The sequence below is a fragment of the Sycon ciliatum genome, chromosome 11, assembly GCF_964019385.1.
Source record: "Sycon ciliatum chromosome 11, ocSycCili1.1, whole genome shotgun sequence".
Taxonomy (NCBI): Eukaryota; Metazoa; Porifera; class Calcarea; order Leucosolenida; family Sycettidae; genus Sycon; species Sycon ciliatum.
The window spans coordinates 3,723,358-3,787,823 of record NC_088653.1 but is presented as its reverse complement, the minus strand read 5'-3'; the positions used below and the strand labels follow the sequence as shown (position 1 = coordinate 3,787,823).

The following is a 64,466-nucleotide window of genomic DNA, read 5'->3' as shown; positions in this document are numbered from 1 at the left end:
TCGCAACGTACCAAAAAAAGAGAAGAAAAACACGAGAACGAGTTATGCAGCATCTTTCTATAACAAGGAGATACACAGTCAGTGTGCGGGATAATACGGCACACACTGACAGGCTACTGAGACATTCATAGACGCGGGACCTAGCTCTAACACGTCTCCAGTGCGGAAACCAACAGCCTTCCAACTTGGAATTGCATGCATGATCAACAGCGGCTTTCGCCTTTCAATGTGATTGAACACAAGCTACATTGTACGGTAGTAGCAAACCATTGCTACCGTATTTCCTCGATTAATGGACCATGCTCGAATAATATACCATGCTCAAATAGTAGACCCTACTAGAGGCCTCACAGAAAAATAGTAGACCATGCCCGAATAAGAGACCTGGTCTCTTATTTGAGTTCATCGCTTTGCGCATGCGCACTAAGAAAGCACGTGGTGGATCAAAAAAGGACGCGTTTTTAGGTTGCGCAACTACAATTTGTGTAGTGGCTAGTGCTTTCATTCATTATTTGAGCACGGTCGACAATATTTTTGAATTTCATCGGCACATCACTGGAAATGGTGGATTTTTAACACGTCATGACTTCATAATATAGAACTTATATATTATAGCTATGAAAAGTATGAATGCCGCAGACATCACCACGCAACATGACAATTTCTTCAAGGTTTGGTTTTGTGTGTTTCCAAAATCGATTCTCACGCTCCGATCATCAGTGGAAATACGGAACTAAAGAGATCAAGGGAAAAACAAAGGTTAAAAATCCAAATCCGATTGTCACACTTACTCTTTATTTTAGTTCTCACTTTTTGTAATACTTACCACTAGTTACCAGTCATGTGTCACACTTCTTTGCATTTTTAACCTTTGTTTTTCCCTTGATCTATCTGTTTTTGTTCCGTGCTCGTCATGGTTCTAAGTTGCAGTTGAGTGTGTTAGAAGCTGTTTGTCAACGTATTCATAAGCCTAATCTGTGTGGCCAGAAGGACAGCATTATTCGTTTTGAAATTGTTTTAGTAGCAGCTTCTTCTGTCTGTTTGGCCCTGGTTGGCCAGGGTGTCATATCTTGTGTCACAGTATACTAGTAGTCCTTACAAGTTCGTTAAGTGCTTTCGCAGTTTTTCCTGTTATTACATTAGTGCTAGGATTATCATTTTCATAGGTGTTGTTTCTTCTCACTCCATTTCTCTTTATTAGTATCTTTCTGGATTGTTTTCCATTAGTACAACGTAGCTTCCTGAGGATTATTGTGCGAAAACTAGTTCGAAGTACAGTTTTTTGTTCATCATTTCTTCCATATCACATTTTTCTTTCTTCCATGTTCTTCACTCCCTTCGTATCCACTCGTTTTTTGAATACAATAAAAGCCTTTGTGAAATGTCAGTTCAGCTCGTTCTGTTGATCGCAATTCTAAAACTATTGTCGCCTCGACGCCTATTTACATTATTATTATTATTATTATTATTCCACAATCACGATGAAAGAGTGCCAATAAGCATGTGATGCGGGAGATTTGAACCAGCCTTACAATCAACTCGTAAAAACTCCAAGTCAATCTCCCATTGACACAAACCTCGTTTAATCAACATAATCATATCCTATCCAATAAAAACAGTTCATAAAAACAGTTCATAAAAACAGCTTTTTAGGATCGGACCCAGTCCGCATAACCAAGGGGACCTCGGTTTTTATAATAAGTCTTCAAAGTACTTTGAGGGTGCATACGGAATGCTATTTTGGAAATTTAGTATTGTAGTATCCCTGCCCGACCAGTACGGAAGTAGTACGGAACTAATACGGAGCTTTGCCTGATGTATAGTTAGTGTATCTCCGTATGTGAGCGTACGGCGTCTGCTGCATAAAAGCTGCTGCGCATTTCTGTTTGGATGAGATTTTGATAATGACGAGCTATTCAACCTCCAGGTGTGCACCGGAGAGAAAGTCATTTGCCGCTTCTTCTTTAACTTCTAATATATCCTAGGTGTGTACCTAAGAGAATAATAATAAAAGGTAACTCGTGTTAAGTGCACCGCGCCTACCACTCGGCTACCTGTTACATTGGTGGCAGCGGAGTGTTTAGAAAAAGCAAAAACAAAAAACAACGTGATTCGACCCCAGACCCCATGGCTCAACCTGCTGCAGCTCCGTGCGACGAATCAAGATGAGAATCATGTTTCTTGCCTTCCTGGGCCTGGCCCTGCTTATTAGCCTGCAGCAAAGTCAATGTGCTAGCGTGGATCAACCTTCTCTCCGCACGGCACACACTGGAGACTCCGATGGCGATTCCAAGCGACCCGCTACCTACATGACTACTACCAGTGGTGATGGCGAAGCTGATGAGGACGACAACAGGCAGGCTGCTGCCCAAGACAAGGAGGGTATTCCCCAAGACCAGCACCGTTTGATTTTCGCCGGCACGCAGCCGGAAGCAGGAGTCCACACTTCACTTGGTACTTCGCCTCCGTGGTGGAATGCAGATTTTCATCAACACTCTTTCTGGCTAGACCATCACTCTTTACAAGCGATGCTATCGACAATGTGAAGACCAGGTTTCAAGACGAGGAGGGGGGATGATCTGTCTGACGCCGAGCTAGCCGCTCTGAGTGACCGGCTCAACCAAGATGAAGATAAAACCTGGTTTGCCCTCCGCCGTAGCTCCAGCCGGCGCCGTGGTTACTAACGCTGATTCCAGGTATGGCATTATCTTTCCTGTCTTCCTTCAGTCTCCCTGTTCTCTTCAGTCTTCCTTTATGCGAGTGTGTGAATCCAGTTTAGTTTGGTTGGCGTCTCATAATGGTGAGGCACGGTTTACCTAAGTAACCTGGTGAGAGAAGTGTGTGAGAATCCCCTTTTACACTCCAGGTGTGTACCGGAGTAAGTTCCCACGATGCAGTGCATTTTTTTGAAATTGTGAATTTCCTGGCAGTTAGAGCCCGCGATGTGCAGAAATTTGGCTATCTTTCACGTCCTGTTTGGAGAACCATTCTTTCCCTTTTGACCCCGAGAGATTGTGTGAACCTGCATGGTGTGCTTTTACTTCTGTGTTATGATTTGTTATCAGGTCATTTCTTCTGTCTACTCTAAACGTTATCATTTCCGATATAATTTGCCATCTTCCGGTTGACGCTGTGTATATAACTCTTCACTAATTTTTTTGGAAAATCACGAGGGCGTGATTATCTGTAGGAAGGGAGGGTGTAGTATCCCTGCCCGACCAATACGGAAGTAGTACGGAACTAATACGGAGCTTTGCCTGATGTATATTTAGTGTATCTCCGTATGTAAGCGTACGGCGTCTGTTGCAAAAAAGCTGCTGCGCATTTCTGTTATGGTGAGATTTTGATAATAACGAGCTATTCAACCTCCAGGTGTGCACCGGACAGAAAGTCATTTATTTGCCGCTTCTTCTTTTCGCTCTCCTTGCTCGTAACAACTAACTGTTACTTCAAAAAAATTCACAAACTGCCATGAGTCCGTTTACCATTTTGAACGTGTTTCTATGTCACTGCATGCCCAAAATGATGGGGAAATCCCTCATTCAAATTTGCGCGAGCAGCTATTGAGCGACATTTGCCGCGATTCGACTTTCGAGCTTCGTAACTCTGGAACCACACCCACCAGACCAGGCACAGTGGGTTGGTCAAAGACCATGATTGAGATACGAGAGGTACCTGGTTCAAGTCCTGCCTGGGAGCGGTTTTTCCAGCCGTGCTGCTACCCACAGTCAACTGGGAACTTGTGGCCAGGCACAAGGGGTACATGGATGCAGCTAATGGGGACGCTTTCGGCACTTGTCCCAGTGGTTGTGAGACTTACCCACTCACCCCCACCGTTAGGCGCTGCATCTGCCGCTAGGGTTTATCGGGTGTTAGCGGCCGTCGTGAGTTCCCTTCGGGAACGGATACGATAATTTACTTTTTATTTTTTTTTAACTCTGGAACCACACATCGGAGTGCTTCAGCGATTGTTTCAATGGACAGCTGGGAGTTTTCTCTTTGTCCTACATATTTTAGTTTTCGGATATAACCCAGGAACGACTGAGTTACGATCGATTGAAATTTTGAAAAGTTTCGATCCCAGGGGATCGAAAGTTGTACAGTCCGTACACAAAGGGTTAACTTCTAATCTATCCTAGGTGTGTACCTATGAGAATAATAATAAAAGGTAACTCGTGTTAAAGGGGAACTGTCACCAAAAATTTCTTTGTCTTATCTTGTAGTTCTTTGGCTCCTGATCACGATGGTGTTATTCGTTTTTCTCTGCGATGACTGGAAGTGGGTGAAAACTTGAAAAGAAGGTGCCCAAAATTGTCCCGAAGTACCGAGTGACGTCACGCCGGACTTGACCTCCACGCGTACTTTCATCGTCAAAAACGAAGTCCAGCCAATGTGCTCGTCGATCGAGCCAACTGTTCGATGTACAGTGCACGCTTGCCTTCTGAACTCGGACACTCGATGTGTACTTTGTACACAATGAGAACGCCAAAAAGGGACAAAATAAACGAAAGTCGACTGCAGTTTGTCGCACTGGTACTTCCTCCACGAAGCTCCAGCTCTTTGTTTTATTTGCGATTACGAAGGAGTGGAAGGATGTTTGTTTGCTGTTAGTGTGACACACATACCTCGTACTTGAAAATGATGTCGTTGTATCGAAGGTGGCGATGTTGCCCACCCGGCTCTGAAATGAAAGACGTCGGAGTTCCTCATCTGCATCTTGAGCAACATCGCCAGATGAATCGCCTTCACGTAACTACATTGCGTTCCTTTGGGGCTCGGGTTGGTGGTGTTATCGCCGGCCGGAGGAGTACTGTTTTCTGCATACGCACTCATCATCGTGTTGTTCCTCACACGAAATGTTCAAAACAACGACGTACTTCCGTGCTCACAAAATATAACTTTGATCCTCGCGGAAGAATTCAAAAAGGTGAAAGCTCAGCTGCTTTTTATTTTGATTTGGCTGTGTAGCTGCACGTGGGTCTCTGCCTCTTTGGCATTCTCCTTCGTTACGACGTACCCATCTATCTGTGTTACAGTTCAAAAGGCACACGTGCACCGTACATTGGAACAGCTAGCTCGATCGACGAGCACACGGGCTGGACTTCGTTTTTGACGACGAATGTACGCGTGGAGGTCAAGTCCGGCGTGACGTCACTCGGTACTTCGGGACAATTTTGGACACCTTCTTTTCAAGTTTTCACCCACTTCAAGCCATCGCAGAGAAAAACGGATAACACCATCGTGATCAGGAGCCAAAGACCTACAAGATAAGAAAAAGAAATTTTTTGGTGACAGTTCCCCTTTAATTGCACCGCGCCTCCCACTCGGCTACCTGTTACAGTATTATTGTGTGGTATGAAAAAGTACAATATAAGTCAACGTATCACTTCGTGCAATGAGTCAATCAGCACAGTGGGCAACTAGTGCATGAGTATAGGTAATCAGTCCAAACACCAAGACTTGGTGATTCATTGCAGCAATCCATTAGCAACACAATGGGGCATGATACCGGCACCCAGTGAACACACTGTCACAATAGTAGGAATGTTACTAACCCTCGATACGCTTGCTCCTTTGGCTTTGGGCAGTCGTGCGCATGCCTCACCGGGGTCATCCTCCACCTCTGCCCCGTTCTCGTCTTCCTTATTATCCTCCTCTGTCTCGTACTCATCTTCCCCATTCTCTTCCTCCGAAGAATCAGAGATTTCCAACACATTTCCATTTGATGTACTCATGGTGCAAGCGAGCCAGCACTGCATGACTCTGTGAATAGCAAAGACAAGGTTTCGTGCCGTTTCCCATGATGGCATCAACGTGGTAGGTCTATACCTAGCAGCTGCCTCTAAGATTCGCAACAAGAGCTAAGACTTAAGAGTCGCATGTTGCGATGCCGCAGGCTAACGTTTAAGCTAAACTGCCAAAAGCCGCTGGTACAAAGTACAGTGTGTACGTTACATTGTAGAGCTCCTGTTTTATTCAGTAATGCACACTCATGAAGTGAGAAAATGACACTTTCGGGCGCTTGTTTTGGCTCCAAATCCGGGAACAATGCTGGAGCATTGCTTGTTCTCAAAACGATGCTCGTAATGCCAGTTACAATGCTAGCAATACCCGCGCTGCGGCCTACACCAGGACATGTGGCTGTCGAGTATGTGTTCATGAACAATTTTAACGTTAGCATTGGCTCCTGAAAAGTGCAACGGCTGAGTGGGCGGCGATGGGCTGATGAACATTGCTTCGGTCTTCGCGATGTTGGGCCTCAGCTTCCAAAATAAATAAAATAAATAAATCCTTCGAGCTGAATTTTGAGCAGACTTCTTTCGCCGAGCCTATATCCACAAATGCAGTCTCTACCTCGCGCACGCGCACTGACAATAATCACACTTGTACACAGACTTCAACGTACACATCCCTATAAAGTTTACACTCGAGTACGAGTACTCCTGACTCGAGCAAGATCATAAACGCGATGCATCAGTTCTAAATATGGTGGCAACTTCCAGTACGGTATATACGAGTGCGCGTTGGCTGGTCTTCCCTTATATTAAATGTTCGTACCTGTTGAAATATGTACTTCCTCCGGAGCTCCGTTAACAAAAACTTCGTGATGGAATTTTGAGGGGCTGATTTGGGCACAAACTGCCGTGAAATGAGTCGCAATCACTTTCTTGGCCTTCCCTGGCATGCCATGACAGAGGTACGATGCAAGGAAAGCGACCTTTCACAACAAGCCGAGCGGTCTCAATGGTTGCGCTGTGGAAACATAGGTGATGACAGTCATGGCGAGCGAAGCTGAAATACCACTTCTCCGAGGGGATATTGCGTTGCTTGGCCTCTCTGTCACTTTAGCACTGAGTAAGTTGGAGAGTGATAGAGAGCGATGAAACGGAGCAGCGAGCCCACACAATGAGCGAGTGAACAAGGAGGTGCTCCGATCGTACAGCTCAATGAAAACAATTCTGAACTCAAGATCTTGTTCAACCTGCGCAAAGTCCAGATTCGAATGCTCATGACCATGCATTCTTTCAGAAGTCCGCTGTCCGATGCGAGTCTCGTGGCTAAAGAAAGTCGACTGGACTTGCTAGCCGCTGCCGTTCTGTGCTGGCAGGGGAATCCATTAGAGAAAATGGAATCAGTTTGGCTGTGCCTTTACTCCTCGTTTCGCGGAGTTCGGACAGCGAAGATGAAACCAAGGAGTCGTAAAATATTTTTCACGACTCCCTGGTGGAAACGAGTAATCGCCATTGCGGCGAATCACGCAGCTTGAAAGCCAACTTACTTGAACGACGGCGACATCAAGGTCAGCGGAGTGTGATCAAAGAAGCCGAGGCAAGGCTGAAACGAGCTGAACAACGACTCAAGAGAGATGACGACTCGCGTACAGCAGATGATGACTCGCGTGCAGCAGATGACGACAGCGACGCATGTCAAAAATGAATCGAGCGAAAGCGACGCAAACTGAACTATCTGCTCATTCCGCCAACAGTTTCTCTTGTAAAGACGCTGTACATAGGCTGAATCACCTTCGTCCAGTGATTTGCAGTCGATACAAACTGTTCTTGATCTGTTCTAAGCGTTTTCATATCCATCAAAATCCATCACGAAGTTTTTGTTAACGGAGGAAGTATGATTAAAAAGGGAGAAGGACAACATGTTACGAGTTATGACAAACTAGCTGTCCATCAACGCAACCAGATCTTATTAAATTTTACAGTCCGGGAGTGCGACAAAATGGCACAAACTGACAAGGATTGCTGATACATTGATGAACCGTTTGTCATAACTCGTAACATTTTGTTCTACTCCTTTTTTGTCAAGACTAAATTGGCTCATCATCCGAGTTCAACTTTACCTGTTATTTATTCATCCATTTTATTTATTCCATTCAACTTGTAGTACATGACCAAGCTAATGGCACACAAAAGTTCGAGAGAGGGGTGATAGCCAACCACGCCACAAAAAGAAAAGAAATGTAATAAAGAAAAAGAGAAGAAGGAAGGATAAACAAGCAGTTAGCAAGGATAGAGCCAAGAGTACATAACCCCCGGGCCCCGGGGTAAGGGCCTGGGCAGACTGCGGCAAAATCGAAATAATCCTAGGATTATAATCCGAATCTCCATAGTAACTTGCCGCCAGAGCGGCAAAAGCGAGAGTTGACGCTCCCAAAAAAAGCAAGAACGGACGACGCTTTTCCGCTCCAAACAGGATTTGACGCTGATACGCCATTGACGCTGATAATCACTGATTTTTTTCATCTCGATATCGAGGAGCTGGGACAACAACAAAACTCATAAGGATCGTTGCAAGGATTGCACTAAAGGTGTTGGCGATCCCCAAGGTGAAGGAATTTGACGTCGTTCGTGGAGATTACCACTTGACGCTCGAAATGAAGTTTGAATTTTCACTCTCCCCACATGTGTAGTGTGATCGCGATTCAAATTCTGGACGCTGTTCTTTTTTCGTCAGGCAACCAGAATTTGCCGCAGTCTGACCAGGCCCTTATGTACTCTTGATATTTTTTAAGTAGACAATCATAGAGGTCTGGCAGGACTTTACGGCTGAATCAAGGCCGAGTGCGTACGGCCAAGGGCGCAGGCCAAGGCGCGTAGCGCCGAGGCCTGCGCCCGCGGCCGTACGCACGAGGCCTTGATGAAGGCGAAAAGTCCTGCCAGACCTCTATGATGGTGTTTCAGGTTTCGTCTTTCGCCTTTCTGGTATAAAAGCAAGACACGTATAGGGGTGGTGGTCGGGGACGTGGTGGATTCAGCTTGTGAGTTTCAGCTCCTTCAGCTTGTGAGTTTCAGCTCCTTCAGCTTGTGAGTTTCAGCTCCGTCCGCTTCTCATGGATGGGATGACCCAAAATTATCAGAAAAGTTCGTCAACTCCTTTTTTTAGTACATGTAGAACAGAAAGTGGAAAACTGATCGCGATGTGTGCCACTTATTTCAGCTTGCTTCTAAGCAGATAGATAGGTGCATGCTCTTTCGCTTATTCACAACTATCGTAAAATTTCCTCTCCACTCACGACAACAAGAACTTGAGTTGAAAACTGACCACGATGTGTAGACACTTTTCATGTTGCCGTTTTTGGACAGGCTGTTTCCAGGTACCACAGCATGTTCACAGTCGAATGTGAGATGCGAACTGAGCTGACAACGAAAAACTGCCACAGACCCCTGCAGAGCTAGACTGACAGAGTACGGGGTGCCATTGACGACGGGCTTTATTGCTACCGTATTTTTCCGTATCCATTGACAACGGGCTTTATCGGCTCATCAAGGCCACCGCGGGAACGTCGCTCATTGGCTACAACCATAGAAACGGTACGGTAAAAACCTGAATGTTTATTTTAATTCGGATAGCTCATCCTAATAAAGATATTATTATTATTATTATTATTAACAGTACAGAAGTACAACTGCAAAGAGTACCGAATAGAAGGCCCCGAGAACGGGAAACCAAAAAAACAAAAAACAAAAACAGCAACATCAATTGATAGAGCATATACTACATTTGGCGATCAGAGAGCATTCCGGATCCGGATACACACTGTACCCCTCGAAAGCCTACAACCAAGAGTACATAACCTAGGGGTTATGTACTCTTGCTACAACTTACGGAAGTTTACGAGTACTGTCTAGAGGTGTAGTTCAACAGCATGGCGATATATCTTCTGTATGCATTTGCCGTATAAGCTACAAAGCAAACTTGCAAGTACGATTAGGGAAGCGTAGGTATTTGTACGGCGCGCTACTCACACAAAACCCCATGCATGGCCCATAGCAAGGCTGACATACTCTGGTATACGTCAAGTGCGACATGCACCCCCTCTCGGAGGGTTCCCACGCAGTGGAAGAGGACAATCTGAACCAGGGAGTAGTACGAGTACAATACCGGTATTGTACTCGTACTACTGAAGAACCCGATAATCGCACGTATAGGCGATCAATTTGCTTGGATGCTCCAGGAGAAAGGCTGGAAGATGAATGTTTGATCAAGTTCGTAAGTGGCACAGAATGAGAAGCAGCGGCTCCCCAGCGACCCATTAATTAGGCAGAGCTTGGAATCATCATTGTTCAGGGGCGACGGATGCTGGCTTGCACCTGTTGCGGCTGAAATCAGCGGAGAGCAGTGTATTCGTGCGTTGGTTTCAAGATTCGCTCAGAACCATTTCAGGTGAGGATTCTACGATAGACTCTGCGTTGTAATGTATGCATAATGGATGGGATTTGTGTGCTTTTCAGCACGATGTTCAAAATAGTCTAGGCTCTAGGTGATGTTGTTGACTTCCTACACAACCTTCCCCACTCCTTTCAGAACCGAACCGACCCTGTGGGGTGCAGTGGGGGACAGCACATGCATATCGACTTTCTTCAGGCTTGTCTTTCGTGCTCTCTTCTTTAAAATATTTTACTTTCCTCGTCTTCTTCCTCTTCTTCTTTCTCGTGTCAGTACCTTGATCATTTTGCGAGACCTGTGGCAACGCCCAATATGAAGGCTAACAGCTCATCTGCTAAAAATCACATAAAAATAATAGCTCAACAGCTGATCACCAACATAGTTGGAAGCATGACAAGAAACCCTTTTGCAATACAAAATATTGTATTGCAAAAAGGTTTCTTATCAAAAAGTATTATTTGAAAACTTGTACAGCTCTGGTTTGGAAATCGTTGGCATCGTAAGGACTGAGAATCTGGATGGATGTGATACTTGTTGTGAGTGAACAGGAATGTAAATCCTACGGAGAAGCCTAGTGGACAAACGGAACAGGATATAACTATGTATGACTACAGTTCGCCACTACCTTCCGTGTTACATTCAGTAGTGAAGAAATGGTAATGCCACAGCACAATCTAAATGAATGTTCAGACCCTTGCGACAGGCAGTCGCCCTTCGAACTCACCCCCATCAACATCATAATTCTTTTGCTTTGATTTTCATTCATTAATTCATTCACACTTCATTTGAAATATTCTAGAAAATGGATGTTGTACAACTGCCAAATAAGGCTAATAGTACAAGTAAAAAGTTGGACAGTGTAGGAACTATAAAACAATAAGTAATGAGAAACGCTACCCTGGAGTGTGAACAACAAATAACTGGGTTGTATTCATTTGATCATTAGGAGCCAAAACATACTAACCATAACATAGACGGAAGGTGAACCAAGGATTAATTTTTTTAGAAAAGAAAAAGGGCTAAGGAACTACAAGTCATGCTATAATGTCCACTAACACCACCGGTTACTAAACAATCAGCACATGCGATAACACGCATTGCATGACACTGACTTACAACGTAACTTTTAGTTCCTTGGTCCTTTTTATTTTCCATAAGTTAATCCTTGATTCTCCCTCTGAGTCCATTCATAACATAGTTGAGTGGTGAACCGATATTATAAGTAAAGATAAAGGACGAAAAAGTTTTAGTCTTTCCAGCGTGAGCCATTCCCTGTATAATCCTTGATGAGAAGGGACTGAAAACGTTCGGATACTTATGACAAGTGCCTTATTATGACTGGATGTGTGTTTGCGTGGATATTTGCGACCCATAACTTACCTTCGTTTTAAAGTATTATCCGCCTCCGACCACTAATAATAATAATAATAATAATAATAATAATAATAGACCCAAGTGACCGCGAGCTGTACCCAGTGCTTTGTAGACTAGGAGCTGGGCCCGGTGCTCTGTAGGCTAGGAGCTGTGCCCAGTGCTCTGTAGACTAGGGGAGCTGTGCCAGGTGCTCTGTAGACTAGGAGCTGTGCTAGTTGCTCTGTAGACTAGGAGCTGTGCCAGGTGCTCTGTAGACTAGGAGCTGTGCCCGAAAGTCACCACACAGGTTCTTCTCGTTCCATTTTCCTTCAATATCTCACTTTCTTTGTGGCTTTTCGCGTGTTTTCTACCCAGCGCCGGACGAAATTTGCTTCACATCGCCTGTTGAGCATGGCTGGGCACTTCGGAGTGTGTTCACGGCTCTGGTTGACGTATGTCATTCTTTTTCTCAGGACAGTTAACATTTCTCTCGCTCAACCCAGACGACGTGCGCGTAAGTAACTACACATTTCACATATATCCTGCTGGCTTTAGCCTTTCTTGCAGAAATGAACAATTCGGAGTGAGACATTTTCCATAAAACATAATGTTAACTAGTGGCGACTAAACATTCCTCCGACAAAATTAGATCGCATACACGGTCAAACATATTTCACTTCGCAAATTTAATGACTAAAAAGAAACTAGATCGTGGTTTGCTATTAAAATTTGAACTGAGAAACTGGATCATTTGGTCGGAGTTTAGAGCGCCTTAAAATGCCTCAGCCAAACTATCCAGGCGAGAGTGGTCATTGGGGTCTTGGATTCTGTAGGTTTCAAGCATGATTTAACTGCACACCATCTTGAGCTTGGCATCATAGTCGTGTCGAGTAGCTCAGCTAATAACCTTAGTTACCCTTGCCACTGGGATAGAATGAGAAAGTGAGTGTTGGACGGAACAAAACGGAGCCTTGATCTGTGCCGGGTAGCAATTGCTGTGTCTGCTGCAGACATGATGGCGAAGATAGCTAGAGACCATTGCTAAAATTGTATGACGGTAGGTTTAAGAGAGCATAATGTCTGAGAAAACCTGAAAAGCTAGGCTGGGCCATCTCTCTGATTTCGCTCAAATTGTGCAGATACACGTAGGTATCCTGGGTCTATCACAACCATGCCATGGGTCTCATTGCACAATGTACTAACATCTTGGAACTGGGGACCACTTCCAAATGGGCCCAAAATGCCACGGAATTTTGGGTCCAAAAATGAATGCTCGTACAGCGTGCACAATGGAAATAAGAACAAACAACCACCATGCCAAAATACCCTCACCTGAGCAGTCTTTTACATCACCACCACATAAAGCCATTGCAACATCCAAGAAAGCAATGGTTATCGTCCTCAAATATTAAGCTGCGACGCTAAAATAGTCAAATTTCAAGGGCCATAGCGGGAACCATTTACGGTGTCAATGTTTTTACTTTGCACTGCAGAACAGTTGAGAATCTCCACAACCACCCAGGATGTGTCTCGTAAAAGAGTTCCACGATTTCCGAAAATAAACTTTTTCCGAAAATAAACAAATTCGAATAGTTTCAATTGACCACATTGCAACATTGCCACAATCCGTTGATCTGCCAACTCACGCGGTGGTCGGCGCACGACCAGTTTCAGGATGTAAAAATATCGTACTTCGATCACACAAATCAAGATTTGGTCTATATGTTTTGCACTTCTGCAGAGCTTTGCTGCTAGGGAAATCCGAGTCGTTCAGGGAAGGAAATTCTTGTTGTTTGGAGTGACATGGGTTGTCAGTGCATATTTCTTGTCAGACTCAGTAGAGGTGACCACGCTGCAGTATCTGTCATGCTAACGTCTGGAGCGATGCCTTGTGTTGGAGCTTGAGGATTCGCTTTTCGTCGTCGGCTAAGAAATCGGCAATAGAGAGGTTCCGGAGTACGATTTTTCGCGCCAGAATCCGTAGAGGCGCTACGGGTTTTCTATACGTCGTTTTCGAGCAGTGAAATGTTCCGGAGTACGGAATTTATGTATTTGCCGCCATTGCCTAGGTTACGATCGCAAACACGTCACATTCCTGCGCTATGGCTTTTTATTTTGAAAATCTGTACCGAAATCAAAACTTCCCGCGGAAAATCAATGTTTATCGTAACAAATTCGCACACGGAAAATCTTTCTGCACCCGATGATGCAAAATATCCATACGAAACATGGTTCGCATGAAAGCCAGTCCACACGGATTCTCCATGCCGAAAAACTGTATGGAGCACGCCTGGAAAAAATCCGTAGCTCCCATACGGATATTGCCACGGAAAATCGTACCCCGGAACCTCTCTAAAGACGAACGGCCGGACGGCCGGCCGGACATACCTACAGACAGAGAGAAAGAAAGAGAGAGACAGAGAGAGACAGAGAGATAGCTAAAGACAGACCTACAGACAGAGAGACAGAGATGAGTGTTGAAATGCCTGTTTGAAACTGTCCCTGTCTGTCCCCCATGCTCTTTGCAGCCACGTTTTGCCAGCCACCGCAAAACCCTCCATTTGGAGTGCTCTCAGGGAGCTCTACAAAATGGTATTCCAAATGGAATGTCAAGTGCAACATAGGTTATAGCATGGATAGCAATGTGCCACAGACAACATCTTGTCAGCCCGATGGCACATGGTCACTGCTACAACGGCCGTGTATTCGTGAGTAACACTTCACCACTGATCTCTTTAGCAGGCCTTTTGTCTTAATAAAGGTACCTCAATAGGGAAAAAATTGGTCCAAAGATTGGCCAGTTTTACTTTTTCTACACCTCCCTATATGTGTACTGAGTAAAAAAACATTCGGGGGGGGGGGGGGAGTAATTGGTCTAAATCTTGCCGTACGGTGCCTTGAAAAATATACAATTTTGCGATTTTGCGGGAGTTTTTAGCACACATCTCTTCAGGAAATAGTTTCATTATGCAGTCTGTATCGGCTATAGCCTACCCTTTTGATTTCCGTGATTTTATCACTATAACCGATGCATCACTATATGCGATACGATCGATTTTTTTTCTTTTTTCGATCGACACATGAATTTTGAAAGGCAAGGAAATACTTCCAGAATGGCGTTTTGACAAATGAGCATGCTGCATACTGCAGCAGAGTTGACAGTGCCCGCATTTCCATCAAAAAAATCTGTTATTTACATGTAGCATTCTAAAAATAAGCAACGTGAAGAAAGTAAAAAAAAATAGGACCTTTGATATTATTGCTACCTGCATTTTAAAGTTATCACTATAGCCGATGATAATATAGTGTGATATGCATGTTTTGATTCTTTGTTGCCATCATTATATCCGATATATCATTACATCCGAAAATATTGGTTATAGTGATACGTTTACTGGATAAAATACGTTTTGCTTTTGATATTTCGTACCAATATCACTGTAGCCGATATTATTCTTATACCCGGTCACTCTATAGCCGATACAGACTGTACTGCTTTCTTGAGTCTTTCTTGATGCTCTGCTTCATCCAGAGATGTCCCTGGAACGAAACTGGAGCATTGGGGAAGTTCTACTAGCCTTGAATTGAACTATTCAGTTTCAAAAGTTTTTGCGGGTTGCGATATTTACGTCACATTTTGTTACAAAGTGGACGAAATTTTAAAATTGGCCCGAAGATGTTCATGTTTTTCTTCTTTATGATCAAGTCAGACCCTTACTGAGCTGAAACAAAATTTGTATGGGAGTGATGCTGTTTCGGCGCGGGATTTGATTTTGTTACGTACTATCGAAGTGTATGTACAAGTGAGAGTTGTTATATCGAGAGCAGACATGTACAAAAAGGAGTGAATTTCGAAATTTGTCCGAAGACGTTTTTGTTTTTCTTCTCTATGATCAAGTCAGACCCTTACTGAGCTGGAAAAACAAAAAGTTTGGGGGGGGGGGGGGTAATTGGGCAAAATGTTGCTCATATGGACTATTTTCACAGTTTCGGACATGTGTATTTTACCTCCTAGACACTGTTTTTCATGCAAACTTGATAAAGATTTACAATTTCCGTGGGTTATCAAGTTGGTACTGATCGAACAGCTTGTCATGGGGAGCTGTTCACCAAGCATGAACAATGGATTGGATACAGAATGATGTACAAAAGAAGAAGAAAAACAGTTCAGCAGCTAAGTGAAAACACAGACACTACCGACTATGATGTATAAAATCAGTTCGCGGGGAGTGATAGATGGATGAATTATGTATACCATAAATGAGGAGGCCAAGGGTTTATGACCAATAAAAACTATTATAAAAACAGAGGCCCCCCGAGGTTTTTATAATTAGTTTTTATTGGTCATAAACCCAATGCGGGAGCATTTATTGTATTTAGAATCAACCAGTAAAAGGTCCTACTCAATCTCCAACAACAAAATTAGTGGACAGCTGTTATTTGTGTTGCTATGACAACTCGTGTGCTGGACGAGTATTTGTTGTCACTGGTTCAATTTCTTTTACTCTTCATAGGCTATCAGATCATTTTCCTTATTCGGTCTATTTACAACCAGTATCTATAATGAGAGTGTGGTCTGTCTCCATGGTTACCGGTGTTCATTTCATAACTATAGCCACTGCTCCTTGTTAGACCTTATGTGGAAGGCCCATTCTTGCATATTCCAACAGCTTAGTTGTTAGCTCCCTTGGTTATGCGGACTGGGTCCGATCCTAAAAAGCAGTTTTATGAACTGTTTTTATGAACTGTTTTTATTGGATAGGATATGATTATGTTGAATAAACGAGGTTTGTGTCAATGGGAGATTGACTTGGAGTTTTTACGAGTTGATTCTAAAGATCGATAAAGAGACAGATATAAAGAAACTCAATCTCAGGTCAGCAAGCAAAGATAAGAAGAGATCACTTTACAAGATTCATGTTACTTTCCAAAAGACCCCAGAAAATCTCCGGCAGCCCGCCTGGATTGTTGGATGAGTTGGGTAAACGGTGCTGCTTGGATGGTGTTTGCGGATGCTGGTTTGCTGTTTGTTTTGGTATTCCCTAGTTGATTTGATTCTTTTCTTTTCTATTTGGATTTTCCTATCTATTTGACTTGATTTTCCCAATAAATTTCCTATTTACTTGACTGGATTTGTCACCGTTGCTTTATTTGCTAACGCTCTTCGAATTCTTTATTCCGTGCATCACCCAGTTTCCGACATCCAGTTTGTTTTCAAACGAAGGCAAATTTCCAAGTAGTATTGTATTTTACTTCTTCACATAAACAGGCACCAACGACTTCTCATCCAACCAATGGTCTGGCTCCCACAAATTCGTGAAGATATGCGAGTGTGTGTGTGTGTGGGGGGGGGGGGGGCACTCGCATGCGTGTGCACATGCGCATACAGGAAATAATTTACTTTCAATCGCTTTCATAGCAATTTTGCTACACAACATCAAACTTGAATAGCAATTCGAAAATGCTGCATAGCAATTTTTTTCGACACTTGACAACACTGTCATTGAAAGAGTTGCACGCTGAGACCACAAGTACACGGTAACACCTTAGTTACAAACCTAGCTTGGTGCCACGATGCATAGCTCAGCGACGTGCATCTATTTTATCTCTAAGAGATACACCTGGCATGTACACTGTGCATCATAGGGTACAGTTGAAAATCAATATGCATCGCAGTTTTCTGCGCCACATATCTTAAGTTGCTTCGCACCTCAGAAGAATTGCGTGGCAAACTGCGATGCGATACTGGTTAAATTATTCCCTGGCATATGTGAGTGGTTGTGTGTGTGTGCATGCGCATGTGTGTGCGCGTGCATGCACGCATGTGTGTGTGTGTGTGTGTGTATGTGTTTGTGTGTGCATGCATGCTTGTGCATGTGCACACGTAGCAGTTGTTGTTGCGCTTTTATTTATAGTCGTTAAAACAAACAGGCAATGGTGCCTTCACTCGTGTGCGTGTGTGTGTGCGTATGTGCGCATGCATGCAAGCATGTGCGTGTGTGCGAGTGCGCATTTGTGTGCACAGTTGTAGAATTGAGTCTAAAAACTTCAACCACTGACGATATCTAGACGCCTGTCATTATGCTGACATGAACCGTCATCGACTGTTCAAATATCTTGGACTGGAGTATCTCAGAGTAGAGTATTTTCCTCTTACCGTATTATCTCTAATATAAGCACAGTCTCCAATAATAGAACGTCTCCAATAATAGAACACCTTGGGGTGGCATTAAAAAATAAAGTGCTCAGTCCCACACTGTGTAAATTCATTATCTTTACCGGCGTAAAAACCCTGAAATGTGTGTGTTTCACATGAATTTGGCACGGCAACATGCCTCTGAAATGAGGTTGAAATAATAATGGAACAGTCTCCAATAAAGGAACGTCTCCAATAATAGCACGGGGCGGAGGTACATTGAAAAAATAAAGGACCGTGCTTATATTAGAGATAATACGGTATCTGAAGAGTCGCCGATACAAACACGACAACGTTTACCTCTTTTTTAGCTGAATCATCGCCGGCCTCACACTCTTTGTCACCAGTGGTACCTGTTTCACCCTGCGTTTCATCGCCATACTCTCCAATACTCGTCACGAGCAGAAAAAAAACCGGGTCCCCTGTCTGCTGGAAAACAGAACTCCCACAGGCAGCTGATGCAGTAGCAGAAGGAGAAGACGACGTCGGCTGGGAGACGCATGAAAACATCAGGCATCGCGATGCACCTCAACAGTCCCAGATGAAAACAAACAAAAATTTCAAGACGGGCACTTACCAGTGCCGGGTTGCCTCGTTGGAGATTCGCCAACCAGTTCTTCGGCTTCCCCTACGATCCCATGTGCTTCACAGATCGACTGCGCTCCACCTGAAGCGGCATGGATATGCAGCCCGGTCTTCACATGTCACGACACGAACTTATCTTACGCGAGTATGAAAAGAGAATGGACCTGACGGAAATGCTCCGGCACGATCTGCTGCGTGTGCATCCAGGTGGATAAAACAAAACCAAAAAAACGATCTCAGTCAACAACACGGCCAGCTACAAGTAGTGCATGCTGCATGCAGCCAGTCGTAGATTTACTCTGTCTACACTGTCCACTGCATGCATGGCCAGCTAGTGCAGCGCATCCACGCATGGCCAGCTAGTGCAGCGCATGCATGCATGGCCAGCTAGTGCAGCACATGCATGCGGATCTCGGGCCAGGCCGCGCGCGGGGTGACCTGCGCAGAAAGATGCGCAGAAGACGAGTTTTTGATTTCCTATCGACCTACCTTAAGGAGGGAGTTTGCTGAGGGAAACACGCGACAGGCACCTTGGTGTGTGTGTGTGTGTGTGTGTGTGTGTGTGTGTGTTTTACCAAGACCACTTATATAACGAGATGCTGTTAGGGAAAACACGCACAACATAAACTAATAGTCTCGGAGTTTCTGTTCTCCTCACCCCTCTCAACTCGGTCACTTCCCGCGTCACGCACACTACTGGTCTTGCCCGTAGCAGCAGTGCACGCGTGTGTGCTCCGAGTGGCTATAGAGATTCTGTCAATGGTCAAGTTTGGCAGTAAGCGTGCATTCCACCACGGATCAACCAACTTCATTCACAAAATACCAATGAAGTCACTACTCATGTATTCGTTACGTTTGCTATACTTGCAAGTTATGTTTAAAAATGGCAACGAAGTATCTCTGTAGAAACGAAAAAAGACATATGGAAACGAGTTTAGAGCAACTCTCTACCACTGTAACTAGATACTTTACACAGTCAGAAAGTTTGTCCATTTCTACTTTTATTATTGGCTCAATACACGAGTTTCAAAGTATCTCTGTAATAATGATTGAAAGTACATTTTGCCTGTTTGAATTTATATTGCCTACCACCTATGCTTTTAACAGCCGATTGTCCGCTACCGCAAAACCCTCCGTTTGGAGTGCTATCGGGATCCTCTACAGGAGTGAATGCCGCGTGGAGCGTGACGTGCAACAGTGGATATAAAATAGATAGCAGCGTGGCGCACACAACCTATTGTCAGCGCAATGCCACATGGACACAGCTACAAATGCCATGTATCCGTGAGTATCACTACCCCATACATCTGTGTTTTTTTGGACATTTTTTGACTTGAAAGCAAGTAGTTTTGCAGAATACGACAGGCTCCTTGTGTGCTACGTGCGGTTGTACTGAATCATTCAAGTGTCAAGCATGCAGGAAATGTGTGTTCTACGTAGGGGTGAAATTTGGCACTGAGATCCCGAGTTTGAGTACTCTGATCATAGATATTCTTCGATCGAATATTCGAGTATTCGAGTATTCTTCATCTCCTAAAAAATTGCACACCAAGGGCCTTGCACAGGATACAACCCAGGTTGAACCGATCAGCAGTCATTTTTCTCGTGTATATTGGTTGGTGGGTCATTTGGGCTATATCTACTCGTGAACAAATGTTCACCACACTGTCTGCACAGTAATATTTGCTGACTGCTCCTGTGAAACTGTAGACTTCTGTGGTAAATGCATGTCCCACGTATGAACGAGTCTCTGATTTATTCCAAGTATGATCATTTTTGAAAAAAACGAGCGAGTACTCGAGTATTCGGTATAATTGTTTCACCCCTAGAAACTCCCACGTAAGGGCTGCCATCGTCATTTACAAATATTGTATAACATGTAATTTTAAGTGTATTAAGAGAGCATGTCTGAGAATACCAAAGTATGTGTGCAAGTGGATCTCTCTGATTTCGCTCAAAATTTGCAGGTAGGTTCCCTTTGGGGTGTGGATCGATTATGCAAAGCCCTTGAAAAAGTTTCTGAAGGGAACCTTGAAATTTGCATACCCCTCAAAAATGGCCGAAATATCACATTATTTATGGGTCTAGAAACGAGTCACGCCACAGCGTATACGAACAAGCTATGAACAAAACTCCATCAAGCCAACATTGCCTCACCTTAGAAGAGTTCCTGGAGCAGTACCGCTTAGCCACGCCAGCATCCCAGAAGACGAGGTCCATCACCCCCTGACGCCACAAATGATCGTCTTGAAAATAGCCAATTTACAAGTGCTGGCAAAACAGCCAGCTACGTCCTCAATTGGCCAGAACTATTCACCGGCAGATAGTAGAACACCTCTTCTAGCGCTGAGGACATGTCCCCCATCTTCCTTTTGGGGTTTTCTTGAAATAAACTTTTTTGAATTTTTCCACTCGACCATGCTGAAATACGGCCAAAGTCATACCTGCGCAGGAAAGCTCGCCACTCCGCGACGTCTCCTCAGCAATTTCTACTCCAACACTACTCCCAAGGCCGCAGAACAACGTGTAGTGTTGACTCTGACAAGGAAAAGCAGCGGTGATCACTTGTCACTCCAAACGACAAGCTTCTCCTTGCGCCACCAATAATTTTTTGTGCGACTGTTGCTGCAAAAGTGACTGAAGGCCTGAGCGCAGTTTTTGAATTTTATTGCAAGATGCACGGTGAAATCACGTGCCTTGAGACGCAAGAATGCCAAGTCGCGTGGCCCACGGCTCACGCAATTTCAGAGTCACCTTTGTCAAGTGCGCTTGTTACTCGCCTTGAACGCCCGTTGGTCTGGAAGTGATCACACTTGTGTTGTTACGGCGCTCAAGAACACGCTGACCGTGTTGTAGGCCTACGAACCGGGACTTTCCCTGACCATGTAGGTCGAAGACCAGTGAAATGATGATGAAATCACATTCTTTATGACGTAAGAAATCTCTCATGCAGTTCACGCGACAAGTGCGTGCAGCCAGTGCTGCTCGCGTGCCAGTAGACAAAGGGACCGAGCTAGTCGCTTTTGTCGAGCATCGACATGAAAGCAAGGGACTTAGTCTTTTACTGTTGGACTATGTTCGGGACTGCAGAAGGAAAGTGTGAAAGACGAATAACTCTCCATGCTGTACGGGGCATATTCCAACGGCTTGCTGCCATTGCAACACTCCTAGGACAGTTTGTGGGGGTTCTCAGCAGTTCAAGCAGGAAATGAAGCTCATCTTACCTCTGCCATCATGGTCTGTTCCGAGTAGCGTTCCAGGCACATTCGCGATCGATGGCCGCGTAACGTGATGCAGGAAGCGTCATCCTACGTCACAGAGCACGCGATCTCACCGTGCATCTTGCAATAAAATTCAAAAACTGCGCTCAGGCCTTCAGTCACTTTTGCATCAACAGTCGCACAAAAAATTATTGGTGGCGCAAGGAGAAGCTTGTCGTTTGGAGTGACAAGTGATCACCGCTGCTTTTCCTTGTCAGAGTCAACACTACACTTTGTTCTGCGGCCTTGGGAGTAGTGTTGGAGTAGAAATTGCTGAGGAGACGTCGCGGAGTAGCGAGCTTTCCTACGCAGGTATGACTTTGGCCGTATTTCAGCATGGTCGAGTGGAAAAATTCAAAAAAGTTTATTTCAAGAAAACCCCAAAAGGAAGATGGGGGACATGTCCTCAGCGCTAGAAGAGGTGTTCTACTATCTGCCGGTGTATAGTTCTGGCCAATTGAGGATGTAGCTGGCTGTTTTGCCAGCGCTTGTAAATTGGCTATTTTCAAGACAATCATTTGTGGCGTCAGGGGGTGATGGACCTCGTCTTCTGGGATGCTGGCGTGGCTAAGCGGTACTGCTCCAGGAACTCTTCTAAGGTGAGGCAATGTTGGCTTGATGGAGTTTTGTTCATAGCTTGTTCGTATACGCTGTGGCGTGACTCGTTTCTAGACCCATAAATAATGTGATATTTCGGCCATTTTTGAGGGGTATGCAAATTTCAAGGTTCCCTTCAGAAACTTTTTCAAGGGCTTTGCATAATCGATCCACACCCCAAAGGGAACCTACCTGCAAATTTTGAGCGAAATCGGAGAGATCCACTTGCACACATACTTTGGTATTCTCAGACATGCTCTCTTAATAGGTGACCAACGTTCCCTGCACATACAATGCATACTCCAGGGCAATTTAAATTACACCGAAAATAACGTGCCATACAGTACCTCTAAAATCTCTACTTTTATGTTCTTAATTTTTGCTATACTTGCAAGTTACGTTTCAAAAATAGCAGCTCAAGCATACAAATTTACAGTACTTGCAAGTACACGAGTCACGGAAAACCGTGCGCTTTGATTGTCGTACCTTAAAGTTTCATGCCATATGGCAATCTTAAGTTGAGCACACTATCGAACCGGAGGACTCCGCTCTCAGTACTTGCAAGTATGCGTGTTCAAATATTTGACTGTTTGCGTCTATAATGTATACTGTCTATGCTATGTACAGCCAATTGCCAGGTGCCACGAAACCCTCACTTTTCAGAGCTCGTGGGATCCTCTACTATAACGAATGCCTTATGGAACGTGACATGCAATCTTGGATATCACATGGATGCCAGCGTGCCACAGACAACCGTTTGTCAACGCAATGGTCAATGGTCACCTCTACAAATGCCATGTATCCGTGAGTATCACTTGTGCAATAGTGCAGTAAAAGCCTTTAAAGATGCGGGATAAGACTGGGATAAAACTGCTCACTAAGAGTGTGTTCTCATAAATCCTCTCGGAAGAGTTCAAGAGCTGCTCTTATATCCTCTCCGATTTTTAGGAGGCTCTCCAAAGCCCTCCAAGCTCTCCAAGCTTCAGAGGTGGTTGAAGCTTGGAGATTCCCGCGGTTTGGGATCAGCGCATGCGCACTACAACTAAAAGCCACATGTTGATCATGAGTGTACGCATTTCCCTTTTCGCATACGCACACGTGCATTACTACATTCATCATTCAAGATCGCGGCCCCTTCAGTGCTTCATTTTGCTTGACATGTGCAAAATATTTTCAGTATACCCAACTCGCAACACAGGAACAGTCCTTGGCTACACCACGTACAGTTGAAATTGTCCAGAGTTCTTAAAAAATGTGCAAAATATCTCTTAATTCTTCGAGACCCGTTCTGGAATAATCCCAGTTTCTTCAACTTCTCTTTTCTTCTTCTCCTAGAAGCTAGAGAATATAAGAGCGCACCCTAAGACTGTATTGTGTGTATGATGACTCTCATCTTTTTCTGTACTCTGTCACGCGTAACTGAAACAAGGTGCAAGAACGAGGAGTCACTGCTGTTCACAGTCACATAGCGCCCCCTAATCAACTACAGTCAACTTTGCTTATAACGACACTCGGCGGGGCATCAAAAAGTGTCCTTATTCGCGAAGTGTCGTTATACCCGAAGTCTCATTATTATGTATCACAGTTGGAAGGGACTTTACTCTGGGCATGGAAATTCTGTCGTTATTCGCGAATTGTCGTTATATCCGCAGTCGTTATTAGCGAAGTTGACTGTATAGTCCGTTCATTGGAAACTGGCACCCTAACCTTCTGCTATCTCCAGCTTATAGTTGTAGAGAAAACAGAGAGGTTCCAGGCTGTCCAAGAGGGTGCTCAATACCGAAAGGCAGAGCAAGTTCCTACAGGAGGATGAAAAAAGGGATTTTGTGCCATGATGCTGGTCTCTGTGTATTTTGCTCATGCACATCATCCACCACTGCACACACAACGAAATGCGGGTTGTGCAGGCTTACGGCACAAGAAGAAAAATATTAAACTTTCTATCTGGGCAACTTTCTGTCTGGCAAGAAGAAAAATAATGAACAGCACTCTGCGCCAGCACGCTTTTCCAGCAGCCGCTGTGCCCTCGCACCCATCGATGACCACATTCAAAATCTACCAAAAACCGCAGTCATTAATACAAGCTGGATCGACATTTGTGTACACTTTATTCATGTAATGTAAAAGTGTGGAGACAATGTGCAATAAAACGATGAAAATGTGAAGAAATGGTGTAGAGAAAATAAGGATTCAAACAAGTTTTCGTACAACACTCATCAGGAATCTTCATTGTACTAAAGGACACTGAAAACAAAATTGAACTATTATAGAAAATCGAAGTTAGAGAAATAACACTAAGAACAACAGCAGTGAAATTTACAAGTGTCAATTTTAACAATGAAAGTGAGAGCAATAACGAATGTGTGTACTAACACTAAACTTGCAACCCAAAAAATGAACAAAGAAGAGTGTGTACTAACACTAAACTTGCAACCCAAAAAATGAACAAAGAAGAGAAAGAAAGAAGGAAGGACAAAGTGATAACAAATAACAGCAGTACATTTCAGAAAATCTAAGTAAGAGAAATAACGCTAAGAGCAACAGCAGTGAAATTTACAAGTGTGAATTTTAACAATCAAAGCAAGAAATGGACAAAGGAGAAAGGAAGGAAAGACAACGTGATAACACATAACAGCAATACATTACACCTAGAACATTAACGGCCAAGCTTGGCCGCACTAAACACGACACGTTACTTGAACAATTTCAACCCAATTATACTATCTTTCTGTACACATAAATTAGGTTTATACCGATGCTGATAGATAGCTTCCAACACTTCGGTAGTCCATAACCATGACGACCACGGCACAATACAGCGAACGAAGAGTCGGAAAACAAATTGCAACAATCAGGACTAGCGTCTGTATAACCCTAATTTGTGTGTACAGAAAGATAGTATAATTGGGTTGAAATTGTTCAAGTAACGTGTCGTGTTTAGTGCGGCCCACCTTGGCCGTTAATGTTCAAGGTGTAATGTACTGCTGTTATGTGTTATCACGTTGTCTTTCCTTCCTTTCTCCTTTGTTCATTTCTCGTTTTGATCGTTGAAATTCACACTTGTAAATTTCACTGCTGTTGCTTTTAGTACATTACACCTAGAACATTAACGGCCAAGCTTGGCCGCACCAAACATGACATGTTAGTTGAACAATTTCAACGCAATTATACTATCTTTCTGTACACACAAATTAGGCTAATACAGGCGCTGACAGATGGCTTCCAACACTTTTGACTGTAGTCCATAACCATGACGACCACGGCACAATACAGTAAAAGAAGAGTCGGAATACGAATTGCAACAATTAGGACTAGCCAACAGATGATTGTACACTGAAGACTTGCTACCCCGAAACCTAGGCACAACACTTACATTCTCACCGGCACTCTCACGATCACTACAATCGTCGCTCTCCGACGCATTGCTCCCTTCACCGTCCGTCCCATCATCCGCTTCCTCTGCGCTCTCTCTGTTATCCCGCCTGACTTTGTCCATTGAACGGGACTCGGACATCACCCTGCTGTCACGCCCCTCCTTACACCTTTGTCCGTTGAGTGCGTAGCTTCTGTTGTGGTTGGCATTTGATCGTCTTGGTCTTTCAATAGTGGGCTTGGATGGTGGATTAGTTGTGGTTGCTGTCGATGGCATTGTTTGTGATGGTGTGGGAGCTGCTGATGCGCAAGGTGGGTCTTTTTGAGTTGGCAATGGTAGTGTTAATGCCACTGTCGGTGTTGCTCAAGGTGGTTGTGTAGCTATCTGACTGAAAGAAGTAAACAAGTTCGAATTGCAAACTCGGTCTCCTCGTCAGTGCACTGTTCCCGTGGTGTGCCACAGGGCAGTGTACTTGGTCCCTTGCTGTTTGTTCTATACACGCGCCACTTAGATGCCATCCTGCCTGAACAAGTCACCCACCAAGAGTTTGCTGATCACATCATATTAGAGTTCTCTGACAGCCATCTCAACACTGTGTGCCGACAGCTTAGTGTAGCTGCCATTTCTGTATCACGGTGGCTTGCTGAAATTGGGCTGTTGCTCAATGCGAAGAAGACGCAAGTCATGGTCATCCAGCCCCGTGGAGTTGCCATTTCTGATGTATTCTGTGGTCAGGACGCACTCAAGTTTACCCCTACGGCCAAAAACCTTGGGGTGGTCATTGATTGGGAACTGTCATGGAGGCAGCATGTGGACAACGTGACTAAGCGAAGTGCCCAAACCATTGGTCAGCTCTGGCGCCATGGTCGTGCTCTAAGTTTATCAGCCAGACGGTCGTGGTTCATTAGCATGATCAGCAGCCATCTCTGCTATTCGTCTACGGCTTTCTACCCTTGCCTCACAGTGCAGTTGTTGGATCGCATGGTCAAGATTTGCAAATCCGGAGCTCGAGCCGTTTTCCAGGTGCCTTCTACCACCCCATCATCCCCTCTTCTCTGTCAACTCGATCTTCTTACTCTTACTCAGATATATCAGCAAAAATTATAATTTTTGTACACAGATGTCTTGGTGCTGAAATGATCAGTAGTCTTTTCTGCACTTTCTTTGATTTAGTCAATGGTCGTGCCATGCGTGGTCAGGCTTCACGTCTGCTTTGTGTCCTGTTTTTGTTGGGTCCTTCCGGTCGATCCACTGTTCAGTTCATTGGTAGTGTGTACTGGAAATGCCTGCCGCCTGATGACCTCTCCATCACAATTCCTTCTGCATTTAACCCTAGAACTACAAATATTTCAACTATCCTAGAATTACCGGAGGCATCATCTGACTCCACTGGACTTAAACATACCTGCTTGGAATGATTATCGGCAATATATGTAGAAACAGAAGTCCTTGGTGTAAAAGGTACCTTTTAAAAGGAAGAATCAATGACAGGTGCACTATCTTGGAGACCAGCAGCTGGCATTGCGCGCAGCGAAAGGGCGACCTCTCGGCAGTTTACAGAAAAATAAAAGACCATTTGCTTGCCAGGCTCATCCTGAAAACTTTACATTTCAGTCTATTAGCCCGGAAATGGCTGCTGCTGGGCAAACTTGCTGGATTTTTCTCAGCTAGGTTGGTCATTCTTTGACTGCTGTGATAATTTTACGAGCGAAAGGAGAACATGGTGTCGCGACTCATAGCAAACGAATAATTTCCGTTCGACGTCGTGCGCGGAGACCATCTTCGTGATCAAACCTCAAGTAGCAGAGTAGTTCCTGAAGACTATTTTTAGGGATTTTACTTGATTATATGGCGTCCATTCCTATCCAGCCGAAGGGCCGTCAGCAGATTATTGCGGGTACAGAGGACGCCTCTTGCGTAAATTTGCGAAACCAATGCCATGAGATTGCCTTCACTCAAAGTAGAGTCCTCTCCAATTTTTTTGTTTTCCCTTCTACCTTGTGCCCCTGATCATGACATGGATCATATTCTGGTCAATAAATGCAAATAATGCATCTGCCCCATCTTCAAAGTAGTGAATATCTCGGAAAAGCCCGCAAACTTCGGAAGCAACAACCGGTTGCACGCTTTCGCGCTTGCTTGGTGCAACACATTTTCCTCTATCTACCAACTTTGCCAAGGAACCCAGCTTCATGAAGGAAATCCTGCCCGAGTTTTGGAGATTGATGCTCTGTTATGTGTATGGCTCCGTAGCTTTATCACCACCATTATCCCCTTGCTCCCTCGACTCCGGTCCTGTATCAGACTGGTCGAGAAGCCGGACCAATTAGTATTCACTCATCTTCATCTGGAGCATATAACTATGTGTCTCTGTGTTCGGTCACTTCTCATTGCTCGTGCACAATGCTCCAGGCACTCTCCTCGCAAATATTTTCAAAATCAAATGAAATGCTTTATCGGCAGCGACACTGCGCCTACTGAGCATGGCTTTCGCCAGACCAATGTGAACAGAAAGGACGTTCCTAGAATATTATAACTGCCCTGGCACTTCATATCGTTCTATGCTGCAGATGACATAGTGAATAACTTTCCAAACTTAAGACAAACAAATTTGTCTGTTTCGGCAGGATTCGGGATTACGATATTGACCATAACGACATGAAGTTCTAAGCCAAATTCGCCCTTTTATTGATGCCTATTTTATGTGGAGTCATGTGATGCCGCGCGGTCGTTCTAGGTAGCACCCCCTGGCATTTCGGAACTGTACTACATTTTTGAAAACACAACCCACGGCCATTAACAAAATACAAAATATAAGTAAATAAAAGTCACAAAATTTGGGGAGATTCTAAGCCCCCATATAACAGCAATCCCATTTAGAAATTCGCAAATGCATCATAATTATGATGCCTCCGGTACTTCTAGGGTTAGGAAAGCAATTACAAACGATATCTTAAACTCTCTTACACTCTCCTAAGATCTCAAAGACGCATATCTGTCAACATTCCCTCAACCCTGGAATCTGGATCCGTTGCATTATTTTCCTGAAAAATTCATCAAATTCAAATTTGTTACTTGTAGTACTCCCTCATTGATTTGTTTCCGTCTTCTCTGTGTGCCTTGTTCATGATTGTATTTCCCTCTTCCTCCCTTTCTTGTATCACCACCTTCATCTTTTTATGACCTGCATATGTTCATATGTCTGTTCCCAGGTATTGCACTGATCGGCCATAGATACTGCTCTCAGACTGCAACGATCCTGAAGCGCTCCGCCATCTCGAGTTTCTACTCGTGGACTCAAGCTAAAGAAATGTGCGAGTTGAATAATGGACGCCTGCTAACCGAGGATGCACACCATGCTGGATGCACGTCTGGCCTCCTCACAGCGGAGCATATCGCATTGATGAATGCTCATAACAAAGGCGTGGTAAAGACAACGGCAGGTCACAGTCACTTGATGAAGGACCGGGTGTATACCGTTTGCGAGTTCGGTAAGAAAATTAACATAATTTCATGGAGAATGTATGACAAATCCAAAATGCGGTGTAAATGTATTGGTAAAAAGAAAATAACCCATAAGTTACTAGTTATGACTAACAGTCCACCAAGGTAACCAAGGTAACCAAGGTAACCAAGGTAACGAGATAATATACAGTCAGATGGTGCGACAACAAAACTTTGTGAATGCATCTTCTCCTGATTGCTGGAATCGCGATGACTGGATTCCCGGGAGAATGGATATCCTGCCGATGTACTCACTAAACTAATGAAAATAGCATACAAATCGAAAGAAGTGAGCGTTGGTCCTGCTCGATGCCCAATTTATCTTTGTTTGCCTTGGAAAGGAAACACATTGCTGACCATGTGCCGCGTAGTCAAGACGCTAGTAATGAAAAAATACTTCGCAGCACACTTCATTCCTGTATCCACGACGATATGTGCGTTCATGGTGAGGAAGGACGTCCTACCATTCCCATCTTTTGAGCCATTTGGTTTACCAATTTGAGTGCCGGAATTGTGGTAGCCGGTACGTTGGTAGGACCCTTCAACACCTGACCGCACGTATCAAACAGCATGTACCGCTGCGAGCACAGTTGACCAACTGATACATCTAATGGCTAGCGCCGCCAAAAGCATGGACAGCAGCCGGGTGTATGATGTGGTCTTCCTGGATTATGCCAAGGCATTTGATCGTGTCCCGCATTCTCCCCTTCTGGCCCTTCTACAACCACTATGCAACCCAATGACTACTACTTGGTTTGCAGGTTACCTTGGCGCTCGCCAGTTACAGGTCAAAGCTGGCGAAGACCTTTTCCCCTCGCCCCTATCTCGGCGGGAGTTCCTCAAGGATCCCACCTTGGCCCCATCCTATTTCTCCTATACATTTACACCCTCCCGAGATCAATCCCTGATGGCAACAGTACGGAAACATACCTCTATGCTGATGATACTGCGCTGGGGTTATCCCGACCGCCAGCAGCAGCACCTCAACAGCTCCAGTCAGCTGTGAACATGGTGATAAACTGGGCTGCTACATTTGCTGGCAGGTTTAATGCCGCTAAATCCATGAGTGTTGTATTCGACAAACATGACCCCGCCCAGACTCCTGCCCCAGCACTGCATGTGGATGCTGCAGACCTATGTCCCTCAACTACCCACCAGCATCTAGGAATCACCCTGTATCCCCGCCTGTCTTTCCAGACCCACATTAATAGTGTCACCTCCAACTTTCGTCGTCGCGCTGTTCTGCTAACCTACATGTCACCCAATCTGACTCCTGCTCTCATTGCCCGCCTCTACAAAGGATACGTCCGTCCCTCCATCGAGTATGCTTCACCTCTGTGGAAAAACAAACTGACCGCAGGAAGTATTGACACTTTGGAACGATTGCAAGCACGCGTGGGCAGGCAGTATTTACACCGTCGGAAAGTGCCCATTCCTCATGGCATGGAGAAAGTGTTTGAAGCTGCTGAATGGGAAAGTCTTGCGTGGCGGTGGCATATACATTGCCTCAAACTGTTTTACCATTTAACCCGCCAATACCCGGAAACCCTCAATAATTTCAACATAGTTCTATTCAAGAGTGCACGACGTCCTCACTTTTACCTCCTGCCCACTCACACTGGTCCCTGTTTCCGATCCACTCTACTACATTCCATGATCACCACGTGGAACTCCCTGCCTACCGAGATTAGGTTATCTGAAACCCGTGGTGTATTTAGCCGGCACGTTAAGTCCCATTTCCACAGGTACAGATTCCATCCTCGAGGTTTTCCTACTTCCTGATTACCCCCTTCTTTACCAGTACCCTTTTTCGCTTGCTTCTACTCATTAACCTCTTCAAATTAATCTTTTTTTATCTAAATAATTTCTTACTTGAAGAATTGTACCCTAGTGACCACGTATTGTACACGTATATTTACACTCAGAGACCCCCTTGATTTAGGCTTCGGCCTTTGGGGAATCCCTCAAATAATAATAATTATTATTATTCTGCCGGATGCAGCTAAATCCAAGCGGCCGAAGCGTGGCCGACCGCGCAAGAATCCACCCCCTGTGGCAATGGTACAGACTGAGCCAACACAAAATGGTGTGCGATGTGGGAGAGCTAGGCCGCCCAAGTTGCCAACTCCAGCAGCACCACCGTTGCCCTTGCCACCACCAGAACCGCCTCCGGCTCTTCTTGTGGCGGGGGCTGGGGTGGACCCACCTACACCCGCGCTGGCATTACCAACTCTCACACAAATTGCCACGGCGCCCACATCAATCCAGAGACCAATGAGGGCAACAACACACTACTCCACAGAGATTTATGCCAGAAATTGGCCAAGGACCGTGCGGACAGTACAAACAGGAGGAGGGTCGAGCAGTATTATGAGTCAGTGAGTGAAGTGGATCTGGAGGAACAACTCCGCTCACGGGAAGAGCAGCTAGCAAATGGGAGACAAGTGGTCTGTACAAAAATGGAGGATGGGACAGATGATCAGAGGATGGAAGAGGAAATGAATGACGAAACGGTTGGTGAAGAGACAGAGGACGAGGCAGATGATGGTAGTGATGATGATCGTGAGGATGACGAGTGGAACGAGGAAGAGTACGGTGAGATGGACGAGGAGGAGTCGGATGGGAAAGAGCGAGATGAGGTGGGATGTTGATCGTAAGAAGTCAGCTGTGTATCTACACTTGTTATCTCGTCCTGACTGTCTTGGTATGTATGATGACTCTCATTTTTCTGCACTGTGTCGTGCGCGTTATGTCCAACAGTTGAAGGCCCTTCAGGCAGTTTGTATACATATTCATAAGCCTGTTTTGTGTAAGCAGAAAGAGCACGTTGTTGCACTGAGGTTGTATTCGTAGGTTGACAATTTGCTCAGTGCCTTCTCACCTTCGGTTACGTAATTGTGTTACCTGTTTGCGTTTCCTCTAGTGGTTTTATTGCACTTGTATCATGATGTTATTTCTAACACCTTTCTATTTACAGTACTTAACTTCAGTTTCTTTGGTCATATCCTTCAGTTCCGTATTCATTCTCGCTGGTGATAGGAACGAGAAAATCGATTCTGGGTTTCAATAATATTTTTTTGTTATAAAATACACAGTCATGCATGTCGAACAAGTAACGTACTTGCGTGATGTCTGTTTCCTATAATGGTTCATTGTTGTTTCAGTGTCCTTTAGTGCAACGACGAATCCTGATGAGTGTTGTACGAAACCTTATTTGAATCCCACTTTTTCCCTACACCATTTCTTCCTACCTTCATCGTTTTGTTGCACATTGTCTCCACCGTATTACGTTGCATGAGTAAAGTATACATAAATGTCGACTCAGTTTGTCTTATTGATTGCGTGTATCAAGTTACTAGAGAGGTTAAGTTACACTTTTTTTGCCCTTTTTCAAAACGCGGTGCAAATCTCACGTTACGTGTAATTTTTAGAGGTTAAGTTACACGTGCGACGTGACGTGAAATTTTGCCTGGCAGGATTCGGGTTTAGTTCGCACAAATATCAAATCTTCCAAAAAACTCGATAAAACTCCGGAAACTCACACAAATTCGATCGGGATAACAAAGCGAAACTTCCAAAAACCCACGTCATGAACTTACGTGCGGGACAGCCAACTCACGTAAAACACGTCAAATTTTACGTGAGTTTTTTGACTTTTGAAGTAAAAGTTGACGGACGTAAGAATTTTACGTGAAACTTAACCTCTCTAGTGTCTCCTCGCCATTTGTTCTCGTATTTTGTTGCTCCATTTTCCGTTCTGTGTGTATGTGGAGCCCATTCTTCGTTGTTGTTTTAGCTTTCCATACTTGCGCTGTTTAATAAAGGACCACAATTCCCAATGCATTCAATGGTCAAAACATTTAAAAACCCATTGAGTAAGGAGAGAGTTTTTATCTGGATGATGAAAGCGTAAGGACTGCTACATCTAGAGATTTTGATTAAATTAAATAGGCGAATGCTCAAATTTTGAGCATTCGCCTATTTGGTTGTAAATTCAAATCTGTATGCAAAGGATCTGTAGTTTACATAAAGAGAGAGAGAGAGAGAGAGAGAGGGGGCGGGGGGGGGGATGCGGGGGGGGGGGGGCATGAGCTATGTTGCACCTCTGAGTTTCAAATACAGTCAACTTTCACTAATAGCGACTGCGGATATAGCGTTAAGGACACTTCGCGACGTAGGACGCTTTTCCGATGCCCCGCCGAGTGTCGTTATGCGCAAAGTTGACTATAGTCACGATAAACAGGAAATTCTGTTTCAGGCAAATCTGTATTTTATCAATCTAACTTCAATCTAGCATAACGTTAATGAGACCAAATCTATGCAGCTGACCTATTTTCGTTCTCTTTCGGTCTCTCTATTACAGATTGCCTTCGTACCGCTGCTGAAGATCACGTAGCTTCTGTTTCACCAGAAGGGAACGTCACCTGTGATCTTGGTTTCGAAGACACTCATAATCAGCCGGTCTGCAGTCTGACACATATAGTGCGACCGTGTACCCGTGAGTATTGTTGTTGTTCATTATAAAACATATGTATATGTAGCTACGAAAACAAGACAAGTTGTGTCTTCCGGCAAGTACGCCAGAGGACAACTCGTTGGACACCTTACCGACAGCTAGACGCTTCGGATGTTGCCCAATCGCCAACGAAAAGCGCCCCATTGTCCTCCCAAACAAGCCCGCCTGAGGCGTGATCCCGTCTAGGTAGTCAAGCAAGAAATTTACGGTGACAGTCGCTGTCACTCTAAAAAAAGAAGCGTTCCTTCGGTGAATGATTATGATTTCACCAGGAGCAAAGTTCTACAGAATTATTAGCCTCGCTTGAGACCAGCAATGCTCTAACCGCTGAGTTACATTGCAGCTGTCATCCCAGCAGAGGACATTCAGCATCGTCTTCTGACTTCCAAACTCACGGTTTTTTTAATACTTGCTGTTTTTCGCGTTGACCAAGTCACCAAGCAAGCTTTTCTAGTCTTCACTTGTACAACATGGAATTACAATTGAGAAGTTTCTGCAGAATTGTCCAAAAAAATTAATATGATAACACAGCACATTAGTTTACACATGAATTTTCTGATTTCTACTTGGTCCGCGTCAGCAATATTGTCGCTTATCTTTCGACAATTTGAACTTAGACTTTGGACATCAACGCGTGCACTTGAAGTGATAAAACTTGGTACGATGGAAGATAAGGTAAAAAATGACAACTAGCTATGAGGAATTTATTGTCCAAGGAGGGGTTCACACTTTTTTCGGTCCTCCTCGTCGCTGCTCTCAGCGCTGGTGACAAAAATTTTGCTCGGGATCGACTCTCTTGCTTTTGCAAGCTCTTCTCTCTTCTTCTCCGCTGCCTGGCTATTTTCTAAAGAGAAAGGGATCATGACGGTCGCCTTCTCTATAGGACTTCGCGGGGCAGCATGACAGCTTGTGTGGTTCAAATCAGAAGCCGCTCTTTGCAAGATTATATTTTGAACGATGACAACGACGCGTACAGTACTTGCAAATCTCCACGACGCGTTGGATACTCCGAGCGTTGAGCTGGAGGTAAGGGAGCTGCGATCTCAGCTTGACAAGCTATCCCTGAGGTGAGCGATCTCGGCCGTTCAGCAAAATGAAGCTGATTCCGAGTAGCCGATTACTTTCTTGCGACTTGCGCTGCTCTTTCCTGCACAGCTAACAAGATAATCAACTTTGATGCGGCACTGTATCAATCAAAATCACCCACCAGTCGCTCTCGATATCCACTCGAAATCTAACTAGACCTTTCAGGTACTAGTAAATTAACTTACTAACCAAACTTGGGATGAAATGGGCTGCCAAGTGTGCATTGGCGACATGTAAACAAAGCTGAAAGATAAGCGACAATATCGCTGACGCGGACCAAGTAATAATAACACGGCACAACACTTACCATCGGTAATCATGCTCTACAACTAACTGGCTATCAGCTCTAGCAAGTCTTGGAGCCGACAGCCTTCCAACTTGGAAGGTTTTAAGTTGTTGAAATAACATAAGGAGGGGAAGGTAAGCGCAACCAAAACAAGCACGAGCCGAAAGTCTCAGCTGTGAAGAACGTTGGCGGATGTACATGCATCCCTGTGTTCACTACGATACGTGCGTTCACGGCGAGGAAGGATGTCCTACCATCCCACCTATTGAGCCACTTGGTCTACCAATTTGAGTGCCGGTATTGTGATAGCCGGTACGTTGGTAGGACCCTTCAACACCTGAGCGCACGTATCAAGCAGCGCTTACCACTTCACATGCTGCCAGACACAGCAAAAGCGAAGCGGCCTAAGCGGGGAAGACAACGCAAAACCCCGCTCCCTCTACCACGAACACAGCCAGAGCAAGTCGAACACACGGTGCAGAGGAAGAGTGGTGGACACTTAGCCAACCGAATGTGCCTTCTCCACCGTTTCCTTTGGCACCACCGGAGCCACCACCAGTGCCGTTGGTGGCTGGGGTTGGGGTGGAGTCGGCAACAACGACAGTACCGCCAATCACAGAAATTGATCCCATTTCTGTGACACAGTATCCGGTTGTGCGGACACCGCAGCATCCTCCGACGCTTGATCTGTCGGTACAGAGACCACGGAGGTCGACCGCCAATTATTCAATCGAAATAATATGCTAGGAATGGCCAAATCCCATGCGGAGCATCGAAGGAGAACAGAAGCCAGGAGGTAAACAGAACACAATCTCGAGACGTGGATGAGCTAAGGACAGTGGCAAGGGACAGATGTAGGAAGGAGAACACGGATGGTATCAGAGGACTGACTGGTGGTGAATATGAGTTGGGTGATGATGCATTGGATGACGATGATGCGTCGGATGACGAAGATACAGATGACGACGAGGCGGACGATGACGAGGCGGATGCCGGTGAGGTGGATGATGATAAGACGGCTGGTGGTGATGGTGATAAACCGGACGAGGAGGAGTCAGGTGGCAGGGAAGGTAATGGAGCTGATGAGGGTGAAATTCGTAAGAAGTCCGCTGTGTACTTGCATTTGGTATCTCGTCCCGATTGTTTGAGTGTGTATGATGATTCCCACTTCGCTGTACTGTGTCATGCCCGTTATGTCCAGCAGTTGAAGGTCATTGAAGCTGTTTGTATTCCTACGCATAAGACCGATTTGTGTAACCAAAAAGAACATGTTGTAGCACTTACGTTATTTTCGTGAGTTTGCACCCCGTGTTCAGGAGTTGTTTCTGGACTGTTCATGCCCATTTGTCACACTTAGTCTTTATCTTAGCCCTCACTTTTTGTATTGCTTGCGCGTCATGTGTCACACTTCTTTGGATTTTTAACCTTTGTTTTTCCCTTGGTCACTTTTGTTCCGTATTTCCACTGATGATCGGAACTTGAAAATCGATTCGGGAAACAAAATCTCAAAATTTGAACAAATTGTCATGTTGCGTGGTGATGTCTGCGGCATTTATACTTTTCTTCATCTATGACAATTTATAACAAAGGGTTCGCTCCCCTCGCACCGGAGCTCGCACTCGAATCGAAGGTTTGATAGACTTCTCGTGTTCTCTGGATGGCAGTCGTGGGTCAGTCAAGTATCAAGTCAAGTCGACGGAAAAACGCGAGCTGTGGTGTGTGGGGAGCCCTTTCTTACAAATCATCACCAAAGTCGCAACCACTATTCCGTATGACAATTTAGATGGACAATAAGCAGCAGTAACGAACAACAGTTTCTCTTGATGATCATTTTACCGTACAGATCAGGAAGAGATGTGCAACAAAGGACTCGAATCGGTGACCAAGGATAAATGCATCCAAGATGTGCTAGAGATGTTAACCAGTTAGTTGTCAAATGTCAGTAACGTTGGTCAGTGCCGTGCAATTTATCGCATGAGCCGATTGCTTAGTAGCTGCTGGTGGTGTTAGTGGACATTATAGTGTAACTTGTAGTCCCATTTCTAAACATATCGAAATAAATCAAGAACGGACCAAAGGTTGAACTGTTATGCAGAGTTGGCCAACATTATTATAAGCTCTCTATTGGTATGTCCCAATGTGCACCAGCGGTGTTATTTAATTCAATCAACTTCATTCGTTTCCTTGTGCAAGTCTTGCTCTGCATGCGAATAGCAATTTGAACTGACCAACAGGTATTTATGCTTGTTTGGATTTATGTTGTTGTGTTGACAGCCATTAAATGCGGGACGCCTGAAAAGCCTCATGGTGGGTCGCTCTCAGGGTGGAACCCTCAAACGTATGGATCCAGAGTGATAGTGTTTTGTTACGTTGGATATCGAGCAAACACAAGCGTGCCGCAGCAAACTACTTGTCAGCTGAATGGTACCTGGTCACCTTTAAACCGACCGTGCATCCGTAAGTAGATTGTTCAGTATAGCTAAGGACCACCGTGACTAGCGACCAGCCTGGTACTACAGACCACTTTGCCAGGCACGCACGCACAGACGGTCTCACATTCATGTACGGTGGCGTGGTGCGAACCTCGAACTAAGGATCACCTGCCACTGCAGACTGCTTTCTCTGGCCCCAAGAGGAGGTCGCTAGTAACAGGCCTTACTGTATTCACTGATAGAGTTGTGGACATCACGCACCTGCATTTCACTTTGCTCCACTTCGCAACTGCACTTTTGACGATTGGTGACTGTTCCAAAACATCCATAGTTTCCGCCGTCACAAATAAACAATATGAATGCAGCACATGCGCAGATTGTGACTAGCAACTGAATAGATCAGTTGTCAGTTGACAAACCCGCATTCAGTCCAGAATGCATTGGAGTCTGTGGACAAGTAAGAAAAAAGGTTTCAGGTTGAAAAAAGAAAAGAAATTATATATTTTCTCAACACTTTCACTGACGTACAATAAGCTCATTGCGCAATGCCGAAATCTGTAAAGTAAACATCCTTCACAGCCATATGGGCATGGTCGTCTAGGGTGTTGGACAGTGCATTGCTGATCCCAGTGTACTCACATGCATTACTCATACCTTCCATATTTGGCAGTGATCAACAATGAGTATTATGAACTTATGATACTCTTGTGTCTCATTGGGTCAATCACCTCTTTGCACTCTTCCAAGTACAGCTGTCCTCTGTCACCTTTGCTGAGGGTGAAAGAGAAATCCTGCACAAAAGCGAAATTCAGTAGTCGGGCATTTGGGTGCAGTGCTGCACTCTAATAATAATAATAATAATAATAATAAACACAGCTCGCATCTTCCCTGAACCTGTTAGACAGAAGCAGAGTCGACGCATCTGTAAACCGTGTCAAGCCAAGTTAGTCTATCTCCTGCAGCTTGGAGAGCGCTTTCCACGGAGAGATCCGCTGCCGTCAGGTCGTGCCGAATCGTATCTATCCACCGCAATGGCGGACGGCCACGGGTTTTTTATGTCGTTTGTGTAGATTGATAGCTCCAGTGCTTGGAACGAGGCATATTATGGGCCCTCTCGCACCACATGGCCAAACCACAGCAGCCTGCGTCGCCGACATGTGGCACTAACTGGAGATGGTTTTGTTTCTGTGTATAAGTGGTTTTTGATGATGCGTTGCTGCACTCTAAGTGATAAAAAAGATTTCGGATGGAGAGTCACGTAATAATTTATAGGAAACGCAAAGGACCGAGGAACTGCCAGTCACCCTATTATGTCCACTAACACCACCAGCTACTTGATGACCAGTTACAGTACGCATCCAAGATGTGCCAGAGCGGACTGGCAGTTATTTGCAGACCCTCCGTACCCTCGGCCATTGCTGTTCAATCCCAAAAGCTATTTTTCAAGTACCTGATGGTGCTATTGAACACAATAGCATTTCTTGGATTTCCTGGCTTCTTGTATTGCTACAACCACAATGATTGTTTCAAATAAATAAGAAAGAATGGCCGGTTTACATGTTATATATAATTTTCCAAAACTGACAATTATAAGCAAGATACTCACGAGTCTTATCGTCCAGAATAAAGAATAAAGAAAATCGACGGGTTCGCGTACCTGGCAGGTCAAGAATAAGGAGTCATACAACTCCCTGGTCAAGAACCATCTTTCCGCTTCCGTGGGACGCCACCACCCCAGGATCAGCTGTCAGATATCGTCCAGAAGGCAGCACTATAATGACACTGTGTTACTGGCATTCAAGGACGTTATGTTTAGCTCCGTCACTGCTGGAATACGCGCACCAACCGCATTCCAACACGAAGGGTCTAAGTTATAAAATAAACTTTGTGGAGACCATGATCCATTTCATGTTGTAGTTGTGCTGGGCAGAGAGTTTTCCAGTTAATTGTGGATCGCAGCTCAGCTAGGACAATATGCTGCTTCCATGTAGGACTATACTTTGAAAGCCTTTGTATCATGGCATTATGATTCCACGTAGAGTAGCGATGTCATAGAGCAATGTGTTAAATTACTACCACCCCGCATCATTCTATCTTTCATTTTCATTTCTCTTCTCTCAGCTTCTGCTTCTTCATAAGCTGTTGACGGAGACTCCCTCGATTTAGGCTTAAGCTGTGTTCCCAACTGGCGCGTGGACGCGGTACGCTTGCGGTTCATGCGTGCCCAAACGCGCGCTCAAGTTTTCAAAAAAAAAAACAGCTGTCCGAGTCGTATCTAGCGCATGCGCCACCTTCGATTACTACTTTTTTGACCCCGCTAGTCAAAGTGACTGTGGCATGTACGCTGATACATGCTTGATATGCGCTGAAAATTACAACATGTTTAGATTTCCCTTTCGGCACGTTTCTGCATGCAACGCCCCCAAAAGCCAACAAAAATACGCCCAAACGCGTGGTTTCACGCGTACACGCGCCAGTTGTGAACACAGTTTAAGGCCGGTTGAGAATCCATAAATACGAACACAGAATACAAAATCAAGACAGTACATGGGTTAAGGCCACCCATAATACCTGTCTGCCGGCAAAAAGTTATTCGAATGATGTTCCGTTTGGTGTGTTCACAGCCATTGATTGTGGACAGCCAGGAAACCCGCCTTTTGGCACACTATCAAGTTCAAACTCCACGACCTTCGAAGCCATCTGGCATGTGACATGCGATACTGGCTATAAAGCAAATAACAGTGTGTCACAGACAACTACTTGTCGAGATAATGGGATTTGGTCTCCTCTCTACAATCCTTGTATTGGTGAGTAGTATTTTAGTATAGAATTTATTCATATTTCTCTAGGGCAGTCCCCACAGACCTATGGTCTCCGTAGGCCGCGGTCACGCATGCAATTTTTTGGGCGGCCCCGCCAAAGCCTGACTTACGCTTCAGCCGTTGCCTCGGCAACGGCGGAGGTGTAAGTTACGCTTTGGCGGAAAGTTTGGATATCGCTACGACAAAAAAATGCGAGCGGAACCTCCGCTTTCGCGGATCCTCTTTGGCGGAACCTGCATGGTGATGGCTTTGGAGTTTGGTGTGCTACTTCTACACAGAGTTCTGCGGTTGTTTGGTTGCCATTCGGTATTCAGTTTTCATATTGTTCTTCTTTGCCAATGAACTGTACGTTCTGGAGATCTTGCAAACGATACTGCATCGTTATGAGTGGATAGTTGGTGAGGCAATCCGTCTCCCAACTCATGTGCCCCGATCGCGGACGATCTCCAACTCTCTCCTTCTCTCTCCAAGCAATGCGTCCAACAGAGTATGCAACACTAGGACTGCAACCAGGGAGTAGTAGAGTACTCTGCCACACCCTCAGTGCAACTGCAGGCATCCACGCAGTCGCTGGAGTTGATGATGGATCATGGAGGAGCCAATGACACTCTGCTATACAACTATTTGAAATTGATATTGATGTCAACTAAACTATTATTCAAATACACCCGCACTGGGCCGCCGTGAATGTGCTCCAAATCCACGAGTGTACATGACAACCGGTCGTTCAAGGGCAAGGTGCATCAGCACCTACGACAAAGCCGCCGGCATTGGGCTACAGACTCGCTGTAACACCCCATATACCCACAATCAACTCCCTCCCACTCACTTATCCATTTACATGGGTTTCATAATCCCGTCCATGGTGCGCTGGATAGGGCTAATGCCGAGACCCTAGGTCGGCGTTGCTAGTCCCGCCTCACCGGCACAGGCTCCCAGAGAGCCCCTACTAGTACATTTTCTGTCTTTCTCCTTTGTTGTCTCGATCATTATTTTCTTTTGTCTTCTTCTCCCTCTTTGTTATGGTCTATCAGTAGGAGGTGCATTCTGTGAAAAAAACACCTGCCTGAGAGACCTTGTCGAAGGCTCCAGCAACGTCAAGTGCAAGTACAAGTTCTGTGCCCCCACGTCCAATTGAGGATGACCAGGATAGGTGTAGCGCTGTAAGAGCATCAGCTGTGCCCAGATTCCGTTTAAAGCCGAAGTGATTCGCTGCAAGCAGTGAGTTACCTTCGAGGTAGTTCGTAGTTTGGTTTGGGGGATCTGATCTATCCTCCCCTCCGCTTAGGAGCCGCATCTGACGCCTGATCATGGGGTGGTGGCGTCCCACGAAAGCGGAAAGGTGGTTCTTGACCTGGGAGTTGTACGACTCATTGTTCTTGACCTGCCCGGTACGCAGACCCGTAGGATTTATTATTTTATTCATTAAGTTCGTAGTTTGCATGTCCACAATGGTCTCCATTAGCTTTGATATCACACTAAGGAGAGACACGGGGCGGTAGTTCTTGAGCTGTGAGCGAGATCAGCATTTATGCAGAGGAACAAGATTGGTGAGCACCAAGGCCTGAGGTTGGTATCCATGCCGGAGGCACAATGAGAAAATCTTGGCAAGGACCGGTGCGAGCACCGAAGCACATTCTTTCAGGACACTGGGGCGATGCTGTCCGGCCTCGTCACTTTAAACTCACGCTCCTTTCAGGTTGCACCGCCGTGTAAGCACACAACTGGCAGATTGCTGAGACATTCCATGTCCTGACACCTAGACCCAACCTCTTTCCAATGCGCAAACCAAAGTCCAACAAAGGAAGGTCCGTGATGAAGAGCCAATATAGGAGTTACTTGGTCCGCGCCAGCAATATTGTGGCATATCTTACAGCTTTGTTTTTATGTCGCCAATGCTCACTTGGCAGTAATTTTTATCCCGATTTTGGTAAGTAAGTTAGTTTACTAGTACTTTAGAGGTCCACCTAGATTTTGAGTGGATTTCGAGAATGGCGGGTGGGTGATTCTGATTGATACAACACCGCATCAAAATAGGTTATCTTGTCACACTGCGCAAGCAAGAGCAGTGTGACGCTCAAGAAAGTAACTGGCTACTCGGAATTGCTTCCATTTTGCAAACGGCCGAGATCGCTCACCTCAGGTATCGCTTGCCAAGATGAGATCGCAGTTCCCTCACCTCCAGCTCAACGAGCGGAGCATCCAGTGGAGATTTGCAAGTACTGTAGCAGTCATCGTTCAAAATAGATCTTGTCAAGAACGGCGACTGATTTGAACCACACAGGCAGTCGTGCTGCCCACGCGAAGTCCTATAGAGAAGGCGACCATCACGATCGACTACCCTTTAGAAAATAGCCAGGCAGTGGAGAGGAAGAGAGATGAGCTTTCTAAAGTGAGAGTGTCGATCCCGAGCAAAAACTATTTGTCACCTGCGCCGAGAGCAGCAACGAGGAGGACCAAAACAGTATTAACCTTTCCTTGGAAAATAAATTCCTCAAGGCCAGTTGTCAATTGGTACCTTACTTTCCATCATATCAAGTTTTATCAGCTCAAGTGCACGCGTTGATGTCCGGCTGTGCGGTGCTGAACCACAGCTCAGATAATTAGTGCATTGCCCATATAAGGAACAAGGAAGCAAGTGCTACCACATTCCTTCTCCGTTTCTCTCTAGTAATGGTTCATGAATCCGCCCAGTCCACATTTCTTCTCCGTTTCTCTCCGTTTTTCTTTCCTTTCAGTTGCGTCTACTTCTCTGCTCTGTTTTATTTTCTCTTTTCGTTCGTCTCTCTTGATATTTGTACTTTGTACTGTTGAGGCAACGAACTGAAATAATAAAACCAAACCAACCAAACCAAACACGAAGAGCGAAACCAGCATACATGAACAGTACTGGAAAATCAACTTTGTCTGCCCATGGATCCGAGCTTTGCAATACCTTTTATGGTTGACAATCAGTTTGTATTAAAAAAGGGCAACTTGGAGGCACAACTCTTAATAATGGGATGAATGAAACTATGTGTGCACTTAGATCATAATCATTTGCAACGAATGAAGTGTTCCAGAAGGTTTTCTTTTCACAATTATCAATGTAAACCATTGATTGAAGGGAATATCAAGCATTGATAGGACTTACAGGTATACAGGCACCAGCACTAGTAATTATTTCCTGTATATCTGACACAGAAAGAAGGAAACCCCACATATTCTCTCCCCTTTGACAAGCCTTTTTGTGCTAGGTGTTCTATTTGGCCCTTTCTCCAATCAAAACAGATCGCCTACCCAAGAAAAAGAGAAAACAACTTCGTAGAATTGTTTTTCTGTGCAGTTGCTCATCAATTATATCAGTTGATGATTTCGTTCTGCAATTTTTGTTGACATTAGATATTACTTTAACCACATGTTTTGGTTTTGTGTCTCTGATGAATTATAAATGTCAACAACTCAACCAGTCAAAATTGGTCCAAGAACATTGCCCTCTTTGGTGGTTGGAGAGGCGCGCCCTGCAACCACCGTACTAACCACTGCTAGTTCAGCCAGCAATTCCAATGGAATGGCCGGGCTGGTAACGAAGGCGGTCACACAGACACATGACCAAACCTCGAGCGGGCTGGCAACGAAGGTGGTCACAAAGACACATGACCAAACCTCGAGCGGGCTGGTAACGAAGGCGATCACACAGACACATGACCAAACCTCGAGCAGCCAGGAGCTTCGTTCACGTCCTATCAGCACCACTACCCACTGGCCTAGTCATGCGGTCAGCACCAATAGAAATGGGACTCAACGTGCTGTCAGTAACACTAGGGATGGGTCTAGAGTTACTCAGTCATTATCTAAGACCAAGCTCAGTAAGTGCTGCACTTCTATTCGTATCTACTCAGGACTTATGACAGAATTTTAGACGTATATGGTGTGGTGAAATAGGAGAAGGACAGAATGTTACGAGTTATGACTAACTGTCCACCAACGTAACCAGATCATATACAGTCAGCGAGTACGACAAAATGGCCCAAAACTGAGAGTATCATTTTGTCCTTCTCCTATTTCACGTTATCACTCTCTTAGTATTGACTCCCATTGATTTTCGCTATACCTAAGCAGTCAAATATTCCTGCATATTTCACTCCCTAGGGCTATATTGACTGCTTATATTTGACTGCTTAGGGGTTGCGCAGTTGAACGGTGCCTAGTGCAGCATTGTCACTGCATGAGTAGGTGGTGGTGCAACGGTTGTGCAATCATAAAACCGGGATTCATGAGGTTATCGTTCTGGAATTTGAAATACGAACTGTTTGTCGTGATATATCAAATATTGACTTCGTACTTGCTCGGTATAGGAAATAAAAAAAACTCGTAAAAGACCTCGGCTTCGCCTCGGTCTTTTACTCGGCTTTTATTTTCTATGTTGACCTCATACTCAGTCAATATTAGATACATAAATTAATATTAGATTATCTAAGAAAGGGTTTGCTCCCCACACCGGAGCTCGCGCTATTCTGCCGACATTACTTGACACTTGACTGACTCACGACTAAAGTAAAGTAAAGTCGGCGGAATAGCGCGAGCTCCGGTGTGGGGAGCAAACCCTTTCTTACAAATCATCGCTGAAGTCGCAACCACTACTTCATTAGATTATCTGATACATAATTTAATTTGGCTCACCATCCGAGTATAGGGTGTGTTGAGCCAAAGACATATTATGTAACGTGGAAAATGCGGGGGCAAGTTACGTGATCCAGTCCACCAACTAAACCAGATTTTGGACAGTCAGACGTGCACAATCTAGCACAAACCTGACAAGGAGTACTGAGAAATTCCCTGGCAAGAAAGTCGGCATGAGCAATCTGGTTTTAATAGTTGGTGGACTTATATCCACACTTTTTCCATGTCACAATTCTTTGGAGACATTATGTATTTTAGGAATAAGCTGCATGGAGACAATAGCTTTATTGTAGCAATCATCAGAATCAGTGAAGCGGACATTGGACGTAGTAATCAACAAGAATACAATATGGATAACAAAATTTGCGAACAAGAAGTTCATAAGGGAAATAATGAATTATAGCAATAAATGTGGAAGAGAAAAAGACATATGGGTACGAGTTAAGAGTAACTCTCCATCACTGTAACATGATACTATATACAGTTTCTGACTGTATATAGTATCATGTTACAGTGATGGAGAGTTACTCCTAACTCGTACCCATATGTCTTTTTCTCTTCCACATTTATTTATGGCTCAACATCCGAGTTTCATATAGCAATAAACACCAATATATAAATGTAGAAAGGAAAAAGACATTATGGATACGAGTTAAGAGTAACTCTCCATCACTGTAACATGATACTTTATACAGTCAGAAAGTGCAATAACTAGCCACTAAACTGACAGAGTACTGAGACATTCGACGTCCTGACACCTAGCTTCAACACATCTCCGTAGCGCTAACCGACAGCCTTCCAACTTGGAAGGTTCAAGGTTACGGAAAGACCAAAGAGGAGAAGGCAAGCGCAACGAAAATGAGCAAAAGCTACAGTCCCAACGGAACAAAGAATGTCGATTGTTACTGGACGATGACGTGACCATCATGTCTTTTTCCTTTCTACATTTATTTATGGCTCAAGATCCGAGTTTCAAATTGCACACCAATATATAAGTGAATGAAAAACAGGAGAAAAGAAGGTGAAAACTAGTACGACTACGGGTTATGAAAGTACGATTACTCAATCTGCGGACAGCATGCTGTTTCGTTCTTTGTGAACTCTTCAGCGCAGCACAGAGAAAATGAGGCCGAACGTGATAGCAATGAAAATATAATTTCCAAAGCCAGATTTAAATCAGGCCCGAACGTACCTTGCCAGAGTGCTCAAACTACTGCGGAATGCAAACAGCAAAGGCACTACCCCACATGAGAGTGCGCAACTACTACAAGAACAGCAAAAATACTCAATCAGTGACGATTATGTATTTGAATCCAAGTAAGAATTTTTTGTCAAAGCCAATTTAAAGGTTTTCAATGCATTTTCACGATTATGGCAACCACGAGTGAGGAAAACTCTTCCCGGTGGAGACAAGATAAGGTCTTGGCTGATTTCAAATAATGTAGAGTTCATGCTGGCTTCACCCTGACAAAGTGCTAGACTCTCGGGGGTGGAGAAGTGCTCATACACCAACTGGCGTCTGTCTAGGGACCGGCGGATTCTGCTCGAAAAGGTGGCAGATTCTGCTCGAAAAGCCATACAATACCTTATGGCGGGCAATTCCTCGAATTCTGCTCCATTTTTTATCCACATACCAAACATGCATGAAACTTACCCGAAAAAGTACCGAACTCTGTCAATTTTTCTGCCGGCAGAATCCATCGGACCCTACATCAGTCCCGTGAGTTTTCCCCGTAATATGAGAGCCTGTGGTAGCAAGTCCCATGTCTGCGTGGGACACATTTTAATTGTCCAATCTATATTAACAAATAATGAAAGCTCGGCCTACTTAAAGGTCCTGGCTGTACTGATTAGGTCTTTATAGCCGAAACAGCTTGAGAAACAATACAGTTCGTTTACAACGGTGACGCCATTTCCACGTCCTTTCTGCGCTGGGTGAGCAATGGATGGGTGGGTAGAATGTTGTCGTAGTATTAATGATCATGGTATTCCATCCCTCCACCTATGAAAATTACCACTTACATCATACAAGATGAATGGAAACCAGATAGGGTCACCATCCAGCCTCAACAAGCGCTCGAAAATGGTGTCCAAGTGCCGACACGAGAACGAGTATCTCCTACAATACCACGGTGTCACCTAAATATGTCTTTACAGCCTCCTGCCCACACCATTCACGTTCACACAGCCGGCTTGCTCATAGCACCTTACCCACACCATTCACGTTCACACAGCCGGCTTGCTCATAACACCCTGCCCGCACCATGCACGTTCACACACCTTGCTCATAACACCCTGCCCACACCATTCACATTCACACATCTTGCTCATAACACCCTGCCCGCACCATTCATGTTCACACACCTTGCTCATAACACCCTGCCCACGCCAGCCACATACATGTGCACTACGCTAATATCACACTCCTAGCTCTAGACTATAGCCTCCTGCCTACAACATCCACGCACATTGCTCACCACCTCCTGCCCGCACCAGCCACACATTCTGCGCTAACATTCCACTGCTAGCCTCTGCCTTCAACAACCACACACTCTGCACACAGCCTCCTGCCCAAAATAACACCGCTAGCCCACACATTCTCACACAGCTTATTACACCACCCTCTCCTGGCATATATACTGTCATGGTCGGCACCCAATCTTCATGTTGCCTGATGATTGCGAGAGCTTGAACTTGAAGTAGCAGCAAACAAGCATTGCTTGTCCTTGTTGCTCTGTTCTGGACACCAGATAAAAGAGTATGTATCTACCTTGCTATGACAACGCCTTCTCCCTTCTTTCACAGATCTTAGAATGTACACCGATTAATATAACAGTTTTAAATGTTGAAGCTCAAGCAGTTCTAGATGTGTCAAGAGGGAGCCTGTCATATTACGGAACTCCCCCCACCCCTTCCCCCCCCCCCCCCCACCCAGTTGCATACTGTCAAAGTTTTTCGTTTCTAATTTTTAAATGTCGTTACACTTTTTTATTTTCTACCGCTGTCTCGTTTAGAATTGGACAGGGATATGGAAAAGACCAAGGACAAAGATGCGTGGCTGCTGCCAGTTGTTTATAGTGGACTGTTCGTTCTTGCAATAGCAGGCATTTGGCTTCTGGTGTATCTGCGCAAACGGTTAAGCTTGCCCCGAGCTGTAGACGACTATCCCTTTAATGACAGCACCAATGGACAGTATTCTTTGGACGTGAATGACTCCCCAATCGGGTGAGAGCACATGCCATTATGATGGGTATTGATGATTTGTGCTGTTAAAACGTATCATTAAGCCGAACTGAACCTCAGCATATTTCGCTTCCCCGACAGCTGACCAATTTTCTACAGTCCAGGCTTACCAGTGAAAATGGAGCCTTTTCACACACTAATGTTCTAGTCTGATGCAAGTCTTCGGTGGGCATGCATGCATGCACGACAAAATGACTAAACAATTTACTTCTTGTACGTTCAAAAGGTCTCCTTTCCCTGAAGTCTAACTGAATGATGAGATTCTTTTTTTCCATTGTTGGTCAAGTGGTTTCAGCCTCCCATTATGAGAGAGCAGGACATTGTTTCAGAATTTTATTATACTGGTCAACATTCTGAAGTCTTGGATATTTTTGTGCTGCCGCTCCGGCTGCAGCTGCTGCTTCCGTTGCTTGAGGTGTAACTCGCTACAGTCGTTTTGAGTCATGCCATCAACGTTTTGTTTCCTCTTCTTTGTTCCCGTTGTCATCCTTGTTGATGTTGACACAGGACTGCCAGGAGCTCCTTCAAATTGGTTACTGTGCCGGAAACAGATGACTGCGCCAAAGATAAAGATGACGACATCATGCTGTGTGAGAAATATCAGAGTATTATGAAGAGATCTCAAAGCTTAGAGGGGACCAGTTCCTGTTTGAAAGGACAGTTGGAGGTACGGACGCGGCCAGACAAGAATGATGATTCTTACGTCATCACGTACATCAAACACAGAGACATTAGGTAAGGTACCAAAATCTCGCGCACACAAGACTTGTAATGGTCTTGTAGTCGAAAAGTCACTGTTTTCTGTCCTTGCCAAAGTGCATTTTCGTTCCATTATAAGACCATGGATCAGAGCAGCAAACCGAACATTCGGCTCGATAGCATGGAAGCGGCGTTGACTGGACTTTGCATGTTCTCGATTTTCAATGTGCCAGTGCTGGAAAGGAACATTCCACACAACTTGTGTGGCTCAAAAGATGCGAAGATCAATCAAAGGGGAAGCTATGCGAACAAGAATCAAGAAACGTGTCAGTAAAACAGCGCTGTGATTCAACTATGAAAATTAAGATGGCCTATAACAAGCAGTAATGAGCAGCAGTTTCACACGACGATCGGTTACTTGTATAGATAAGGACGGCTCATCAGGTGTGCAGGAAGGGACTCGCGTGGAGAGCGAAGGATAAATAATATTAATCTCTTTGTCTGTCAAATCCTATCTATTGGATTTTTCCCAATTTTTGGGATAGAATGATCATACCTTACAAAGTAACTTTCTTTCCTCAAAAACCTGTTGGAGTCTGCATTCCGTGTTTATCAGAGATGATGCTTGCCAAGTTTCACCAGCACATGGGCTTAACTTTATCTGTAACAGGCCTTCCCGTGCAAAGGTGTCCCGAATTTTCAAAATCCTATCATATAGGATTTGGCCTCCTCGAAAATTGATTTTGTTCTTCCCAGTTTCCAATGCCCATGAAACCATAGTTTGTAATATCCGAGCCTAGACATATTTCTTATTGAGCTTACAAACAAATTCTATGCATCTATGGCTAAGAATAATCACCTCCTAGGCTAGCACCAACACAGTATTCCACTATTAATATGTGTACATACTTGAACACAACTGATTTAGTAAATGCCCCAAACATGTATTGTCTTAAGTTCATATTGATCTGCGAGCACTTTGCAACACTACTTCAATGCTAGGATGGTGCTAATGTTCGTCTATTCCATTCCAAGTCTATTTCTACCACTTGTAATGGCAATTCATGAGCAATAATTGCACACAGATACGCACAGATTTCCTGGGGGTCTTAGCCATTGAGCAACCTCTATTCATTCATTTTAAATAAAGACAAGCATTGTGGGAAAGATCAAAATGCATCTTCGATAACATTGCTTCCACTTCGACCATTTTCGAGGCTGAAAATGCATCTTGAAGTCTTATCCTATATTATAGGATTAACTGGTGACAGACATAGAGATAGAAAAGAGAAATGGGCCAAGGAACTACGAGTTACGCGATAATGTCTACTATCATCACCAGTTACTAAACAATCAACTCATATGATAACATTGCACGACACTGACCGACGGTACTGACGTTCTACAGGTAACTGACTAACAGCTCTAGCACATCTTGGATGCACACTCCAACAGCCTTCCAACTTGGAAGGTTCTAACTTATAGCATAACATTCTTGAATCGTGGTTTGACCGTATTGTTCAATGATCTAGCCAGTGTCGTCATCGACATGCATAAACACCCGCCAATGTCATTCACAGCTGAGACTTTCATCTTGGTTGCGCTCACCTTCCCCTCCTTGTGTTATGCGATAAGTTAGAACCTTCCAAGTTGGAAGGCTGTTGGAGTGCGCATCCAAGACGTGCTAGAGCTGTTAGCCAGTTAGTTGTAGAACGTCAGTACCGTCGGTCAGTGTCGTGCAATGTTATCGCATGAGCTGATTTTTTAGTAACTGGTGGTGTTAGTGGACATTATGGCATAACTTGTACTTCCTTGGTCCATGTCCTTAAGAGAGCATGTCTGAGAATATCAAAGTATGTGTGCAGGTAGGTTCCCTTTGGGGTGTGGATCGATTGTGCAAAGCCCTTGAAACAGTTTCTGAAGGGAACCTTGAAATTTGGATACCCCTCAGAAATGGCCGAAATATCACATTATTTATGGGTCTAGAAACGAGTCACGCCACAGCGTATACGAACAAGCTATGAACAAAACTCCATCAAGCCAACATTGCTTCACCTTAGAAGAGTTCCTGGAGCAGTACCGCTTAGCCACGCCAGGATCCCAGAAGACGAGGTCCATCACCCCCTGACGCCGAAAATGATCGTCTTGAAAATAGCCAATTTATAAGCGCTTGCAAAACAGCCAGCTACGTCCTCAATTGGCCAGAACTATACACCGGCAGATAGTAGAACACCTATTCTAGCGCTGAGGACATGTCCCCCATCTTCCTTTTGGGGTTTTCTTGAAATAAACTTTTATGAATTTTTCCACTCGACCATGCTGAAATACGGCCAAAGTCATACCTGCGCAGGAAAGCTCGCCCCTCCGCGACGTCTCCTCAGCAATTTCTACTCCAACACTACTCACAAGGCCGCAAAACAAAGTGTATTGCTGGCTCTGACAAGGAAAAGCAGCGGTGATCCCTTGTCACTCCAAACGGCAAGCTTCTCCTTGCGCCACCAATAATTCTTTGTGCGACTGTTGATGCTCTTAAAAGCTTAAACGCTCGAGATTACGGTAATAATTAAAAAAAAAATTGAATAGTACGTGTGAATAGTACGTGTGAGGCACGAAATAGGAAATCTAGGTTGACAGTCTATTTTACAACATCTCAAGACACGGTGGAAACACCGGCCAATATAAGGAAAGTGGGTGAAAGCCAACCACTGCGATATATGTAAGTATGATGCGTTAGGAGCGACACGGAAGAGCAGCAGAAGCATTAGCAGCAACAACTCCGAACAAAAAGCCAAAAGCAGCCATGATTATGAGGGAGAACGAAAGCGTGTGTATTAAAGGCCGCGGTCTGCGGGATCATACACAGTTTTGTGGCAGGGTCGGTACCTGAGATAGTAGAACCTATGAAGAGGGAAGCCGAGGCGGAGATCACTCCTCGAAATTGGCCAGCATCCCAGGAGAAGACCACGTGGATTATACAGATACATTTCCTAGTCGTTCAAACTAGAAATACAGACTACGGTATATGATGGGTGGAAAACATAGGGGTTATGTTGAAAGGCTGGACATTCTGGGGCATAACTTCTGTTCATTGAGCGCTCACATGATGGGCTCTTAGCAGCTTAGCTCTAAAGCATGAAACAGGCGCAAGTGCAAATGTTCGAACGCTCTATATCATAATGCACTAAATGTGAGGCGTGGAATTATGATGGTATCTATTCCCGAGAGTGGGCTTACCTGGAAAGAAGCAATATTAGAATAGTTATATAATATGTCCAGTGTTCTGACACGAAACTCGGAGTTACAGCGGAATGAGACTTGTTTGATTCATTGCTGTGTAATATTGTAATATGTCCATTGGATAAAAGCTTCGTAAGTTTATAAACAAAAATAAAAAATTCGACGGGTTCGCGTACCGGGCAGGTCAAGAACAAGGAGTCGTACAACTCCCTGGTCAAGAACCACCTTTCCGCTTCCATAAGTTTATACGTACGCTGTAAAGATCAGTTCGGTTCAGAGAATCCCAAACTCTTCTTGCGCGTTTTGCAAATACTTGTCTGAGTGTGGCTTCAAGACAACCAGCATAATTTTACCTTTGGAGGATAATTTCTCACCGTATTTGTCATTACATTTGGCGCAATGTTGATGGTTGTGGCACGGACAGTCATGACATCGTCGGGAAGCAAGGACGATGGCATTGCCAGTATTTTTTATTTATTTGTTTTTATTCCTATTCTGCTGGGGAATTCCCCACAGGCGTAATCGCCCTTATACAGGGAGTACTGCTTCTAGCGTTACCCTAAAAGCCCATGTATACGCCCACTCGAAAATACGCCCACCGTCCATGTACACGCCCACTCAGGGGAAGTCAACACTTTTGTTTCAAAATAGCGCTCAGGTATGCCGGCAACACCAGTACATGTACAGGTTCCGATACCCAATATACTGCTATCCCTATTCCAAGTATACGCCCGGTTCAAAAATAACGCCCCTGCCCTTGTATACGCCCAGGAAATCGAGGCTGCTATTCTATATGCCCGGGGCCTATACACGGGCTTTTACGGTATTGTTCCGGGTTATAAATGTGATATTTGTGTTGCTGTAATTTGTGATGTTTACGAGAGAGTAGTATTTCAATTGGAATTGAGGCTCAACATTCGAATTTAGCTCCGATTCGATGAATGTTTTCTTTCAACTTGTTTTCGTTGTTGTCAATTTGCCTCACCCTGATTTCAGGCCTCTCGATTGCCGACAAAGTAAATGTGTCAGCCCCTGGTATCAGTCATGGCCGCGAAATGACAACCACACGAGGATGTACACAGATGAGGGAGCGAGTCATCCATCTAGTACTGGGCCCAGCAGGTCCAAGATTAGAAAGTAAGGCCTCTCTGTAGTATGTGTGTTTACACAATGCAGGGCTGGAGTTTAAACTGCCTGATTAATGGTGGACATGCTTACCATGCAATAAGGCCTTCCCTACCATATTACGCATCTGCAAGCCTGGTACATGCACTATTCAGGTGGGGTTGAGAGCAATCTACGAGAAAACGCGTTTCACTCTTCTACCCATGACGTTATAGTAGTAGTAGTAGTAGTAGTAGTAGTAGTAGTAGTAGTAGTAGTAGTAGTAGTAGTATTAGTTTTATTTATAGTGGAGAAACCAAAACAGGCAGATGCCTAACAAGAGAGCTTGGAAGCTCAGGGCCCTACGCTATGTTTTTTTGCCTTGATGACCTAGACAAAAAAAACATAGGGATATTATAAATTCTAAAATAAATTCCTTTTTAAGATATAACCTGGGATTCGAACCCGCACTATCGCGCGCCCTGCATGCATCCCCCGATACACTTCGCATACATACTAATTCTTCCAAGTTGCTTCACGTTATGATCTTGCATTTGAAAGCCCTATTTGAATATGCATTGTGGCCAGCCGTCTTTGATGGCACGGGACGGTACGGGACAGGTACGGGACAGATACGGGACAGGTACGAGACAGGTACGGTCGAGGGTAATACGACACCGTCTACCGCCTTGATGACCTAGGCAAAAAAAGCATAGGGATGCTATAAATATTTCAATCCTCCTATTTTTTTAGGCATAACCTGGGATTCGAACCCGCACTATCACCCTACATGCATTCCCCCATACCCTTCGCATTCATACTCATTCTTCCAAGTTGCTTCATGTTATGATCTTTCGTTTGAAAGCCCTATTTGAATATTGCAGCCAGCTGTATGTGGCCAGCTGTGTTTGATGGTACGGTACGGTACGGGACAGGTACGGGATAGCGCCAGGCGTGACACAAACACACAAACAAACAAACACCAAATTAAAGCTGTGTGGACCCTGGCTAGTGTTGTGTCAACAAACGCAAACACACGAGGTAGGGTTTGTGACTTATCTTTCAGAAGACAAAGAGAAAAGACTTCTTGTCCATAGGAAAGGACAGGCAGAAAACCGTGATGCATGTGTGTACTAGTTTGCGTACACACGCGAGTGCAAAAGGGCAATGCGTACAACAGGCAGAACATATATGGGTACACCAGCTAGCGCCAGACGTTACTGAAGTAACGTCATCTGCATAGCTACGGTAATAATATAATTTTTTTTTATTTTAGCTACTCGACAATGCAACCCCCCCCCCCTTTTTTCGATGCCAGGTTGCAACGCTAACGCCGAGACCCCCGGTCGGTCGAGTTGCTCCCTGTACATCGGCACGTCGTCCCTACATCCCCTGTGTCTTGTTTTGTGTTTGTCTCCACATGTCTCTTTGTATGGCTGTGTTCCCAATAAAAAATATTTAAAAAAAACAATGGACCCACTGTGTAGGGTGGAGGAGGGGGAGACATGGCTAATGGTAAATAGTGCCGGAGAAATAGAGCAGTTCCAGCACAGCTACCGAAACATGGGCGTAAAGCAAAAAGCAGGCAAGAATGTGTTGTAAAGCTCTTGACTTGAAGGCGGCCAGTTTGGTGATGCCTTGGATATCCGCATGGAGGGAATTCAAGAGAACTGCGCCAGCATGTGTCACCAATTTGGTATAATGTCCAGAATCAGCTGCAGGGACGATAAGCAGGTTACTCTTGCCTCCTCGAGTTCTTCGTGACGAAAGAGGTCGAAAAAGGTTTCAAGCAATCTACTTCCTGAAGAACTTAGACGCCATATAAAGCAGAGCAAGTTAAGTTGAATGGTAGCGCGCAAGGGACAGACATGTACACGCTCAAGCAGCGTAACAGTGGGGGTCCGTGGGGGCATTTTACATACAGCACGCAGTGCGCGCTTGAAGAGCCTTTCCAGATGGAGCTCCTGGTTAACAGATAGATATGGGGCATAAGCATTGGATGCATACAGAAACTCGGGCAGCACAAAGCATTTTAAGTAGCAGATACGACATGAGAGGAGTAAAGATGCAACATGGCGGACTAAGACAGCTATTTTAGCAGAAACCCTGATTGCAACACGTAGAACCATTGTCTGCCAGCGCATTGACGTGTCAAAATGTTATAAGTTCTAGGGCGGAAACGATGATACCAATTACTCTGTAAGCGATCAATAATTCCATGCCAATCAAGTAATCGTTGGGTTAAAGATTACTCGTTTAACGGGATTTTGAGTCCAAAAGTACTGAAAATCTTTGTTTTGTGAAGTTTGGACTAGTTACCATTGTTAGTATGCAGTTGCATTGGGCATGGTGCATATTTTGAGGTTAAATTGACTTCACAACTGCCATATTTCGGAGCTACCCTGTCAGTAATGCAGTTTTTTAGTATTATGAAGACCTAGCTTTTGGAAACAGAGTGATTTTTGCGCAAAATTCTGACACTATTTGCCAACCATTATAATCGATCGTTAAGCTAAAGAGTAATCGATAGGTGAAAGTACGCGATCGTTTCAGCCCTAGTTATAACCCCTCTTTTAAAAAGTTCTAACCAATTTCATTGTCGTATTGCATTTCCGCTTGTTGATTTTTCTGCCGCTTCTTGTTCTGTTTGCAATTCTCGCGCTACTGCTGCGTTACATATTGCGCCTGCGCTTGCTTTTGACGCCACCACTACTTTTTCGGTCACTTCTGTAGCCCAGCTGCTGCTGACGACACTGCTGCTGCAGCTGCGACTACAACTGTTGCTGCCTCTGCAGGCTGCTGCTGCTGCTGCTGCTGTTGCTGCAGCTGTCGATGTTTTGTTTTTTTTTTCTTTATAATTATTGTTGTTGTGGACTTGTCTGTGTTGTGTAGGTTGCCTAGTAGATCCTTGAGTTTGGTGTCAGGAGATACATTGGATTATGGAGCTTTGGATGAACTTTCCTCCAACATATACAAGGAGATTCCCCGCCCAAAGAAGCGAGGCGAAAGAAAAGCCGGCCATGTGACCAAATGTTATGATAATGCAATGCCGCCTACCTCGGCGGAAGAGATTCAAGTGTACTCTGCCGTGCAGAAGAAAACGCATGGCCCAACCGGTGGTGAATCCCACCAATCATCCACCACAATCAACAGTGACATGGACTCTAATTCTTCAAACGACTCGGATCTCGGCAGATCAGTGACGATCCGTAGTAATGTGATGTACCAGAACTCGAAGGAACTAGATTCCAGCGGAAACCAGACGATCCCTAGCAATTCAGTCTCCATGACTGCTGAACCAGAGCAATCTGATCTGTATGTGAATATGATGTACAGTGACATGGTGCCACCGCGTCATGGAAAGAAGCTGTCCCTTGTGAGTGAGGGAAGCTGGGCAAGCAATGCCTACTACCCAGTGCCACAAGATACAGGTGAACACAACTGATCACAAGCCACCGGTAGCCCCGTTGAGGAAGAACACTGTGAAGACGTTTGCGGCAGGCCAGACGCGTGATTGCATACTCTCAATGGCAAGAGATTTCTTTAGTGCAGAATGCAGTTGGTGATATTTTATCCCAGCGCATTTGTCCTGCGCAGACCTTCCTGGCTAGAAACGAGATGTCGTCCGTGAATTGGGTATCGTCCATTTGAACACGTCAGAAACCGGCCATGCCTTTCACGCAGGCCAAGGTCACTATGTAAACTCTAATGCAGGATTGCTACACATACATACGTGCAACAATATAAGCACAGGCTTAGTATAGAATTTCCCAACTCCCTCTTCTGATTCAATCTGCTTCGGACGTGAGCGACGCAGAAACGCTGCGCCGTTGCCATACAATACGTGTGATCAATTGACTGGCGTAGTATTCATTGTCCATGAACCACGTTTCCTTGTAGTCTTTGCAGTATTTGTAATGTACATGACAATGCGGATTTCCATGAGAAATAACTCTTTTGTTCTAATCCCTCCCACAATTGTTCCTGTTAGAAAGTTGCATATCTGTTGTAGCCTTATAATTAGCTGCTTTTTCACTTAGATTGTAAAGTTTTACCGACTATTTTTTTTGTGTTTCCCAATTGAGGTACCCTGTAATGTGTGAGTGGCTGCAATGCAGTCTGCGAGTACTTAGAAAAGTTTCCCAACTACCTTCATTAACCCCTGGGGTATTTTGTCCCTCTGTAACCATCGGCTGAGAATGCTTCCGAAGTGCTTATGAAATCATCGGAATGCGGATTTCCATGAGAAATAACTCTTTTGTTCTAATCCCTCCCGCAATTGTTCCCGTTAGAAAGTTGCATATCTGTTGTAGCCTTATAATTAGCTATTCATTCTAAGAATTAGTGTGTACTGAGCGCTCCAATTAAATTTAATCTTAAACTAGCCTACTTACACCCGTAGCAGGCGCGAGCCAGTCCAGTGTGGAATGCTACTCATATTCTCTCCTTCTTTCGGAATGTGCTAAATTTCTGACAAACATGTCCTACCTCATCTCTAATATGCTATACTATAGACACAGAGTCGGCATTCCAACCCCGGCGCAGGTGGTCGTTGATCTTTTAAAACAGATGTTTGCGCCGATTACAGAGAGTGACCAAGGTTTACTAGTTCCATTGAATAATGCGAGTTTGTCAGATCGGAGGCAAAAAGGCAATTGTTGAAGACATGACAAGAAATCCACATCCATAAGGTTATCCTTGACAGACGACAGACGAGTTTTCGCTTGGGAAAACTCCTGCGAGATGGACAGAGGGAATTACGCAGCTCAAGGCGGGGAACATACCACAGACAGCTACCTCAGGTGGGAAATTAGCAAGTCTGATTCTAGCGAGATTAGCGCCTGACGATGTGTAAAACAAGAATCACACAATGACTGATCAATTGGTGTTTAAATTAGAAACGAAGAAAAGTTATTTTCTGTTAAATGAAATGGAGTCTGTGTGAGTTGGTTAGTTTTGTGTGGATGCAGTGAATGGGACTCTCGGTCTTTGGCCACTTTGGTAAGTTTGCTCTTCTCCCCTCCCACCGGTTTAGGAGCTGCATCTGCGCATTGATCCTTGAGAAATGTAGAATCTACTCTTTTGAGAGGAAAATGCATCTACGAAATACGTAGTCTCTACCTAAAACGGGTACATCAAAAAGAATCCCCCTTCAGCTTTCATCCGGTGTTCAGCATCCCAGAGCCTAGCGCACACCACCGGACGTGTGACTATTATCAAGAGTACCTAACCCCGGGGTTATGTACTCTTGATATTAGGCCATGGTAAAAATTATCTTAGATTCTCAAGTACGCGCGCACCGATTTTTGGCGGCGCACGACATTTTTATTTCTATGCATGCATATGCGCGCATGAAAACGGTCAATGCGAAAGGCATGAATCAGGGAGTAGTAAAATACCGGTATTTTTCTACTCCCTGGCCTGAATAATAAGTATATGTTATCGCATGGTTGCAAGGGCCTTATGGCATATTATTGCCCCGAGAGGTTAGCCCGAGGGCCGTAGGCCCGAGGGCTAACCTCGAGGGGCAATAATATGCCATAAGGCCCGCAGCAACCATGCGATAACAAATTTATCACATGGCCCACAGAGCAGACCATTGGGCTGCTGTTGAAATTAGCCCAAATGGCAACACATTATGACCACAATGTATATAGATGTGCTATCATTATCAAAACAGGAAAAATGAAGATATTTCTCCTACACCCTAACAAAAAGTCTGGTACAGGCCATCAGAGAGTATACAGTACTGAAAGACGGAGACAGAAAAAAAGTGCCGGCACCGCATCGTCATAGCAATAGACATGGCAACGACAATAAAATACAGCAGAATCATAATTTCAGTCGAAAAATTAAGAGTGCTACCACAAAGAGTTTCTTCATGTTTATATGTGTATCAGGAAGTTGTCAAATACAGTACTGCAACAAGTGCAAGTATTTGACGACTCCCTGGTGTGTAATTCTGAGGACAATTTTTCTTCTTTTTTTCAGCTCCAGATAGCTGTATTTTTCATTGCAAAACATTCCTGAATTGTTGTGTTTGTTGTTCAAGCAAAGGTGAAGGCAGAGGACAGATGAGCCTGGTAAGAGTTTTGCGTGGCACATGAAGGCCACACACAGGCAGTGACTTTGCGAGGATTTGAAAACGCACGACGCTGAGTTGAATTTGTGTTATTTCAAATAATAGTTTGTGATCACAGTACCACTTCGAGCAGAACTGAATCTTATCCACAAGCTTACCGACGGTCAGGCTGCCAACATGACTGAACAAATGATCCCTGCAAGCACCACACGGCAGACGTCCGAGGCCATGTCCATTGCCGGGATGTCCATCTCCAAAAAGAATTCCATCTTCGTCTCAATGCTACACTGCGACTCGTCGTAGAGTCGTACAGTCTACAGAGTCGTCGTAGTCACGCGATCACTGAAATAAACTATTTTTTTGCGGGCAAATAAACTATTTTTTTGCGGGCAATATCGCATATTATTGCCCGCGGCGCGAAAGGTGCTGATTCGCTGGAGTACGGGCAACAATCACGTGCCATGTGATAAAATAAGTATACGAACCTGTGACATACATATGTGTGACCCTATCTTTGGAAATAAGAAAATTTAATAATAGCTATGAAAAGTATGAATGCCGCAGACATCACCACGCAACATGACAATTTGTTCAAGGTTTGGTTTTGTGTGTTTCCAAAATCGATTTTCACGCTCCGATCATCAGTGGAAACACGGAACTAAAGAGATCAAGGGAAAAACAAAGGTTAAAAATCCAAAGACACATGACACATGACGGGTAAAGAGTAAGTGTGACAACCGGGCATGAACAGTGCAGAAACAACTCATGAACACGGGGTGCAAACTCACGAACCTTTGTTTTTCCCTTGATCTCTTTAGTTCCGTATTTCCACTGATGATCGGAGCGTGAAAATCGATTTTGGAAAAACACAAAAAATTGTTGGAAATAAATAAATAAATCGCTCGCTCGCACCGATTTTCACAGGCTCATGACCTGAGAATCAACTATATTCTTGCCATGGCCTTATCGTAAGATTGGTCTGCTTGAATAGGCTGTATGTGAACAGGTCTGCTTGAATAGGCTGTATGTGAACAGGTCTGCTTGAATAGGCTGTATGTGAACAGGTCTATGTTCTAATGTGATGAAAATTCGTAGGCCCAATCAACAGAAAGAAGATATTTAGACAAATATTTTGTTTGACAAATTTCTCATACAGTTATCGGAGAGCCGAACACTGCAACAGTCGTCAACCCCATTAAGTCAAACCTCCAAGACACTGGTTGACTAAAAAGAAGAAAAAATCCCGCTCTACAACGGGTGCAACCTTTTTTCTATTTGACGCACGGGCTCAACATTAGGCAGTACCTGGGCCACGATATATTGCGGATTCAAAATTGACAACCGTGAGGTGTCGGTATCCGGATCAAACTGCACGTACGCCGACCGAAGTGGATGCCACTGGGTATACCTACAAGGGCATAGCCACCAGTCCCGTTGGGCCAGTTTTCACCGGACCATCTTTTCGGCCTTTTATTATCTTTCTACTTTTTAGAAAAGCTGAAGGGAGATCGGCGATCGATCGGTCACAGTACTGTATGTATGATATATGACGCAGCAGAGACCAGGGAGACCTGAATGTGCCTTGTGGTACCAAGAGTTAATATGCTCCCTGGAGCTTATAAACTTCGAAGTACGTTCATACTTGGCGGTGTATGTAATGCTCTCAGGGACAGATAGATGCACCGTACAGGGCTCCCTGATGTCCCCCCGTCTGCAAGCAATGTTTTTCCTTTTCCAAACATGTTCTATAGATCATCTAATTTTCGCTGTCGATAGAATTTCACTGATATCGCCACTTGGTGCCAACCGCTCTAAGTAAATCGCAGGCCAAAGTTTGTCGTAGAGGGAAATGATGCATAGTTACTAGTTAGGCGATGGCTGCATGTGAGTGCAAGAACTACGGTCCGATTTATTTTTTGAAAACCGGCGAAAGTTTGATGACGGCCAACAGTTTCATTTCGGGATCGGCCAAAGTTTCTCACGGGCCAAAAATATCTTTATTGACAGTAGTAGGTCCTACAGTAGACTCGTACGCCCAAGAACGTGGCGCCCAAGAACGTCCGGGCTGGAAATCTAAGAACGCCCCAGCCAGGATTTAAGAACGAACTCCAAGATTTATAAGAACGCGACATTTTTCCTTCATGATCTTGTCCGAGTACACGAAAAACAAGTCCGCAACCACAAACTCTTGTCGGGTCCTCGCGAAAACATCACCCAGTGCACTGCGCTACATACTACACACGTGCATGTAAAGTGTACAACCGGTACATTTAGTGCAAAGAGCATTGTACATGAGCGTCACGGGTCATGTTGGACGCGTACATGTAAAGCGGGATTCACAGAAGCTTTTTTGCGATGCGACACGCGATGCGACGCGATCTGCGATGGATGCGTGCGATGCGAACTCGCGAAATACCATTCACAGAAGAAGTCAGCGATGCGACAAAGTTTTGCTGATTTGGGTACGTCACCATGATATTCGCGCGGTTTGACACAACTTGTAAAAATTTATAGGCAACTCTTGCACCTTTGTACAACTTTGCTGTAGAAAAGGTCAAAATCGTACACCAAATCGCTTGTCGCATCGCATCGCATCGCAAAAGTTGAGCCAAGCTCAACTTCTGCGATGGCCCAGTTGCGGCAGTTGCGTGGGCCGCGACATGGCTGCGATTTGGGGTTTTCCCGGTTTCGCGTCTGTCGCATCGCGTGTCGCATCACAAAAAAGCTTCTGTGAATCCCGCTTCAGAACGCGAAATAAGAACGTAGCCTGGGGCGCTGAAAAATAAGAACTAACTTTGCTAGGCTGGCCCTCTGAAACCGCGTTCTTGGGCGTACGAGTCTACTGTAGTACAGGTCGTGTTTTTTGGAGTGCGTTCACTCTGCACTGCATTCAAATGATTCATGATTTGGCGATCATCTTCTCAAATTTGTTTCAAACACTTGTTTGGCGGTCTAGTTCATGTGGCTGGCGAGCAAAGACTGACAATGTCCGCATCTAGTGATACTAGAGCAGCTCGCAGGGCCAGACGATCGCTGTGCATGGCCCAGGTTTGTTCAGGTGTCTGCAAGTCCGTGGCGGTGGGTCTGCAGAGCGATGCTGACAATTTGTTGGAATCTCAGTGATGTTGATGTCGACAGCGAAGCTGAATCGTTCCCATCGTCTCAAGTAGCGAAGAGACACAAGTTGTGGGCTAGTACATAATCATTAGGCGGCGAACCGGCTGACTTACAACGTTACTTGCGTTCAGCTCTCACGAGTCGTCTGACGCAGTCTTGGACACGCAGGCGACGATCGAAAGTGTCAATGCCAGAATCGAGAGAGTATGCAAGTGCAACGCCGCCCAGAGCATCGTGTTGCTTTCAAGGAAGAACTTGGGCCATGCCTTTGAACTGATGTCGTTGACATGCTCAAGTCGGTGTCAACATCTTTAGTTCCGTTGTACTGTACATGCTTGGGTGGTTAAACCGCACACGAGTACGGTCATACGTACACACACACACACACACATACACCCCCCCCCCCCCCACACACACACACACTACTACTACTACTAGCAGCATGACTGCCCAGATGGGCAAGTGTCACCCCTATGAAAAGGGGACCAGAAAACGGGAGTCGGATCACAGGCAGAACCGCGAATGTCTGGCTAGGTCCTGCTGCCGGCGGAAATTGCGTTTACAATGTGGGCAGCTGAGGGGCAGAGCTGCTCTCTCAGCAGCAGATGGTCTCGCACCACGATTGCAGTTGTGACGCTTGAATCCGGCTGCAGAACGGAAGCATCGCTGACATGTTGGGCAGTGCTGCTGGCAACAAGCTGAAAGTGGCACAGACAGACTGACTGTTGGTGTAGGAGAACTCGTGACAGGCTGGCATCGATGAACAGAGTAGCCACCCTTGCTGCGGAACCACCTCTGGCAGTTCTGGCACTGCACTGATCCACGCTGGAGCTGGATGCGAAGCCGTCTCTGAGTGGTGCACTTGTGCCGCGTTCGATCGGAGACCCGTGAGAAGTTCCGGTCACACACTGCGCAACGCACAGACTTGGGCATGGTGGAGCTCGACTGAGGGGCAACCCATACTTCCCTCCGCTGTTGGCACACACACACACACACACACACACACACACACACACACACACACACACACACACACACACACAAAGATTATACACCCATATGTATGTATATACACACACGCAACCCCCCCCCCCCCCCAAACACCTTGACCTTTGACCTTTGACGCCCATCGCCGGAGGCGATGATAGCAATGCTACGGCAGAAGCCATAGCAACTTGTGCTGGGATTGCACCATTCAACAGCTTGCAAGGCTGAAGAATTGACCGTCACTATTCAGCCTGGTCTACACCATACAGCTATTTTGAAGTGACTTTTTTCTGGCCAGTGAATCCCTATTTTTGGTCTTCTTTTTTTTTCCCCGCACACACATCACACCACATACTCCGGCATGCACTGGCTGTTGGTAACCACCCAGGAGAATGAAAGAAAAGTCAGGAAGAGTCTGAGAAAGAGAAGAAAGACGTGTGTGACCATAATCGTCGGGAATCGAACCCGCAACCTATCGATTGGAAATCGCTGCACATACCACTGCACCATATGGGACACACAAACACACGCATACACACACACACACACACATTGAACCTTGAACTTGCCCATTGCCGTAGGCAATGATGGCGAAAGGACTAATTCGGCGGCAACCGGCAGAAAGGTTCGTGGCGCTTGAGATTGCCGGGGTGGCAACACGTCTTCCCGCAAGCACAACGATACTCTAGCTCGGCGGAGACATCACGAGGCTGAGGACGGCGGTGGATGACCTCCCTCCACACCGAGCGATTCTGGGCAGTGTCGAGCCGTTCCTTCTCCGGGACAGGTGGATGAATACGGTTGAAAGCGTCCACAACCACATCCCGCCAACGCTTGCGTGAGCGGTGCTGAGAGCTGCAGAGAGCTCCACAAACAGAGTACACTGGGCCAGATGGTCATCGTCCAGGCGGCCAATATGGCCAAGCCACCGTAGCCGACGCTCGTGGATGATGTCGCCGATGTTCGAATCAATTCCGAGGGTCTTCACCAGTGTTGAAGAAGTCACACATACACACACACACGCACACACACACACACACGCACACGCACACACACACACACACACACACACACACACACACACACACACACACACACACATATATATATATACACTCATAGATCGATCATACAGGTGTACAGGTT

The 64,466-nt window shown here is 45.0% G+C and overlaps 1 protein-coding gene across 2 annotated transcripts; it reads left to right on the top strand.

Annotated features, from left to right (window-relative positions):
* Positions 1–10,008: 10,008 nt before the first annotated feature.
* Positions 10,009–57,518, top strand: LOC135827344 (uncharacterized). Of its 2 annotated transcripts, XM_065339857.1 has the most exons (14): positions 10,009–10,176; positions 11,908–12,046; positions 14,061–14,240; positions 19,421–19,597; positions 22,798–22,974; positions 28,756–29,034; positions 33,411–33,545; positions 37,210–37,392; positions 39,992–40,174; positions 43,639–44,037; positions 47,866–48,076; positions 48,602–48,829; positions 53,027–53,167; positions 56,027–57,518. In XM_065339857.1, the coding sequence occupies exons 2-14, from the start codon at positions 11,944–11,946 to the stop codon at positions 56,577–56,579; spliced, it is 2,949 nt and encodes a 982-aa protein (XP_065195929.1). In that variant the 5' UTR covers positions 10,009–10,176; positions 11,908–11,943; the 3' UTR covers positions 56,580–57,518. The 2 variants fall into 2 exon arrangements, with proteins under 2 accessions (XP_065195929.1, XP_065195930.1); XM_065339858.1 differs by lacking the exon at positions 53,027–53,167.
* The last annotated feature ends 6,948 nt before the right edge of the window (positions 57,519–64,466 follow it).

Bases quoted from the DNA above. Each gene is read 5' to 3' on its own strand.
- LOC135827344 (XM_065339857.1), top strand. From the start codon at position 11,944: ATGGCTGGGCACTTCGGAGTGTGTTCACGGCTCTGGTTGACGTATGTC. The intron at 48,077-48,601 runs GTGAGAGCACAT...ATGTTGACACAG, and splicing joins GTGAATGACTCCCCAATCGG to GACTGCCAGGAGCTCCTTCA. The intron at 53,168-56,026 runs GTAAGGCCTCTC...TGTGTTGTGTAG, and splicing joins AGCAGGTCCAAGATTAGAAA to GTTGCCTAGTAGATCCTTGA.